General features: G+C 40.2%; 1 protein-coding gene across 1 annotated transcript; it reads left to right on the forward strand.

Moving 5' to 3' along the window:
* The first annotated feature begins 39,393 nt into the window (after nt 1-39,393).
* On the forward strand, nt 39,394-45,031 carry LOC104221651 (GTP-binding protein BRASSINAZOLE INSENSITIVE PALE GREEN 2, chloroplastic). The gene is made up of 4 exons (XM_009772756.2): nt 39,394-39,693; nt 40,010-41,388; nt 43,652-43,819; nt 44,418-45,031. Exons 1-4 carry the CDS (start codon nt 39,576-39,578, stop codon nt 44,772-44,774), a joined length of 2,022 nt encoding a protein of 673 aa, XP_009771058.1. The 5' UTR covers nt 39,394-39,575; the 3' UTR covers nt 44,775-45,031.
* Nucleotides 45,032-72,089: the final 27,058 nt, after the last annotated feature.

Here is a 72,089-nt window from a genome sequence, read left to right on the forward strand (position 1 = left end):
CGTCACAATGGTTCACGGAGGGCGAACCGGGTTGTGACAAGTTGGTATCAGAGCTCTAGGTTCATAGAAGTTATGGATCACAAGCCGGTTTATTAGAGTTTCGCTGATCTGTGCGGAGACGTCGGTACTCATCTGCGAGAGACTATGTAACTCTTAGGAAAATTTTCACTTCATTTGATTTCCTTGTCATGCGGTATTTTGACATCATAATTCTAAACTTATGTCTTCTATTCTCTCACAGATGGTGAGGACACGTGATACCCGAGATGATTAGGCACCCGCGCCCCCTACTGCAGCCGTCAGAGGTCGGGGCCGGGGTAGAGGCTGAGGACGTACACGTAGTGCAGCCAGACCACTTGCCCAAGCTGCCGCCGAGGTACCACCAGCAGTTCCAGCCGGAGTCCAGACACCTGACACGCCTACTGCTACTACTACTCTAGCTCCTCAGGAGACTCTGTCTATTACACTAGTTTGGCTAGGCATGCACCAGCCTTGGTTTCTACTGTTCGTGAGAGGGTTCGCCAGTTTATTGAGGGCCTTATACCCAGTATCAGGTCTAGCATGGCTCGTGAGTTGGAGATGGATATTTCTTATCAGTAGGTGGTGAACATTCCTAGGAGGATTGAGGGTATGCATGCTAGGGAGAGAGATGAGAGTGAGGCCAAGAGGTCTCGAGAGTCGAGCCATTTCTCTGGTGCCTGTGTCCCAGCAGTAGGTCGTCATGGTAGGGGTTATATGAGTCGCCCTGTTCATTCAGCTCTTCTAGTAGCCAGTGGTATTCCAGCTACTCATAGACCTAAATAGCCTTATTATGCACCTCTGGTATCTAGCGTGCCTCCTGTGCGGGGTGCTTTCAGAGGTCAGTCCAGCAGACCTGGCCCGAGCCAGTCACAACCACCACATCCTCCTAGAGCTTGTTTTGAGTGTGGTGACACATGTCATGTGGTGAGGGATTGCCCTAGACTTGGGAGGAGTGCACCTCCACAGACTTCTCAGCCACAGCGTGCCCCGCAGAGTTCTAAGGCTATGGTTACCGCTCCAGTTGTTACCCCACCTGCTCGGCCAGCCAGTGGTGGAGGTCGAGGAGGTAAAGGTCGCCCTAGAGGGGGAGGCCAGGCCCGATACTATGCCCTTCCTGCCCGTACCGAGGTTGTTGCCTCCGATTCTGTCATCACAGGTATTATACTAGTTTGTCACAGAGATGCATCGGTTCTATTCGATCCAGGCTCCACTTATTATTATGTGTCTTCTTATTTTGCTCCGCATTTGGGTGTATCTCGGGTTTCCTTGAGTTCCCATGTTTATGTTTCTACTATTGTGGGAGATTCTCTTATTGTGGACCGCGTTTATCGATCGTGTTTGGTTGCTCTTGGTGGTTTTGAGACCTGAGCCGATTTATTGTTGCTCAGCATGGTAGATTTTGACATTATCTTGGGCATGGACTAGTTTTCTCCCCATTATGCTATTCTTGATTGTCACGCCAAAACCGTGACGTTGGTTATGCCAAATATCCCGCGTGTTGAGTGGAGGGGTACTTTAGATCACACTCCCAGTAGAGTTATTTCTTTTCTTAAAGCTCAACATATGGTTGAGAAGGGGTGTGATGCATATTTAGCTTATGTCAGAAATGTCAATATTGATACCCCTTCAGTTGATTCAGTCCCAGTAGTACGGAATTTTCCTGATGTGTTTCTAGCTGATCTTCCAGGCATGCCGCCTGATAGAGATATTGATTTTGGCATTGATCTATTGCTGGGCAGTCAGCCCATTTCTATTCCTCCTTATCGTATGGCTCCTCTTGAGTTGAAGGATCAGTTACAGGAATTGCTTGATAAGGGTTTTATTCAGCCCAGTGTATCACTTTGGGTGCTCCTGTCTTATTTGTGAAGAAAAAGGATGGTTTTATGCGTATGTGTATTGATTATAGCCAGTTGAACAAAGTTACAGTTAAGAACCGTTATCCTTTGCCTCGTATTGAGGATATGTTTGACCAACTTCAGGGCGCACATGTATTTTCTAAGATTGATTTGCGCTCAGGTTACCATCAATTGAAGATTCGAGAGCCAGATATCTCGAAGACTTCTTTAAGGACTTGGTATGGTCATTACGAGTTCCTTGTCATGTCATTTGGGCTGACCAATGCCCCAGCAGCTTTTATGCACTTGATGCACATTGTGTTCCGGTCGTATCTTAACTCGTTCGTCATTGTCTTTATTGATGATGTTCTGGTGTATTCCAGAAGTCGGGAAGATCATGAGCATCACCTGAGGACTGTGCTTCAGACTCTGAGGAAGAGGAAATTATATGTTAAGTTCTCGAAATATGAGTTCTGGTTGGGTTCAGTGGCATTCTTGGGCTATGTGGTGTCGAGTGAGGGTATTCAGGTGGATCCGAAGAAAATAGAGGCCGTGAAGAGTTGGCCCAGACCATCCTCAGCTATAGAGATCCACAGTTTCCTTGGCTTGGCAGGTTACTACCGCCGTTTTGTTGAGGGGTTTTCATCGATTGCAGCCCCTATGACTAGACTGACCCAGAAAGGTGCTCCATTCCAGTGGACGGAGGAGTATGAGGCGAGCTTTCAGAAGATCAAGACAGCTTTGAATATAGCCTCAGTTTTGATATTGCCTACAGGTTCGGGGTCTTATACGGTCTATTATGATGCCTCGAGGATTGTCCTCAGAGCGGTGTTGATGCAGGACGATAGGGTGATTGCCTACGTGTCTAGATAGTTGAATATACATGAGAAGAATTACCATGTTCATGACCTTGAGTTAGCTGCCATTGTTCATGCCCTAAAGATTTGGCGCCATTATTTATACGGGGTTCCCTGTGAGATTTATACTAACCATCGGAGCTTGCATTACCTGTTCAAGCAAAAGGATCTAAATTTGTGCCAGAGGAGGTGGTTAGTATTGCTGAAGGACTATGATATCACTATTTTGTATCACTCGGGCAAGGCCAATGTGGTGGTCGATGCTTTGAGCCACCGGGCAGAGCATTTGGGGAGTTTGGCTTATTTACCAACATTGGAGAGGCCTATGGCGATGGATGTTCAGGCCTTAGCCAGCCAGTTTGTGGATTGGATCTTTCGGAGCCCAGTCGGGTTCTAGCTTGCGTGGTTTCTCGATCTTCCTTATTTGATCGTATCAGGGAACGACAGTATGATGACTCTCATTTGCTTGTCCTTAAGGACAAGTTTCAGCACGGTGATGCCAGATATGTGACTATTGGTGATGATGGGGTATTGAGGATGCAGGGTCGGATTTGTGTACCAAATGTTGATAGGCTTCAGGAGTTGATTCTGGAATAGGCCCATAGCTCGTGGTATTCCATTCATCCGGGTGCCACGAAGATGTATTAGGATTTGAGGCAGAATTACTAGTGGAGGTGGATGAAGAAGGACATAGTTGGATTTGTAGCTCGGTGACTCAACTATCAGCAGGTGAAGTATGAGCACCAGAAATCGGGTGGATTTCTTCAGCAGATAGAGATTCAGAAGTGGAAGTAGGAGCGGATCACCATGGACTTTGTAGTTGGGCTCCCACGAACTTTGAGGAAGTTCGACATTATTTGGGTGATTGTGGATTGACTGACCAAGTCCGCTCATTTCATTCATGTGTGTACTACTTATTCTTTAGAGCGGTTGGCAGAGATTTATATCCGGTAGATTGTTCGTCTGCATGGTACTCCAGTGTCCATCATTTCAAATAGAGGTACTCAATTCATATCACGGTTCTAGAGGGACGTTCAGCATGAATTGGGTACTCAGGTGGAGTTGAGAACAACATTTCACCCTCAAACGGACGGACAGTCCGAGCACATTCAGATTCTTGAGGATATGCTCCGTGCATGTGTGATCGAGTTTGGAGGGTTTTGGGATTAGTTCTTACCATAGGCGGAGTTTGCTTACAACAACAGCTATCAGTCCAGCATTCAGATGGCACCGTATGAGGCTTTATATGGGAGACAGTGTAGATCCCCGGTGGGTTGGTTTGAGCCGGGTGAGGATAAATTGTTGGGCACAGACTTGGTTTAGGATTCTTTGGAGAAGGTTAAGGTGATTCAGGATAGACTCCGTACAACCCAGTCTAGACAGAAGAGTTACGCGGACCGGAAGGTTCGTGATGTTTCCTATATGGTTGGAGAGTGGGTTCTGCTTCGTGTTTCGCCTATAAAGGGCGTTATGAGATTTGGGAAGAAAGGAAAGTTGAGTCCGAGGTTTATTGGCCTTTTTTAGATATTGACGCATGTTGGGGAGGTTGCTCATGAGCTTGCATTACCTCCCATCTTGGCAGGAGTTCATCTGGTATTTCATGTTTTGATGCTCTGGAGGTATCACGGTGATCCTCCGCACGTGTTGGATTTCAGTTCAGTCCAGTTGGACAAGGATCTATCTTATGTTGAGGAGCTAGTGGCAATATTGGACAGGCAAGTTAGAAAGCTGAGGTCAAAGAACATTGCATTAGTAAAGGTTCAGTGGCGGGGTCAGCCAATCGAGGAGGCGACCTGGGAGACCGAGCAGGATATGCGCAACCGTTACCTTCATCTTTTCACTACTTCAGGTATGTCTTTACCCTAATTTCCTCGAGTTTATTTATGCTATTTTGATTTGCCGGGATGTTTGGTTTTGAGTTTCGAGGAGTTTTGGGACACTTAGTCCCTAAATGAGAGCTTAAGTTTTGGAAAGTTGACCGTAGTCAGAACAGTGTGAATACAACCTCAAAATGGAAATCCGATGGTTCCATTATCTTCGTTGGATGATTTCGGGCTTAGGGGCGTGTTTGGATTGTGTTTTGGAGGTCCAAAGCTAATTTAGGCTTGAAATACCGAAAGGTCAAATTTTGAAGTTCTGGTTCGATAGTGAGATTTTGATCCAAGGGTCGGAATGGAATTCCGGAAGTTAGAGTAGCTCTGCAGTATTTAATGTGACGTGTGTGCAAAATTTCAGGTTATTCGGACGAGGTTTGATAGACTTTTTGATCAAAAGCGTATTTTTAGAGTTTTTGGAATTCTTAGACTTGAATCTAATGAAAAATAGGTGTTTTGATGTTGCTTTGAGCGTTCCGAAGGTTGGAAGAAGTTTGAATGATGTTTTAGGATTGATTGGTAGGTTTGGTTGAGGTCCCGGGGGCCTCGCGTGAGTTTCGGAGGCCCAACGGGTCAATTTTGGACTTAGAGGATTGCAGAAAATGCTGCAGGTCTCCAGTTCTGGTTTCCTTCATTGCGTTCGCGAGTGGGGCCTCGCATTCGCGAAGAGGAGCTGGGGCTGGTGGAAGCTTAATGCTTCACGTTCGCGAAGCTGAGAGGTCGTATGCCTACGCGTTCGAGAAGAGGGTCCCGCGTTCGCGTAGGAGGGAGAAGTTTGCTATCGCGTTCGCGACAGGGGCAATGCGTTCGCGATGAAGGAAATCTAGGCCAAACGAAGTTGTGCTTAGCGAACGCGAGGGTCCTTCCGCATTCGCGAAGAAGGATTTACCTGGGCAGATTATAAAATTTCAAAGTCGAGGGTTTATCCATTTTTATCAAAACTAGAGTTTGGGAGCTCGGATCTGAGTGAGATTTTGAGGGATTTTCAGAGATATCAATTGGGTAACGATTCCTTACTCTTTTTTGCTTTTAACCCATTAATCTAAGCATGAATTCATCAATCAATTTCGGATTGGAGATGAAAATTGGGGAAAAGTTGGAAGAAAGTTCTTAGACCTAAAATTCGACTTTTGATTGAGAACCTTAGATTTAGATAATTTTGGTATGCATGAACTCGTTGAGAGCGTGAGGATTCTGAAAATATAAATTTTACCCGATTCTGAGATGTGGGCCCGAGGGGTGTTTTGGTCATTTTACCTAATTTCGCATATTAGCTTAGAATTGCTTTGTAGAATCAGTTACTTGAAGTGTTATTTACATTATGCAATTGAATTGAATAGATTTGGGCCATTTGGAGTCGAGTACTTATTGCAACAGCGTGGTTTCGGGTTGATTTTGAGCCGGTTCGAGGTAAGTGGCTTGTCTAACCTTGTGTGGGGGACCTTCCCCTTATGATTTGGTATATTTGATATTTGAAATGCCTTTTACGTGAGGTGGTGAGTGCCTACTTGAGCTAATTATTGAAAAATCTGATTTTCTTTAAATAATTTTCAATTGTGTTCCTTTTTCGTGTTTCATTTTACTTGCAATTTAAACCTGCTGTTAGCTTAGAAAAAGCATGTCTAATTGACTTAACTGCTTATTTGATTAAACTGCCTTAATTGAATTATGTGAAGTATGTTAGATTAGAATTACCTGTTTACTGGATACAAAATTTAGCTTAATCGAGTATTCTTGTGTTGTTGCTGTGTGTTTTACGTTGGGACTACGAGACGACATCCTGGGAGATCCCCTATACGTATTTATGATTTGAACTGAGGTGCGGGATACCGAGAGATCCCTGGCACGTATATTGAGGATACCAAGAGATCCTCGGGATACCGAAAGATCCCTAGCATATATTGAGGATACCGAGAGATCCTCAGGATATCGAGAGATCCCTAGCATATATTGAGGATACCTAGAGATCCTCGGGATACCGAGAGATCCCTAGCATATACTCAAGATACCTAGAGATCCTCAGGATATCAAGAGATCCCTAGCATATATTGAGGGTACTAAGAGATCCTCGGGATACTGAGAGATCCCCGGTTATTTCTTTTTGATTGTTTTTGCCTCTGTTTCGGTTATTGAATTCCTTGTTTTCCTATATCAAATTTTTCACGACCCTAAATCCGTACCCGGTCGTGATGACGCCTCTCGTGAAGAGAAGGCCAGCCGAGACTTCCCATTTTCCAATTACTAACAATTAAGCATTTGGAAACAGTCTAAACATGAATAAATTAACCAAAGTTTAAGCGAATGATAGTATAATATGCGGAATATAGCCTAAACATAGCCCGATACCGGGGTTTCACTAGTCATAAGCATCTAGCAAAACGGAATACTCCAAATATAACTATAGAGTTTAATATAGAAAAATAAGAACATGAAGGACTAAGATAGGGAAGAGCTTCGGGCTGTGAACGCCAATAGCTACCTAGAGACTCCTCGGATCCGCCTGAGCCGGAAATGATCAGCACTCGGGAGCGGGACCAAATTCGCCTGAATCTGCACACAGGGTGCAGGGAGTAAAGTGAGTACTCCAACTCAGTGAAAATAATCATAAATAAAGACTGAAAGCAGGAAATCACGTAAGGTACAAGGCATGTTATAATTAAGCAGTAAAAACCCTTAAAAACAGTAAACAAGTAAAAGATAGGTAAAATTCCTTTAACTCAAATTTGACTTCATGAAAAGCCTTCTACAATAATTAAGCAGGTAATTTTACATGCAATTAAGAAAAGACAAACACATATAGGTTTGCCCCTCGGGCACAATATCAACAAATCCGCCCCTCGGGCACAGTATCAACAAATCCGCCCCTCGGGCTCAATCTCACATCACAATGGGTTCCCGCGCTCACTGGGGGTGTACAGACTCCTAGAGGGGCCCCACGGCCCAAGCGCAACATCAAGCCATCTCGTGGCATCATCACTAGGCCCTCGGCTTCATATCAATCAAGCCACCTCGTGGTGTACATGTCTCAGGCCCTCGGCCTCATAATCAGTATCAGATGTTTCCTCACAACATAAGTCATCAGTCTTACTCAGTCAAAATCATCACAAGCTACTAGGGAAATAGTAAAACATGATTCTCAGCCTAAAAATATCATTTAAAAGATCATGTAAGTGTTTAAAACAGAGTAAACATGGCTGAGTACGAAAACAGTGAAATATAACATGACTGAGTTCAAGTATAAAGTCAAAACAATGAGAAAAATACCAGTAAAAATCCCCGAAGGGTTCAAATAGTTGGCACAAGGCCCAAATATGGCATTCAGCCCAAATCATGATGATAGCAAATAGATTTCAGTCAAATACACGGTAAAATATTCATTCAAGACGGACTAAGTCACAATCCCCAACAATGCAAAACCGGTCAAATCTCTAGCTCGCGACACCTTTGCCCCTCGAATCGACCTTCACTCGCGTCGAATCTATCCAAAATCAGAACGAGGACATCAAAATATGCTAAGGGAACGAAGCCCAAACGCAAATAATCAAAATATGACACAAATCCCGAAATTACCAAAACTCGACCCCGGGCGCACGTCTCGGAATTCGATAATTTTTACATAAATAGATTCCTTATCTCCCCACGAGTTCATACATATCAAAAGTTCTGAAATCCGACCTCAAATGGTTCTTCAAATCCTCAATCAAAGGTCTAAATTTCCAAGCCCTAGTTCTTCCATTTTTGGCTTAATTTCCATGATTATTTAGGTAGAATTCACATTAGAATCGAGTTTTAAGTCCAAAATCATACCTCCAAGTGATTCCCCTTGAATACCTCTTCAATCCCCTTCAAAAAGCTCCAAAAACGACTAACAATGGAGGAAATAAACCCCAAAATCGCGGACAAGACGAGTATTTAAACATTCTGCCCAGGCCTGAAATCCTTCTTTGCGAACGCGGTCAAAGCCTCGCGTTCGCGAAGTACAAAAATACCTTGACCAAAATTCCTCCTTCGCGATCGCGACCACCCCATCCCGAACACAATGCTTTAGTCAGACAGACCTTCACGAACGCGCTCCTTCGCCCGCGAACGCGATGAATAAAACACCTCAAAACCCAGCTGGCCAATTTCCTCTATGCGAACGCGAAGCAGACCTTGCGAACACGGAGCAGACCTTGCGAACGCGATGCAACATTTCCCAGCCCTTCGCGAACACGGAGAATCCCTCGCGAATGAGAAGGCTAAAGTCCCAGCCTTCTCCAACAAACCCTTCGCGATCGCGGCTTCCCTCTCGCGAACGCGAAGGGCATTTGTCTGCAACACTGAGCAGCAGATTTCTGCAATTCTAAACTTCATGAAATGGTTCGATTGACCACCCGAAACTCACCCAAGGCCCTCGGGACCTCAACCAAACATGCCAATATATCCCATAACCTCATTCAAACTTGTTCCAACCTTCAAAACGCTCAAAACAACATCGAAACACCAAATTTGCATCATATTCAAGCCTAAGAATTCCAAAATCTTCTAAATTATGCTTTTGATAAAAAACCCAACCAAACCACGTCCGAATGACCTGAAATTTTGCACACACATCCCAAAAGACACAACGGAACTACTGAAAATTCAAAATTCCATTCCGACCCCTATATCAAAATCTCGCCTACTAACCGGAAATCGCCAAAATATCAACTTTGCTAATTCAAGCCTAAATCTACTCCGAACCTCCAAAACTCATTCTGATCGCGCTTCTAAGCCCCAAATCACCTCCCGAAGCTATCAGAACTCACATCTGAGCCCTCTAACACATAAGTCAACATCCAGTTGACCTTTCTAACTTAAGCTTCTGCAAAAGAGACTAAGTGTCTCAAACTTCACCAAAATCATTCCGGATTCGATCCGAACAACCCGATACCACATAAAATGGATAAACAAAGCCTAAAGAAGTAAAAAAGAGGAAAACAGAGCATAACTCATGAGACGACTAGCCAAGTCGTCACAAAATTCTTAGTGTTAGTTTTACAACTGTACTGCTTATCTTATACTGTCATATCTTATATTTTATGTTATCTCAGTAGGGCCCTGACCTTCCTCGTCACTACCCGACCGAGGTTAGGCTTGACACTTACTAAGTACCGCTGTGGTGTACTCATGCCCCTTCTGCACATGTTTTTCATGTGCAGATTCAGGTACTGCGACTCAGTCTTATCACCCTTGAGGCGAGGCGACTGATCCAACGACTTTGAGGTATATCTTCTGCGTCCGCAGACCGAGGAGTCCTTTGCTATTCTAGATTTTAAACATTTGCCCTTCTGTATTTCTTGTCCTTGTTAGATATTCTGGAGTTAAAGTACTGTGTAGTGATCCTTAGCTTGTGATTCATGGGTTTCCGTGTCTTGGAAGTATGTATTGGTTAGAGAGTTAAATATTGTGTATTCCGAGCGGCACTTTTAAACACTGTTTTATCACTCTTGATTCTGTTTTAATTTGTTTTTATTTCGCACTTTGGTTATCTTCCGCAATTTAGGCTTACCTACTCGTAGAGGACTAGGTGCTGTCATGATGGTTCACGGAGGGCAAACCGGGGTCGTGACAAACATGTGAGGAGATACTCACCAATTGATCAGTTAGTATAGTCTATATATATGTTGTTCTGATTCTCCGAAAATATCAGTGGATATGTGTCGGATCCTCCAAAAATAGTGCATTTTCTAAGGATTCGACATGAATACACTAGCATTTTGAAGAGTCTGCACAATATAGGTTTACCTTCAGTTCACACTTCTCAATTAGCTCATAATTCATATATATCTTTACTAAGGCTCTCTTATTGGTGTTTCTCAACATGCTTTCATTTTCAAACTTGGAATGACCTCTCCTTCTGGTTGGAGTTTTGGCCGGGGGGGGGGGGGGGTTGCTAGTTGTTGGAGCCCAGTACAGGCACAGGCCCAATATTCCGCCCGTAAGCCACCTTAATTGCATCAGCTCGCAAGAGATGGTAATGTGTTTAACGTTTTCTTATTCCTTTCTTCCTCATTTTTTTTAAATTTTTAATTTTACTTTTGATCTTTAGGTCTGTTAATTTTTGTATGATATACACATGATCTAGTTTAAGACTATAAGATTCAAAAGTCCTTTTTACGTTCTTAAACTTCGTATCTAGTTAAACTAAGGCCAAGTTTTTTTGGCCAAAAGTGAGGTGTTTGACCAAGCTTTTGGAAGGAAAACAAGTACTTTTGAGGAGAAGCAGAAGTAGTTTTGGAGAAGCAGAAAAAGTAGCTTCTCTCCAAAAGCACTTTTTTGAAAAGCACATTTGAGAAAAATACACTTAGAAGCAGTTTTTAAAGCTTTGGCCAAATACTATCCAAACACAAACTACTTCTCACCAAAAGTACTTTTGAAAAAAAACACTTCTCAAAATAAGCTGATTTTTGCAACTTGGCCAAACGGGCTGTAAGACATTTTAATTGAAACAAATGGAGTACAAAATATAGCTGGAGTTCTTCAAACATAAACTGGAATAATTAATATTGCAAATTAGAAAACATAAGAAATCACGTTAATTTTGAGGATAAGTCAACCTCACCATAAAATTCGAAATCAACAACACCATTATAACAGTAAAACGACGCCAACAAAAAGAAGATGATGAATGGTAATTACTAGAAAGATAATAATTGTTAAACAAAAGTTTCAATGATGAAAAATAGTATATCACTATTGGCGCAGGATCACAAGGGATAAAATAAAGGAATCAAGAAGCCCTATCATTCAAGCATGGAAGAAGTAAAAGACTTAAGAAAACAATCTATCAACGGGAGCAAGTAAGGAAGGGGAATGATGCAAACTCTAGAAGCAAAAGAAAGGAAAAGTATCAGTGATTAGAGACGAAAACGGAAGAAGCAGCGGAGATCCGGAAGAAGAATTAATTAATGATTTGATAGATGATTGACGGAAGTTATTATATGAAGGTTCCAAATCAAAGGAAAACGAGATTGCAAAGCTCTGCACTGGAGATTGTTAAAGCCCAGAATCAAGGGATTCATCGTTGATTAGTCAAGTAACGGAAAGATCTGCCTAGCAGAAGAAAAGCCTATCAAGGCCACAAGTCAAAGAATATCAACGGAAACTTCACCTTATTCTTGGAAAGAATCAATTTATGATTCTTTTCAGGGATCAGCTCTCTTGGGCTTGTAATTTCTCAAGATTCAAGTCAACCAAGAGTCAAGAAGGTTCACGAAGTACATATACATCGGTTCAAGGCTTGGAGCAGACATTCTTTGAACGAACCACTAGCACTCTTTTTGTTCTACTCCAAACAAGCATTGCAGTTCTCTTTAGATCTGTTGTGTAATTAGTGAGAGAAAAAAAAAGAAGATAAACACTGGTGAGGCATTGTATCGAGAAGAGAGAAGTGACATAGTGACCAAGCTGTTGGTGTAAAGCTGCATCAACCATCTTGTAATCGAAAAGTTTTAAATACTAAAAGAGAGCACCTTTGCAACCCATGAGGACTGGACGTAGGATTCACATTGAATCCAAACCAGTATAAAAATTCTGGTATCTTTAATTCCTGCACTTTATTTCTGCTTTAATTTTATTCTATTCTTATCTCTAGTCGACTAATTGGTAAACTAGTCAACTACTTAGAATACAAAGAAGAAAAATCGACAATTCACCCTTCCTCTTGTACTTTCAATTAGTATCAGAGGAGGTCTCACACTTTTTATCTTTTGCTTAACAGCTAGTGAGAAAAGATCATATCAAACCAAGTAATAATTGGAGCACTCTTTCAAGAAGGGACATCGCAAGTAAGGCCACCATACTTCAATGGACAACATTTCTCTCACTAGAAAGCACGCATGGAAATCTATGTGAAATCCTATGACGTCAAAGTATGATTTGTCATAAAAAAAGGAAAACTATCCACTCCCAGCAGCAGCTCAACCTCCCGCTAATCCTAAAGATATAGACGAATATACATATGAGCAAATGACTGTTGTTCAAGTTAATGCTAACGCTCGAAACTTGCTCTATAATACTATAAGTGAAGAAGAGTACGGGAAAATTTCAAGTTGTGATACTGCTAAAGAAATGTGAGACAAACTGGAAATTACTTATGAAGGAACCAACAAGGTGAAAGAAACTCGGATAAACATGTTAGTTCATGATTATATGAACTCTTCCAGATGAAAGAAGGAGAATACATTGAGAAAATATTTGCAAGATTTAGAAAAATCATTAGCGATCTGAAAGCCTTTAGTAAGCCCTACTCAAGTGGTGATCAAGTTCGAAAAATTCTGAGGAGTTTGCCTACCACATGGAAAAAAAAAGTAGTTGCACTCGAGTCCCAAGATCTAAATAAGCTTTCATATGATAAACTACGAGGAGGTCTTCTAACATTTGAGAAAACTCATCTCAAGAAAACAAATCAGGAAGAAAAGAAAAAAACAGTTGCCTTCAAAACTACAACTAAAAGACCTAAAGATGATATTCATGACGATCCAGAAGCTCTTGAAGAATAAATTGTCATGGTATCAAGAAACATGAATGGATTGATGAGAAGATATAGAAATATAAAAAAGGGAAGGATGTCATCCAGATGAATTATGCAATCTAGTGAACAAGACAAAAATGATAGGAAATGCTTTAAATGCGGAAGGTATGGCCATGTTCAAGCTGAATGCCCTGAATTAAAAGAAAAGTCTCCGGAGGATTCAATAAAAACAAATATTTTGGAAGTTGGAGTGATGAAGACAACTCAGAACATGAGGAAATAGCAAACCTGTGCTTCAGGAGTAATTTAGAAAATGATATGAACAAATACTCTAGATGCTGGACTAATGAAGACACATCAGATGATGAAAGCAAAGAAGGTACTGAAAATTGTTTCATGGCACAAGGTGAAACAAGCGAGGAACACCACAGAAAGAGTCGCAAAGAAAATGGTACTTAAACAGTATGTGTTCCCATCATATGATAGGTGACAAAAATTTGTTCAAAGAAGTTACAAAGATAAATAGAGGAAGTATCAAATTTAGTGATGATTCAAAAGGAAAAATAGTTGGCACCGACACAGTTCCATTCAACGACAATTGTGATATTACTGAAGTATACCTTTGTCACGACCCCGGTTCGCCCTCCGTGAACCCTCGTGACGGCACCTAGTCCTCTGCGACTAGGTAAGCCTAAATTGTGGAAGATAAACCAAGTGAGGAATATAAACAATTTAAAATAGAATGAAGAATGACAAAACAGTGTTTAAAAGTGCTACTCAGCATACACAATAGTTAACTCTCAAACCAATACATACTTTCAAGACCCGAAAACCCATGAATCATAAGCTAAGGATCACTACACAGTCCAACTCCAAAATATCTAACAAGAGAAAGAAATACAGAAGGGCAAAGGTTTAAAAGCTAGAATAGAAAGGGACTCCTTGGTCTGCGAACGCGGTAGATATACCTCGAAGTCATTGGAGCAGTCGCCTCGCCTCAACGGTGATAGGACTGAATTGCAGTACCTGGATTTGCACATGAAAACATGCGCAGAAGGGGCATGAGAACACCACAGTGGTACTCAGTAAGTGCCAAGTTTAACCTCGGTCGGGTAGTGACGACGAAGGTTAGGGCCCTACTGAGGTTAAATAAAGTATAAAGTTTGACAGTGTAGAACAGAATAGTATAAATGAATACAGCAGCAAAAGTAACATAGGATAATATAAGGGCAACAATAACTATTATAGAGACAAGGAAAAACATGGAAAGAAATGCGACTTAGCACCAAAATAGTAACCGGGGAATCTCCCAGGATACCGTCCTGTAGTCCCATTTGTATATATCCAATGGATCTCCCAGATCTCATCCCGCAGTCCAGCTCAAAATGCGTGGGGATCTACCAGAATCCCGTTCCGTAGCCCTAAATGTAAATACCCAGTACTGGGGGAATCTACCGGGTGCATTCCCGTAGTTCCTTATAACTGTGCAGGGTGATCTACCGGAATCCCACATCCGTAGTCCCAAAATAAACAGACAAGGGAGAGCTACCGGAATCCCACATCTGTAGTCACAAAATAAATACACACCAGCAACAGGAAAATATACAAAAATGGAAAATTTTTATATTAAGATAAGTGATTCTAGCGTAGTATGCTGCACAGAATTCAGGTAAGGCAGTTTGAGCAAGTAAGCAATTAAGTCAATTAAACATGCTTTCCTAAGCTAAAAACATGCTTAATAGTACAAGTAATAAGAACAGGAAAGGAAACATACTAGTAGTTACTTAAAGAAAACCGGATTTCCAACAATTATCACAAGTACGCACTCATCACCTCACGTACAAGGCATTCCAATTACGAAATATACCAAATCCTAAGGGGAAGGTCTCCCCCACAAGGTTAGACAAGCCACTTACCTCGAACCGACACAAAATCAATCCAAAACCACGCTCTTTCCATGAGTACTCGACTCTAAATGGTCCAAATCTATTCAATTCAATTTCATAACGTAAATAATGCTTCAAGTAACTGATTCTACAAAGGAATTCTAAACTAATACGAGAACTTAGGTAAAATAACCAAAACGCCCCTCGGGCCCACGTCTCGGCATTGGGTAAAATTTATATTTTTAGAATCCTCACACTCTCCCGAGTTCATGCATGCCAAAATTATCCAAACTAAGGTCAAATTCCCAATCAAAAGTCGAAATCTAGGTCTAAGAACTTTCTTCCAACTTTTCCCCAATTTTCATCTCCAATCCGAAATTAAATGATGAATTCATGTTTGGATTAATGGGTTACAAGAAAAAAGGAGTTAAGAATCGTTACCCAATCGATATCTCTGAAAATCCCTCAAAATCTCGCTCAAATCCGAGCTCCCAAGCTTAAGTTTTGATAAAAATGGCTAAACCTTTGATTTTGAAATTTTATATTCTGCCCAGGTATTTCCTTCTTCGCGAATGCGAGGCTACAATCGCGAACGCTTTGCACTAAAGTTTCACTGTCCGGTCTCCCTCTTCGCGAACGCGATGATCATTTATCTCCTCCTACGTGAACGTGAGACTGCCTTCGTGAACGCGTAGGCACAAAGTTCCACAGCCTTGCGAACACATAAACTCCTTCGCGAATGTGAAGCGTTAATTCCTCACCAACCCTAGCTCCTCTTCGCGAACGAGAAACCCCACTCACGAACGCGAAGAAGGAAACCAGGACTGACTGCTGCAACATTTTTCTGCAATTTTCTAAGTCCAAAAATGACATGTTGAGCATCCGAAACACACCCGAGGCCCCCGGGACCTCAACCAAACCTGCCAACCAATCTTAAAACATCATTCAAACTTGTTCCAACCTTCGGAACGCTCAAAACAACAACAAAACACCTATTTTTTCATCGTATTCAAGCCTAAGAATTCCAAAAACTCTAAAAATACGCTTTCAATCAAAAAGTCTATCAAACCTCGTCCGAATGACCTCAAATCTTGCACACACGTTACATTAAACACCACATAGCTACTCCAACTTCCGAAATTCCATTCTGACCCTCGGATCAAAATCTCACTATCGAACCGGAAACTTCTAAAATTCAACTTTCAGCATTTCAAGCCTAAACTAGCTTCAAACCTCGAAAACACAATCCAAACACGCTCCTAAACCCGAAATCACCCAACGGAGCTAACGGAACCATCGGATTTCCATTCCGAGGTCGTCTTCACACTATTCCGACTACGGTCAACTTTGCCACACTTAAGCTCTCATTTAGGGACTAAATGTCCCAAAACTCTCCGAAACTCAAAACCAAACATTCCGGCAAATCAAAATAGCATAAATAAACTTGGGAAAAGCAGTTAATAGGGGATGTGGGTGTTAATTCTTAAGTTGACCAGCCGAGTCGTCACATCCTCCTACACTTAAACATTCGTTCATCCTCGAACGAGCATAAAGATATACCTGAAGTGGTGAAAAGATGAGGGTAACGGCTACGCATATCCTGATCGGTCTCCCAGGTCACCTCCTCGACCGGCTGGCCCCACTACTAAACCTTTACTGATGCAATGTTCTTTGACCCCAGCTTTCTAACCTGCCTGTCCAATATTGCCACTGGCTCCTTAACATAGGATAGATCCTTGTCCAACTGGAATGAACTGAAATCCAACACGTGTGACGGGTCACCGTGATACCTCCGCAGCATCGAAACATGGAATACCGGATGAACTTCGGACAAGCCTGGAGGTAAGGCAAGCTCATAAGCAACCTCCCCAACACGCCTCAATATCTTAAAAGGGCCAATAAATCTCGGACTCAACTTTCCTTTCTTCCCTAATCTCATAATGCCCTTCATATGCAAAACCCGAAGTAGAACCCGCTCTCCAACCATATAGGAAACATCACGAACCTTCCGGTCCGCGTAACTTTTCTATCTGGACTGGGCTGTACGGAGTATATCCTGAATCACCTTAACTTTCTCCAAAGCATCCTGAACCATGTCTGTGCCCAACAATCTAGCCTCAGCTGGCTCAAACTAACCCATTGGGGATCTACCCTGTTTCCTATATAAACCCTCATACGGTGCCATCTGAATGCTAGACTGATAGCTGTTGTTGTAAGAAAACTCTGTCAATGGCAAAAACTAATCCCAAGACCCTCCAAACTCAATCACACACGCACGGAGCATATCCTTAAGAATATGAATAGTGCGTTTGGACTGTCCGTCCATCTAAGGGTGAAATGTTGTACTCAACTCCACCCGAGTACCCAACTCATGCTGAACGGCTCTCCAGAACCGTGATGTGAACTAAGTACCTCTATCTGAAATGATGGAAACCGAAATACCATGCAGTAGAACAATCTCCGAGATATAGATCTCCGCTAACCACTTAGAGGAATAAGTAGTACACACAAGAATAAAGTGAGCGGACTTGGTCAGCCGATCCACAATTACCCAAATAGCATCGAACTTCCTAAAAGTCCGTGGGAGCCCAACTACAAAGTCCATGGTGATCTGCTCCCACTTCCACTCCGAAATCTCTATCTGCTAAAGCAACCCACCCAGTCTTTAGTGCTCATACTTCACTTGCTAACAGTTGAGGCACGGAGCTACAAATCCAACTATATCCTTCTTCATCTGCTTCCACCAATAGTGTTGTCTCAAATCCTGGTACATCTTCGCGGCACCCGTATGGATGGAATACCACAAACTAGGGGCCTCTTCTAGAATCAACTCTCGAAGCCCATCAACATTGGGTACACAAACCCGACTCTGCATCCTTAATACCCCATCATCACCAATAGTTATATCTCTGGCATTACCGTGCTGAACCTTGTCCTTGAGGACAAGCAAATGAAGGTCATCCTACTGCTGCTCCCTAATACGATCAAATAAGGAAGACCGAGAAACCACACAAGCTAGACCCGACTGGGCTCCGAAAGATCCAATCTCAAAATTGGCTGGCTAAGGCCTGAATATCCATCGCCATAGGCCTCTCCAATGCTGGTAAATAAGCCAAGCTCCCCAAACTCTCTGCCCGACGACTCAAAGCATCGGCCACCATATTGGCCTTGCCCGGGTGATACAAAATAGTGATGTCATAGTCTTTCAGCAACTCTAACCACCTCCTCTAGCGCAAATTTAGATCCTTTTGCTTGAATAGGTGCTACAAGCTCCGTTGGTCAGTATAAATCTCACAGGGAACCCTGTATAAATAATGGCACCAAATCTTCAGGGCATGAACAATGGCATCTAACTCAAGGTCGTGAACATGGTAGTTCTTCTCATGTATCTTCAACTATCTGGATGCGTAGGCAATCACCCTATCGTCCTGCATCAACACCGCTCTGAGACCAACCTGCGAGGCATCACAATAGACCGTATAAGACCCCGAGCCTGTAGGCAATATCAAAACTGGGTTGTAGTCAAAACTTTCTTGAGCTTTTGAAAGCTCGCCACACACTCCTTCGTCTACTGGAACGGAGCACCCTTCTAGGTCAACCTAGTCATAGGGGCTGCAATCAATGAAAACCCCTCCACAAAACAATAGTAGTAACCCGCCAAGCCAAGGAAACTGCAGATCTGGGTAGCTGAGAATGGTTTGGGCCAACTCTGCACAACCTCTATCTTCTTCGGATCCACCTAAATACCCTCACTCGATACCACGTAGCCTCTGAATGCCCTTGAATCCAACCAAAACTCACATTTCTAGAACTTAGCATATAACTTCTTCTCTCTCAGAGTCTGAAGCACAGTCCTCAGGTGCTGCTCATGATCTTCCCGATTTCGGGAGTACACCAGAATATAATCAATAAAGAGAATAACGAATGAGTCAAAATACGGCCAGAACACACCGTGCATCAAATGCATAAAGTTTGTTGGGGCATTTGTCAGCCCAAATGACATAACAAGGAACTCGTAATGACCATACCGAGTCCTGAAAGTAGTCTTCGGGATATCTGGCTCCCGAATCTTTAACTGATGGTAACCTGAGCGCAAATCAATCTTAGAAAACACCCGTGCGCCCTGAAGTTGGTCAAACAGATCATCAATACGAGGCAAAGGATAACAGTTATTCACTGTAGCCTTGTTCAACTAGTGATAATCAATACACATACGCATAGAACCATCCTTTTTCTTCATAAACAAGACAGGAGCACCCCAAGGTGATATACTGGGCTGAATAAATCCCTTAGCAAGCAATTCTTATAACTGATCCTTCAACTCCTTCAACTCAGGAGGAGCCATACGATACAGAGGAATAGAAATGGGCTGAGTGCTCGGCAACATATCAATGCCAAAATCAATATCTCTATCAGGCGGCATGCCTGGAAGATTAGCTGGAAAGACATCGTGAAAATCCCGTACTACTGGGATTGAATCAACTAAAGGGGTATCAATACTGACATCTCTCACATAAGCTAAATACGCGTCACACCCCTTCTCAACCATACACTGAGCTTTAAGAAAAGAAATAACTCTACTAGGAGTGTGATCTAAAGTAACCCTCTACTCAACACGTGGCACACCTAGCATAGCCAGTGTCACGGTTTTGGCGTGACAATTAAGAATAGCATAATGGGGGCAACAACCAGTCCATGCCTAAGATAATATCAAAATCAATCATGATGAGCAATAATAAATTGGCTCTGGTCTCAAAACCACTGAGAGCAACCAAACACGACCGATAAAAGCTGTTCACAATAAGAGAATCTCCCACAGGAGTAGAAACATAAATAGGGGAACTCAAAGAATCCCGAGATACACCCAAATGCGGAGCAAAATAAGAAGATACATAAGAATAAGTGGATCCTGGATCGAATAGAACCAATGCATCTCTGTGGCAAACTAGTATAATACATGTGATGACATAATCGGAGGCAACAACCTCGGTACGTGTAGGAACGGCACAGTATCGGGCCTGGCCTCCCCCTCTAAGGCGACCTCTACCTCCCCGACCTCCACCTCTAGCTGGCTGAGCAGGTGGGGTATAAACTGGAGCTATAACTACAACCTGAGAACTTTGCAGGGCATGCTGTGGCTGAGAAGCCTGTGGAGGTGCAACCCTCCCAAGTCTAGGGGAATCCCTCACCATATGACGGGTGTCACCACACTTAAAACAAGCTCTGGGAGGACGTGGTGGTTGTGACTGGCTCGGTCCAGGTCTGCTGGACTGACCTCTAAAAGCACCCCAATAGGAGGTGCGCTAGATACCGGTGGTGCATAATAAGGCTCCTAAGGTGTAGGAGAAGCTAGAATACCACTGGCTACTGGAAGAGCTGAATGAATAGGGCGACTCATATAACCCCTACCATGACGACCTGCTATTGGGGCATGGGCACCAGAGAAATGGCCCGACTCTCGAGACCTCTTGGCCTCCCTCTCCTCTCTCTCCCTAGTATGCATACCCTCAATCCTCCTAGAAATGCTTGCCACCTGCTGATAAGAAATATCCATCTCCAACTCATGATCCATGATAGACCTGATGTTGGGAATAAGGCCCTCAATAAATAGGCGAACCCTCTCGCAAACAGTAGAAACAAGGGCTGGTGCATGCCTAGCCAAACTGGTGTAATAGACAGCATACTCTGAGACAGTCATAGCATCCTAGTACAAATACTCAAACTCAATGCACCATGCATCCCTGAGGCTCTGAGGAACATACTCTCTCAGGAACAGATCTGAAAACTGAGTCCAAGTCAGTGAAGCAGCCTCATCCGGACTGTCTAACACATAGGTGCGCCACCACTCATAAGTGGCTCCTCGAAACCCCGCTCGATCCTGATATACCCATGGTACGGAGAATGCGGTAACTCTCATATAGAAATCCCAGAGCATCTTCTGATGCTAGACCACTGAATATAGGAGGCTTGTACCTCTTGAACCTTTCATGCCTCAGTTGCTCCTCTGCGGAAGTCGCTGCCCTGTCCTCGGGCTGAACTGGCATTGCAGGCGGTACAAGAATAATCTCAAGGACCTGCTCAACATGCACTCGCTGCTCAGGAGTGCGGGCGACGGGAGTCTGTGCTCCTCCCCCGGCCTGAGATGTAGCTGCAGCAAAGGAAAACAACCTTGCCTGAGCTAGAATGGTATACATGCTCATGACTATGCTAGAGTCTCCTGAAGAGCTAGAGTAGTAGTAGCAGTAGGCGTGTCAGGTGCTTGGACTCTAGCTGGAACTACTGGTGGTACCTCGGCGGTAGCTCGCACAAGTGCCCTGGCTGCACCACGTGCGCGTCCTCGGCATCTACCCCAGCCCCAGCCTCAGACAGGTGCAGTAGGGGGCACGGGTGCCTGACCATCTAGGGTAGCACGTGTCCTCACCATCTGTGAGAGAATAGGAAACAGAAGTTTAGAATTGTGATGTCAAAATATTGCAATTCAAGGAAATCAAATAAAGTGGAATTTTCCTAACAATTACATAGCCTCTCGTAGATAAGTACATACGTCTCCGTACTGATCAACGAGACTCTAATAAATCGGCTTGTGATCCATGACTCCTATGAACCTAGAGCTCTGATACCATCTTGTCACGACCTCAGTTCGCCCTCCGTGAACCCTCGTGACCGCACCTAGTCCTCTACGACTAGGTAAGCCTAAATTACGGAAGATAAACCAAGTACGGAATAAAAAACAATTTAAAACAGAATGAATAACGATAAAACAGTGTTTAAAAGTGTCACTCGGCATACACAATAGTTAACTCTCAAACTAATACATACTTCCAAGACCCGGAAACCCATGAATCACAAGCTAAGGATCACTACACAGTCTAACTCCAGAATATCTAACAAGGGAAAGAAATACAGAAGGTCAAATGTTTAAAAGCTAGAATAGAAAGGGACTCTTCGGTCTGCGGACGCGGCAGATATACCTCGAAGTCGCTGGATCAGTCGCCTCGCCTCAAGGGTGATAGGACTCAGTCTCAGTACATGGATCTGCACATGAAAAACATGCACAGAAGGGGCATGAGTACACCACAGCGGTACTCAGTAAGTGCCAAACCTAACCTCGGTCGGGTAGTGACGAGGAAGGTCAGGGCCCTACTGAGGTTAAATAAAGTATAAAGTTTGACAGTGTAGAACAGAACAATATAAATGAATACAACAGTAAAAGTAACATAGGATAATATAAGGGCAACGACAACTATTATAGAGACAAGGCAAAATACGGAAAGAAATGCGACTTAGCACCAAAATACCAACCGGGGAATCTCCCAGGATACCATCCTGTAGTCCCATATGTATATATCCAATGGATCTCCCAGGATCCTATCCCGTAGTCCAACTCATAGTACGCGGGGATCTACCGGAATCCCGTTCCGTAGTTCCAAAGGTAAATACCCAGTACTGGGGGAATCTATCGGGTGCATTCTTGTAGTTCCTTATAACTGTGCAGGGGGATATAAAGGAATCCCACATCCGTAGTCCCAAAATAAACAGACAAGGGGGAGCTACCGGAATCCCACATCCGTAGTCCCAAAATAAATACACAGCAGCAACAGAAAAATATACAGAAATGGCAAAATTTCATATTAAGACAACAAGTGATTCTAGCCTAGCATGTTGCACAGAATTCAGGTAAGGCAGTTTGAGCAAGTAAAGTAATTAAGTCAATTAAACATGCTTTCCTAAGCTAACAACAGGCTTAATAGTGTAAGTAATAAGAATAGTAAAGGAAACATACTAGTAATTACTTAAAGAAAATTGGATTTCCAATAATTAGCACAAGTACGCACTCGTCACCTCACGTACAAGGCATTTCAATTACCAAATATACCAAATCCTAAGGGGAAGGACTCCCACACAAGGTTAGACAAGCCACTTACCTTGAACCGACTCAAAATCAATCCGAAACCACGCTCTTTCCACGAGTACTCGACTCTAAATGGTCCAAATCTATTCAATTCAATTTCATAATGTAAATAACAATTCAAGTAACTGATTCTACAAAGAAATTCTAAGCTAATACGTGAACTTAGGTAAAATGACCAAAATGCCCCTCGAGCCCACATCTCAGAATCGTGTAAAATTTATATTTTCAGAATCCTCACACTCTCCCAAATTCATGCATGCCAAAATTATCCAAATCTAAGGTCAAATTCCCAATCAAAAGTCGAATTCTAGGTCTAAGAACTTTCTTCCAACTTTTCCCCAATTTTCATCTTCAATCCGAAATTAAATGATGAATTCATGTTTGGATTAATGGGTTACAAGCAAAAGGGAGTTAATAATTGTTACCCAATTGATATCTCTGAAAATCCCTCAATATCGCGCTCAAATCCGAGCTCCCAAGCTTAAGTTTTGATAAAAATTGATAAACCCTCGATTTTGAAATTTTATATTTTGCCCAGGTATTTCCTTCTTCGCGAATGTGAGGCTACGATCGTGAACGCGATGCACTAAAGTTTCACTGGCCAGTCTCCCTCTTCACGAACGCAATGCCTGAGCCGCGAACGCGATGATCATTTCTCTTATTCTACGCGAACGCATAGGCACAAAGTTCCACAGCCTCGCGAATGCGTAAGCTCCTTCGCGAACGCGAAGTGTTAATTCCTCACCAGCCCCAGCTCCTCTTTACGAACACGAGACCCCACTCGCGAACTCGAAGAAGGAAACCAGAACTGACTGCTGCAACATTTTTCTGCAATTCTCTAAGTCCAAAAATGACCCGTTGAGCATCCGAAAAAAACCCGAGGCCCCCGGGACCTCAACCAGACCTGCCAACCAATCCTAGAACATCATTCAAACTTGTTCCAACCTTCGGAATGCTCAAAACAATATCAAAACACCTATTTTTTCATCGGATTCAAGCCTAAAAATTCTAAAAACTCTAAAAATATGCTTTTGATCAAAAAGTCTATCAAACCTCGTCCGAATGAACTGAAATTTTCCACACACGTCACATTAAACACTACAGAGCTACTCCAACTTCTGGAATTCCATTCCGACCCTCGGATCAAAATCTCACTATCGAACCGGAAACTTAAAAAATTCAACTTTCGGCATTTCAAGCCTAAATTAGCTTCGGACCTCCAAAACACAATCCGAACACGCTCCTAAATCTAAAATCACCCAACGGAGGTAACGGAACCATCGAATTTCCATTCTAAGACTGTCTTCACACTGTTTCGACTACGGTCAACTTTCCCACACTTAAGCTCTCATTTAGGGACTAAGTGTCCCAAAACTCTCCGAACTCAAAATCTAACATTCCGACAAATAAAAATAGCAGAAATAAACTTGGGGAAAATAATTAATAGGGGATAGGGGCGTTAATTCTTAAGACGACCGGCCGGATCGTCACAACCTTGTAGATGAACTCAACTATAATCTCTTGAGTATAAGTCTGCTATGTGATTTAGGGTACGGAGTCAAATTTAAAAAAAACAGGATGTGCCATTGAAGATGAGTCAAGTAAAATAATACTTGCAGGAAAGGTATGAAAATGTTTACATTCTTGATGGCATTAAAAATTTAGATAGTCACATCTACTTAGCATCTATATATGATGATCCATGGTTGTGGCATAAGAAACTTGGTCATGCAAGCATACATCTAATTGAGAAACTCTCCAAGCATAATTTAGTTATTGGACTTCTCAAACTCAATTTTTCTAGAAATCATGTATGTGATGCATGTCACATTGGTAAACAAACCAGAAACTCTTTAAAAGGTAAAGACATTGTGTCTACGACCAAGCCCTTACAATTGCTTTATATAGACTTATTTGGACCCACTAGAATTGCTAGCATTGGAGGTAAACGATATGCTTTTGTTATTGTTGATGACAACTTAAGTTTTACATGAGTTATTTCCTATATCATAAAGATGAAGCTTTGAAATTTTTTGAGATTTTCTGTAAAAGAGTTGAAAGAGAAAAAGGATATCTCATCACAACCATCCAAAGTGACCATGGAGGAGAATTTGAAAGCAGAGCCTTTGAAGATTTCTGCAATGATCAAGGATATACCCACAACCTTTAAGCTCCAAGATCACCTCAATAGAATGGAGTGGTTAAGCAGCAAAATCAAACTACAATATATGGCCAGAACAATGATACTAGAACATTCCCTGCCAAATCACTTTTGGGCAGAGGCAGTAAGCACAGCCTACCACATCCTCAACAAATGTCTTATAAGACCCATTTTGAAGAAAACTCCATATGAATTATGGAAAGGCAAACAACCAAATATAGGCTACTTTTATCCATTTGGCAGTAAGCGTTTCATCCATAATAACAGTAAGGACAACCTTGAAAATTTTGATCCAAGGAGTGACAAAGGTATCTTTCTAGGCTACTCTATCAATAGTAGACCTTTTAAAGTTTACAATAAATGTACTTTATCTGTAGAAGAGTCAGTTCATGCCATATTTGATGAACATAACACTACGACCGAGAAAGGAATTATTGCAGGTGATGAAGATATCAGCCATGAAACATCACAGACAAACAAGTCACAAAAGTCGGCTGATAGCACAAATGCGGTTATAGAGTTGACTAATGAACCTATCAACAATCAACCTGAATCATAGAAGGAGTCAACTACTTCTACGACTGGAATGCATCCAAATGAGTGGAGAAGTGAACCAGAATATCCGCAAACGTTTATCATAGGAGATCCAAGTGAAGGAATGAAAACCAAAGGAGCTCTGAAGAAGAAGGAAAATGTAGCACCCATCTCTCAAATCGAACCAAAGAAAGTTGAGGAAGCCTTAACGAACTCCAGCTGGGTACAAGCAATGCAGGAGAAACTCGATCAATTTGATAAAAATCAAGTCTGGGAATTACTGCCTAAGCCTACAAATGCTTCCATAGTTGGAACCAAATGAGTTTTTAGAAATAAGTTGAATGAGGATGGAAAAGTTGTGTGAAACAAAACCAGATTAGTAGCTTAAGGCTATTCACAGTAGAAAGGAGTCTTCTATGATGAAACTTTTGCTTTGGTAGCTCGACTAGAGTCTATGCAGATTCTTCTTGCATATGCATCTTACAAAGGGTTTAGACTCTTCCAGATGGATGCCAAAAGTGCCTTCTTAAATGGCTTTATTGATTAGGAGGTGTATGTAAAACAACCTCCTGGTTTGAAGACTCACAATTTTCTTACCATGTGTATAAGTTAACTAAAGCTCTGTATGGATTCAAATAAACTTCTCGAGCCTGGTACGAAAGGCTTAGTTCATTTCTACTTGATCATGGTTTTACAAGAGGTAAAGTAGATACTACATTATTTATCAAAAGATCATCATGAGGTAATCTTATTATCCAAGTCTATGTTGATGATATTATTTTTGGAAGTGCTAACCCTCTTTTGTGCAAGGAATTTGCTAATTTCATGCAAAGTAAGTTTGAAATGAGCATGATGGGAGAACATACGTTTTTCCTTGGACTTCAAATTCAACAATCTAAGGAAGGAACATTTGTATGTCAGACCAAATATACAAAAGAATTGATTCAAAAGTTCGGCATGAGCAGTGCTAAAGCTATTGGTACACCAATGAGCCCATCAACAAGTCTTGACAAAGATGAAAAGGGAAATTTAGTAGATAAAACTAAATATCGTGGAATGATTGGCTCTTTACTTTACTTAACTGTCAGTCGAAGAGATATTATGTTCAGTATGTGTAAATATTCCAGGTTTCAGTCAGCTCCTAAGAAATCGCATCTGACTGTAGTAAAGAGAATAATTCGTTATCTCATCAGAATTGTTTCATATGGACTGTGGTACCTACGTTCTAATAATTTTAAACTTGAAGGTTTTTCAGATGCTGATCTTGCAGGTGATAAGGAAGACTGAAAAAGCACCAGTGGAACATGTCAATTACAAGGTCCAATGTTTCAAAGAAAAGGGTTAAAATTCTCAATCTAGTAGAAAACGCAGCCAAAGCCTTCAAGGAAGTACATGACAGGATTAATGGGTGACAGTTTTAGCAAATGCCAGCTTAGAGCATCTGAAGGAGGCGATTTGCAACACTCTCACTTATTTCTTACATCATTAGTTATGGATGTTTCAGTTAATATTTTTGTTGTTATGGACTGGATAACCAGTCATTGGATGTTTTTTTTTATTTTTGCTAAACTCTGCATGCTTATAATTACCTATATTTGCCTACATCTGTTTAGCTTACTCTGTACATATGCGTATCCCTCCTTGCTGATGCCAAAAAGGGAGAGAAATGTTAGTTATATAGTGCCAGTCACTTGTTGAGTGGGAGTCGACTGCAGCATTTAGGTTTACAAGCACAACACAAACATCGACACCTTTTGAGAGGGAGTCGACTATTACTTCATGGAAGTCAACTTAAAGATTGACTACATCAAAGCAAGCACCAATAGTAACAGGGAAGTAAACTGCTTTTATATATTATTTTGTCATCATAAAAAAGGGGAGATTGTTAAATACTCGCTCCGTTCCAATTTATGTGAACCTATTTCCTTTTTGGTCCGTTCCAAAAAGAAGGACCCCTTTCTAAATTTGGAAATAATTTAGCTTTAACTTACAATTCTACCCTTAATAAGAAGCTTTTATAACCACACAAATACTATAGACCCTTTTTGACTTGTTTGGGACCACAAGTTCCAAAGGTCTTCATTTATTCTTAAACTCCGTGCCAAGTCAAAAATATTTACATAAATTGGAACGCGGATAGTATAAGTTTCAATGATAAAAAATAATATATCACTACTAGTGCAGGATCACAAGGGATAAAATAAAGGAATCAAGAAGCCCTATCATACAAGTATGGAAGAAGTAAAAGACATAAGGAAACAATCTATCAACGGGAGAAAGTAAGGAAGGAGAATGATGCAAACTCTAGAAGCAAAGAAAAGGAAAAGTATCAATGATCAGAGACAAAAAAGGAAAAAGTAGCGAAGATTTGGAAGGAGAATCAATCAATGATTTGATAGAGTATTGACAGAAGTTATTATAGAAAGGTCCCAAATCAAAGGAAAACGAGATTGTGAAGCTCTACACTGGAGATTGTTAAAGCCCGAAATCAAGGGATTCATCGTTGATTAGTCAAGTAATGGAAAGATCTGCGGAAGAAAAGCCTATCAAGGCCACAAGTCAAGGAAGATCAACGGAAACTTCACCTTATTCTTGGAAAGAATCAATTTATGATTCCTTTCAAGGATAAACTCCCTTGGGTTTGTAATCTCTCAAGATTCAAGTCAATCAAGAGCCAAGAAGGCCTCATGAAGTATATATACATCTGTTCAAGGCTTGAAGCAGACATACTTTGAACTGACCACTATCACTCTTTTTGTTCTACTTCAAACAAGTATTGTAGTTCTCTTTAGATCTGCTGTGTAATTTATGAGAGAAGAAAAATAGATAAATACTGGTGAGACATTGTATCCAGAAGAGAGAAGTGACATAGTGACCAAGTTGTTGGTGTAAAGCTACACCAACCATCTTGTAATCGAGAAATTTCAAATACTAAAAGAGAGCACCCTTGCAACCCAAGGGGACTGGACGTAAGATTCACATTGAATCTGAGCCAATATAAAAATTATGTTGTCTTTAATTCTTGCACTTTATTTCTACTTTAATTTATTTTGTTCTTATCTCTAGTCGACTAATTAATAAACTAGTCAACTACTTAGAATACAAAGAAGAAAAATCGACAATTCATCCCCTCTTGTACTTTTAATAATAAGATATCAACGATAATTAATTTCGCAGTCACATCCTTGCAGGAAGATGTACACGTGGTAAAACACGAGCTAACAAACAAAGCCCCTGGTTTATTTGTTGAATGGGTACTGTTCATACTTCATTGAGCAATCAACAAACTTGACTTGACCTCCAATGTGACCATCACAAGTACTTAACAAGAAACATTTTGCACGAGTCCGAAACTGAAATGACGTATTTTTGTAATTAAAATATGTTTATACAGTTAAAAAAAGTTATATTTCTACATAAAGCGCAGTATAATACTGCGTTTTATTTCAACGGAAAGTTAGCCGTTAAAGTAAAATGCAGTATTATACTGCGTTTTATTAAAAATTTAATTTTTTTATAGGAAAACGCAGTATAGTATTGCGTTTAAGGAAAACACAGTATTATACTGCATTTCCCTATAATAAAATATAACCCCTCCTTCTTCTTCCCCACGATCTGTCTCCTTAATTCTTGGGCCCCACCCGTCACACAAAAAGTGAAGAGCATAGGTCCCGCATACAACCCATGTTTGGATTCATTCTTTCGGGGTCAAAATTTTGAATTTTCGATATTTCAAAAAACTTAAATCGAGGTATTTCGATTTAGTTTATGTCGAAACTCGTAGAGCATATGCATATTTTTTTTGTTGAATGTGTTTCCATGTTGATTTGTGTTATGTTTGCGATTAAATTTGTATGTTATTTTTTCCGGATTGAATTATTAGCCTTGGGACAAAAAAAGTTAGAACTTGATAAATAATTTTTATTGTTAATGAAATTGTTCACAAATATCTTTTACTATTTTATATGTAATTTTGTGAATGTTATGTCCATGTTTGTTATTTTTATTTAGTTTAGATTATTTATTTGCTTAAAGAATAGTGGCCTTTTAGCGTAGTGAAATATAGAGCTTTTTAGCGTAATAAAATATAAAGCCTTATAGCGTAGTAAAATATAGAGCCTTTTAGCATAGTAAAATATAGAGTCTTTTAGCTTAGAGTCTATGTAGTTTATGTATGTATTAACTACAAACTCTATCCAATTACACTTTACAAAATTAATTATTTAATTTATAAAATAAACTTACAAAACTAACAAATTAATATATGTTGTCAAATTAACTCAAATATCGAGCCTGGACCCATAGATAATTACACTGTCCAATTAAATAATTAATTATTTAATTTATTAAACTAACAAAATTTTAAACTTATTGAAATTGACACACATAATAATTAAGGATAGCTTGGTGCTACTGGGCCTCAAATATCGAGCCTGGAACCCATAGATAATTACTCTGTCCAATTATAAAATTAATTATTTAATTTATTAAACTAACAAAATTTTAAACTTATTGAAATTGACACACATAATAATTAAGAATAGTTTGGTACTACTGGGCCTCAAATATCGAGCCTGGAACCCATAGATAATTACTCTGTCCAATTATAAAATTATATATTTAATTTATTATAACACACAAAATTCTAAAAATGTTGAAATTGACACACATAATAATTAAGGATAGCTTGGTGCTAATGGGCCTCAAATATCGAGCTTGGAACCCATATATAATTACTTTGTCCAATTATAAAATTAATTATTTTATTTATAAAACTAACAAATTTCTAAAAATGTTGAAACTGACACACATAATAATTAAGGATAGCTTGGTGCTAATGGGCCTCAAATATCGAGCCTGAAACTCATAGATAATTACTCTATCCAATTATAAAATTAATTATTTTATTTATAAAACTAACAAAATTCTAAAAATGTTGAAATTGACACACATAATAATTAAGGATAGCTTGGTACTAATGAGCCTCAAATATCGAGCCTGGAACCCATAGATAATTACTCTGTCCAATTATAAAATTAATTATTTTATTTATAAAACTAACAAAATTCTAAAAATGTTGAAAAATTGACACATATAATAATTAAGGATAACTTGGTGCTAATGGGCCTCAAATATCGAGCATGAAACCTATAGATAATTACTCTGTCCAATTACAAAATTAATTATTTAATTTATTATAAGACGAACACACAATTAGTATTGTTTGAATTATAGTAGACGACATGGACTTGCCGCCTGTGCACCCTGGACCAGTCACGGATCAAGTATTAGTGTTACAAGGCGAGCATAGGTCCTCCTATGTATGGGAGGGACATCTATTGGATCAGACTCTCCGTGCTAGGAGATCGGACGACTTGTGGGGCTTTTTTAGGGGGAGAGTTTTCTATGCCCGCGTAGTCCATCGCATGCGTGCTACGAGTTTCCTTAGGACTTTTGAGATTGGGCGGATGCATCTCGACTGGTCACTTATCACGGCGTTGATAGAGTGGTGGCGACCGGAGACGCACACTTTTCACCTGCCCACTGGAGAGGCCATCATCACGCTTCAGGATGTTCAGGTTTTGTATGGGCTGCGTGTAGATGGACTGGCCGTTGCACTACCCCAGTATATGAGAGCTATGACGCGTCCCTAGTATTTGGATTTTTTGGGGTAGTATACTGGTTTCAGATCACAGGGTGAGGTTGCACTTAGAGGAGGCAGTTACATTTCTGTGACAGCTATCAGAGAGCATATGGAGGTATTGCACCTCGATATTACCGGCGAGACATTGGATATCCATATTGACCGGTACACGAGATTGGCGTTGTTCCTTCTTTTTTGGGGTGTCTTATTCCCGAACACCTCGGGAAATCTAGTGAGTATGTGCTTTCTGTATCATCTGCAACAGCTAGATGAGTTACCCCAGTACAGCTGGGGTGTTGCTGTTCTAGCATACCTGTACAGGAGTATGTGTCGGGCGAGCATGGGCACCCATGTGGACATATGTGGTTTTCTGCCGCTTCAACAGGTGACAACATTTTCGAATACTTTGTTCATTACTCCGAATTATATATAGTCAAAATGACTCTTAAATTTTACGTCAACCTTTTATCTTAGGTTTGGGTCTGGCAGCGGATCCTGCCGTTGCAGCCACCTCTACCACCACTAGAGCCGGGTGTAGCACTTTTGTTTCTCCCTCTAGCTAAGAGGTGAGTTCTTCGGCGTGGGAACTACCGAGGGACTGATGTTTATCATAATCTCCCCTTGTCAGAGATGTGTTAGATATGCTGGTGGTCGGACAGGTAAATATGTACCTAAACTTACTTGTTATAAATTCACTTGTGTTGTGAATACCCACTTTTATGTTATTATTTCATAGTTCATCTGGACGTCATACAACGACGAGTTGCTAGGTCATCTGCTCGATTATTGCTCAGTCGACCGACTGCTTTGGAGCACTTTCGTCCCGATGATGTACTTCGATGTGGTGGAGCATCATGCCACAGAGCGTGTACTTCACCAGTTTCACCGTCCCTAGGGGATACCGGGGGAGCCTGCATGGGTGCCTACAGATTATCAGTGGGATGACCGTACCAGGGTGGATGATGAATTTGTAGGATGGCTAGAGGCACATGTCAATATTTGGGACCATTGAGAGGACTTGATTCTGCCACCACCTTCACAGATCCACGAGGCTACTATTGAGTTGTATATGTCATGGTACTGCCGTTACACCCTACTGATGATCGAGAACCCTATTCATGTACTTGGCGATCGGTATAGACCATACACCGGGAGGCATGAGGCACTGGTATGTTTTTGTGGCTTATTAATATCTTATAATTGTGATATAGCATTATTTAATAAATATTATAAATGTTGCGCAGGCTATCGGGCATCACATGTTCTACCGGTTGGGATAGGAGATGCAACAACATGGCGACAATGCTGCAGTCGTTGAGTATGGCCAGCGGGTGGAAAAGCTGGCTCTCCGGACCCTGCAGCGAGCCAGAGATGGCGCGAGGTTGGATCACGAGGCTGAGTATGCGGCGCCAGCAGAGTACCATCGGGGTAGGCCTGTCCCATGAGGTATGGGTAGGGCACGACCCAGGGCTGCCCCACGAGGCAGGGCTGTCCCACGAGGTAGGAGTGACCTACGGGGTCGCGGGGGAAGGCGAGGAGGTGGTCCCCAGCAAGGGGGCGTTGAGGCACCTGTCGACCCACCTGTTGAGGCACATGATGAGGATCTTGGAGATGATCAGTCGGGTTATTTCCCTCAGCTAGATGAGCCTTCCAGCAGCATGTCGTCGTACAGCCTTCAGCTGTCTCAGCCAGCATCGCAGGTCACCCTGTCAGATACATTGTTGATCATGAGTACATTCAACGGAGATGTAGACCAGTTCTTTTCAGGCCCATCGACCACAACTGAGGATCGGCTGACCCGAGACGTAGATGGCGGGCGCAGGTTGAGTAATGCCTCATCCTCGCCGGTTGATGCAGATCTACCATAGGCGCAGGTATGTTTGTATTACTGTAAAATTTTAATTGGTTTTCTTTTCCTTATTGATTTGCCAAAAATTAATTTTTAATTTTATTATTAAGGCTTCGTTGCAGCCCATCACGGAGGCCACTGTATGCGATGATGAGGACACCACGGATGCGTATACTCAGGAGGCCGACGAGACCATGGTGAGAAAATATTTTTGACTTAACACGTACAATACTAATATACATTTTCACATGCTAAGCTTAGTAATTGTTTTGTAGGTTGCTGACGGCCCGACGGCCCCTTCTACCGGTTCTACTAGCTGTACTGTCGATGCTGTTGTGCATCCTCACATAAAGAGGCGACTTGATGATGTTGATCCTGATAGTATACCCGGGCGACAGGGGATGCGACTCAGGCCAGCGGCAGCACTGAAGCACACAGGTTGCAAGACTCATTGATTTTCTTTTGTTTGTATTTTGTGTAAATACTATATTATGTAAATAATGACAACAATTTTATTTTAACAAAATTTTTATTTTAACTGCATTTGAACAACAATTTTATTTTAACAGTACAACACAAACATAGCAAACCTAACACAACACAAACAGTACGACTAATGAAAATGCTTGACAAGGGAAACATAAAGATACACTACGACGCTCAACACGTACATGCCATTATTTAGTCACGACCGCCTAGTATTCTCTGCTCCAACCACTTGAGTTGGTCTTCTAGCTTTTTTTTTTTCTTCTTCCACCTCCTTGAGTTTCGCCTTCAACTCCTCAACTTCTTGCTTGGATTGTCGCTCTCTTTCCCGGTACCTCGTACACAAATTATGAAGAAAATACAACTGGCCTTTGTAGTATTCCTACTGACAGGGTTCATCAATACATACCTCAAAATTGCATGTAGGCTTGTCGGTTTGCCTATAAAACTTGTTCATACACGTCCAATAGCGGCGTCCAGTTTCTTCCCAACAATCGACATCATGCATTTTTTCCGCACTCGCACCTTGGGACATAAAGGGGTTGTTGAGACATTTCTTAAAGAGAAACTTTATTTTTATGGAAATATTTGCTATTGGTTAATGTTAAGCTTAGAAAATAACTAGAATGTGCCCGTTATTTATAGGCAAGATTTCGCATAAAACGTAGTATTATACCACGCTTTACATACACACAAAACGTAGTATTATACCACACTTTACATATTTAATTTTTTCTGAAACGAAACAGCTTTTTCGCAATCATTTTAGCTTTTTTCAGAACGACAAGACAACTCACAAAACGTAATATTATACCACACTTTACATTTTTAATTTTTCTGGAACAAAACAGCTTTTTTACATGGTTTTCAGCTTTTTCAGAACGACAAGACAACTCACAAAACGTAGTATTATACCACACTTTACATATTTAATTTTTCTCGAACAAAACAGCTTTTTCACATGGTTTTCAGCTTTTTCAGAACGACAAGACATCTCACAAGACGTAGTATTATACCATGCTTTACATATTTAATTTTAAGAAGGATAATAAAGGATGTCTTGATTTTATATTTTTTTTTTTAATTTTTAGATTGGTCTTCTTTACTAACACCAATAAGTTTATTATTTGAACAACCATATCAGCATCCCAATTCAAAAGGTCATGTTAAAAAATAAGATGTAACGAGATTGTGGAACATAATTTTATTTGATAGATATTGTAACATACACAAGTACAGACACGTATTACAAAAAATAATACGAAAACAAAAGACTAGGTGTTTCCTTGATAGTTGGGTACATTCGACGAACTTGCACCAGGAACTGGATTACCACAACCACGCACACCACCTGAAGGACATTTACGATGGTCGTGTCCTGTTTGCGATCATATGCCATATTTACGTGCATAAACGGTGTCACCAACATCCATTTGGTTCCGTATACGCATTCTCTTTTGCACTTGCAGCTTGCACAAATAGTCCTTATTACACACCATCTTAAAAGGTTCCAGCGGTCAATAATGCTCAGCACCTAATGGCTGCAACTGCCCACTATACGTGTCTACGTATGCAGCAACACTATATTGCCTAAAATATAGTTGGTTTCCCCTAAACCAACTTGTTGAAAGCACTTCAAGGCATGTGCGCACGACATATGGTAGATGATCCATTTCCCACATGAACACAACATGCTGGTTTCATTCACCGTCTATAGATTATTCCCCCGGTGTCTGCGGATAGCAGTCTTAACTTCAAAAATACCCCTGTCGTGATCGTACTGTAAAAATGAATGCCAATGTGTTCGCCTCCTGTACCTTTCAAATCTTCTCATCGGTATTGGCATAAATTGAACGCCCTTGTCCATCAATGCCGATGCAGCTCCATGCCTTCAACAAACCTCTCTGCACTTTGTTTGAATGTCATGCGGACCATGGCAGTGACAAACAATCCACATGCAGACTTCAACAAGCCGTTGAATGACTCCAACACATTTGTAGTTAAGGCTCCCCATCGTCTGCCGCCATCAGCATGCAATGTCCACATTTGAAACTCATGTCCCATCAGCCAAGTATAGGCTCGTGGATCTAACTACCGGATCGCTTCCATGCGCCTCATGAATTTGCATTGTTGGTGCTCAGTTGCAGCCATCCACATTAAACCATGCAAGGCCTTGTCAGGATTATTCTTTTGGAAATTGGCCTTCAGGTGCCTCATACAGTAACGATGGTATGCATAGGGTTCCTGCCATTCAGGCAAGTGCCGTACAGAATGTAAAATGCCACCATGTTGATCAGATATTAGACAAATACCTGAACGTTGTTTGACAACGTGCTTCTTCAAGTGGTTCAAAAAAAACATCCACATCTCTTAGCTTTCGTTGGCACAAATGGCAAAAGCTAGTGGAAATATTTGTTCGTTAGCATCTACTGCAACTGCAATCAAAAGCTTAATATCATACTTTCCATAGACATGAGTACCGTATATGGAAATTACAGGACAACAATGCACAAAACCATCAATTGCTGGTTTAAATGACCAGAACACATAGTTGAAAATATATTCGGGTCTGTCCAGACTTTGCTCACGCCTCTATTCAACAATAATCCCGGGGTTAAAGTGTTGTAGTGCAGCCATGTACCTGGGCAGAGATGAAAAAAACTTATCCCAGTCGCCATAAATAAGTTCAAAGGCACGTTTGTGACCGAGATATGCCTTTCTTTTGGTTATAGTACAACCATACTCCTGGTGGACAGCTGTAATACACTCTTTAATCTTGAACCTAATGGACACTTCCAAATATGGAATCAAGACAAGAGAAATCAAGTCTACATCCAGATTGTAGTGATTCTCATTAATTGTGTCCATTTCACATCTATGGGTGCTAATAAATTTACCCACTTTCCACAAACCTGATTTCTTCTTGATGGCATGCTACATCCAGTGACAACCCATAAAGTCTCTACGGCATACAACCTTGTATACCTCCGTAGTTGACTCCCTTATCGTCATCTCACGACACTCTCTTACGCTGTAGATTTTTACAGCCCTGATTAGGTGAGCTTTATCAGGGAAATACATGCCCTTTGAAGCACTGCTGGTCTAGACTCATCCCACATCGCTGACCGAAATTCATCATCATCCCTTGTGAGGAAATCCACGTCAGGCATACTTGGAAAATTATCAAGGTAGGGAATATTCCGCTCATGAAAGGGCACGTGAGACTCGTGCACTCTTGGTCTAACAGGAGGTAGAGGAGCATGTTCACTCGTCAACTCAGGTTCGGCATCCACTTCCTCCTCCTCATCATCCTCATCATGGAAGGGTGTGTCATCTCTAGACTTGGCATTGTTGTCATAATCACTATTATCTTCCCGACTCTGCACATCTGCCAAATCACGAGTCAGTATGTCGCCTATGGGCAACTGTGTGAGGTCAGGAAAATCAAGTTGCTCGTTTTCACTGCACAAAAACAACAAAATAATAAGCTATCCAACTAGATAAATACTTTACATATAGCTATATCACTTTACTTACAAGTCGTACTGTGTTGACGTTCCATGATGGATATTTTCTTGTTGGTGATGACTCCCGGATGGACCACTGTGGTCCAATACGCCAGAACTACGCATATTCCAACTAGGGGCGGGGTCATAACTTGTAAAATTCATATCCGGACGGTACTCCCTATGAAAAATAAGAGTGTTAATACAAATCCAATTAAAACATAAAATAAACATCGCTAAAGCGTAGAAAAATTGAAGTTTACCAGTCGTCTTGTAGATTATATAAAGTCGAAAAATTATTTTGTGGCTACTCATTTGCTGGTGGTGACAAGTTTAAATCAAGGCAAGCTCTTTCATCAGCAATCTGTCCGGCAAAAATTGCTCCAGAATAACCATCTGATGACTGTGGGTTATCCCTACTATCCACACCCTCATTATTGGGAATGTCTTCAACCTTGACGTACATTTCCAACAATTTTATTACAATAAATTCCCTGTATTCATCCGGAATCCGCAAAAAATCTCTAAGAGTTTCATCATCTTCGACGTTAAACTTAGAATAATAAGCAAACCCCTACGAAGTCACTGAATACGGAAATCTACCGAATATTTTAAGGTTCACCGAACGTTTCCTCACACTCATTTTTTTACGTAACAACGATATCAATTTATCGTACTCTATTGTAAACGACAATTTAACATGACACTGTGGAGGTGAGCTATACCTCACAGAGTTATTCTCCATTACAACCTCACCCCCTCCCCCAATATAATGAAACCTTTTTTTTTGGCTTTTCGGACATTATAAAAAAATGCTTGATAAGAAGAGGAGAGAAGTATGAACAGAAGTTTGAAAGAAAGTTTTGAATGGATTTTCATAAAAATCAAACGCCTTTAAATAAGGCAAGTCCGAGCTTGGGGTACAGATTTTTTTTATGTAAAACGCATTATAATACCACGTTTTATGTATTTGAATTATTGTTATGTCAGTTATCCGCAGAACACTTATTGGTGGGTCCAAAAATCAGTGTAAAACGCGGTATAGTATTACGTTTCAGTGTAAAACGTGGTATTATAATACGTTTTACACTAAAAAAAAAATATTCTCTGCAGCCCTGCAGAACTCTTATTATTGGTGAGCCCAATTTTATAGGGAAACGCAGTATAATACTACGTTTTTTCTTAAACTCAGTATTATACTGCGTTTCTCTTAAAAAAATATTTTTTAATAAAATACAACATTATACTGCATTTAACTTTAACGGCTAACTTTCCGTTAATGTAAAACGCATTATAATATTGCATTTATAAACGTATTTTATGTCCAAAAAAACATCATTTCAGTTTCGGACTCGATTTTGCACTACTTAAACAAAGGGCAGTCTGAAAATTCTAAAATTGGGTTGCAAGTAATAGGACCATAAGCTAAGGCGTTCTTTGGGAAGGGAGAGGTTGAATAGTATATATAACGACTTTGATTTGGAGTCATATTCTTTAAAGATTCAAGAACATAACCCAAGCTTACTAAAAGGACCATTCTCATATATTTCCACTGCATATATGGCTCACCTCGTTCATATTTGGTTCATAACCATTACATTCCAATAAGAAATATGGATATAATCCATAGCTAGCCTCTATTAATATTTATGTCATTTCTTCTCTTTCTTTCGTGTTTATAATTTTTTTTGATTTTTCACTTCGTATTCGGTATCCGTATTGAAACCCAATTATATTTGAATTCGCGCTACGTAAGGCTCCATTCGAGGAGAAGCGCTCCCAACCAAGAATTTTTTCATATCCAAAACTTGAACCCGAGACTTCTGATTAAAGAATTTTTCGTGTTTACAAGTTAATTTGAGTTCCACATGGCCTTGTTTAATCATATTTCGCCATCCATTGATTTCTCCACCCAATGCAAATTAAAGATTCAATATTTTGGTCTAACTTGTTTGTTTTAATTACTCCTATTAACCACATATTTCTAGAAAAATGTATATTCCATCTTTTCATAGCTAATGATTTAACAAGGTAAAAATATATATTAATTAACCATAATTAAATGAGAAGTATGTGTATGTAAACACATGATATTGTATAAATACCCAATGCAAATAATATTTCACAGGAAAAAAATGATCAGCTGAATATTCTTTCCCCGCAATCATACAATAACTATTTTTAATAAATGTATATTAAATATTAAACACCCTTGAACATCCCTAGCAAATTTCTTGATTGTGTGTATTCATAATTTTGTCTCGAATTATCATAATGACGTAAATGTCCCGACTTTCATTCCAATAAAGCTCAAAATTGTGCAAGGTTTGGTCATTTGGCGTTAATTTCCAGATTCCAACCCCGCAACCCGACCCGACCCTACCCGTAACCTTCCACGATCCGCAACTAACCCGACCCGTTTCCATCTCTAAAGCACCTTGTGTAGTTCTTCTTCTCGGATATGGTGGTCATGATACGTTAGTTGCAGGAGAAAGGCATATAATATTGGCACAGCCATGGCACTACTGCTTTCAACTTCAACAGCAGCAACTACCTCCTCTTCTTATTTATCTTTAAGCTGTTCCACCTTTGAAACCAAGAGTAATTTCTTGGTACCCCAACTCTATTTTACAGGTATTATCCACTTTCCCCTTTCAATTCTTTTCTAGTATGCAACCATTGAAGGGAAGCCTTGACGTAACTAGTAAATTTGCGCTAATGTGACCAGCATGTTACGGGTTCGAGTAATGGAAACAGTATCCTCCAGAAATGTACAATAGACCTTTGTGGTCCGGCCCTTTCTCAAACCCGCTATGACCCTTTCTCGGACCTCGTGCATACTGGGAGCTTAGTGCACCGGGCTCCTCTTTTTTATGCAACCATTTTACATATATTGAATGAAGTAACAAAGAAAATGAACATTTTTTTCTCTATGCATTTATTTAAACAGGTTTAACCAACAAAAAAGAAGGATGCCAGCAAAAAATTGTTCCTTACCCTGTGGTTTTATCTGTAATAAAGGCCTCTCAAACTCAATCAAAAAGGAGAAGTGACAGAAGTAGTAGTTTTTCAAGAAAAGACAGTAAGTTTAAGCTCTTATTGAGCCAAGGGAGGAATAATGAGGACAATATATGCCCTGGTTGTGGAATCTTTATGCAAGATGATGACCCAAATCGTCCTGGTTATTTCAAGAAAAGGAAGGTGGAAGATAGCAAAATAGAGATTTTTGGTGGGGAAGATGTAGAGGATTTTTTGGATGATGAGGATGTTATTGGTGATGGTGGGGATAATGAAGAGGAGGAGGAATTTGGGGATTATATTGAGGGGGAATTGGAAGAAAGTGAAGGTGACGAAACGCGCTCGGGGAGTGAAGATGGATTTGATGATTGGGATTCAGAGGAATGGGATTCAGAGTTGGAAGAAGAAGGCGATGACTTGAAAGAGCTAGATGGTTTTATGCCAGCAGGGTTAGGTTATGGCAACATTACAGAGGAGGTTCTTGAGAAAGGAAAGAAGAAAAGGGTCTCGAAAGCGGAGAGGAAAAGGATGGCGAGAGAAGCTGCTAGGGGAGAGAAAGAGGAGGAGGTCACGGTTTGTGCTCGATGCCATTCCTTGAGGAACTATGGACAAGTGAAAAATGAGATGGCCGAGAACCTAATACCTGACTTCGATTTTGACCAGTTGATTACGACTAGGTTGATGAGACCCACGGGCAATGCTGATGCCACGGTTGTGGTTATGGTGGTTGATTGCGTTGATTTTGATGGATCTTTTCCGAAGCGAGCTGCTAAATCTTTGTTTAAGGCATTAGAACTAAGCAAGGATGGATTGAAACAAAGTAAAAAGTTGCCAAAGCTTGTTCTTGTGGCTACCAAGGTTGACCTTCTCCCTTCTCAAGTTTCCCCTGCGCGTTTGGATAAATGGGTTCGACACCGTGCTAAAGCTAATGGAGCACCTAAGCTGAGTGGTGTTTACATGGTAAGTTCACGTAAAGATTTAGGCATTAGAAATTTGCTGGCATTTGTTAAGGAGTTGGCTGGTCCTAGAGGAAATGTGTGGGTTATTGGGGCTCAAAATGCAGGAAAGTCGACATTAATCAATGCATTTGCTAAGAAAGAAGGAGTTAAAGCTACAAAGCTTACAGAAGCTGCTGTACCTGGAACTACTCTGGGAATCCTGAGGATTGGAGGAATATTATCAGCCAAGGCAAAGATGTATGACACTCCTGGCCTCCTACATCCATATCTTATGTCCATGCGATTGAATAGGGAGGAGCAGAAAATGGTCGAGATACGAAAGGAGCTACAACCTCGAACTTATAGAATTAAGGTAAGCTAGTCTCTCTTATTTACTTTATCGTTTTACAGCCCATCATACAATCCTTTCCATGATAGGCAGCTCAAGAATGTACTTGTTTGAACTTTACGATTACTGGCCACAAATTAATTACTTGAACTTTATGAATAGGTATGAATATGTCTACATACGCTGCAGTTAAGCACTACTGTACATTCTGATCTTCCCATGATCCATTAAGCTCTCCTTCAATACTATTGAAACTCGGCATATAAAATTTACTATTGGTACCTTATCTGGACTTTCTTGTAATTGTGAATAATGCGTACTCACAAAATTTAAGTAATTGCTATATTCAAAGATTATAACAGGTCTGTCAAAGAACGAAAGCATTTGGGAAATGTTCTATTTACCTGTACTTTGGTGCAATTAGCTAGAAACAAGATATATGTTTCTCTGAATCTGGCCACTCCCTGAATTTGTTTGGAACAGACTGTTAAAATTCAGGCATTTACTATCCGTTCTCTGGTCTGTAAAGGACTGCTGTATTCATTTTTTCTTTTCCACTGGAGAACATCTTTTCCTCCTCCCTCTGAATTTCTTACTTTTCTGCAGAATCTTCTTTTTTCTAGAATAAAGAGTCAAGTGTAAAACGTGTGTCAGTTTATTAGTTTGGTACCTGTTACCAATTGCATTATTGTGTATGATAATGGTCGACAGGTTTAATGTATTCTGCGTTTCTTACATCCGAGTTTACTGCCTTTTGGGTCTTGAAACAAACGGGTGAAATAGCTTAGCTAACAACATTGAGGTTCTCCCTATCTGGTTCTACCACCGAAGTAACCTGGAGAACATAAATGAGAGAGTAGTTGGTAGTTGCCTCTTAAAAGAAGGTTTACTTCACTTTGCTTTGAAGAATCCTGTGTGTGGTGCATCTACCTTGAACTTCGTGCCCTTTATATGCTTGTTTTGGCGATAGTTGTTATATATCGTCTTTCTGAATGAATTTTGATGTGATACATGAAGATAGAATCTTTAGGTTCTGGGCTTTTATTTGGTAGGAGATATTGATGAAGCTACTGCGAGGGCTATGAACTTAGAAACGGAGAGCAATTTGACGAATTGACCTTAAATCTTTATAAACTGACCCCTAATCGAATTGTTTGGAATTCAGATAGCTCCTTCTATTAATCCCTGTCTTTAGCTGCTGTTTGAGCTTACCGGTAGAGATATATGTGATTGCAACACAGTTGGACGGAATTCAGACAAAATCCGGAGCAATTTTTTGATGGGAAGGATGTCATGATTAGAAAAAATTGCATCTGATTAAATGGAGTATTATGTTGAAGAATATGGAGGATGGTGGCTTGGGGGGTTAAGAATTTTTGAGACTTCATAATATAAGTCTCTTGTTCAAATGGCATTGGAGATACAATGTTGGAAAAGAGAATCTTTTGAAAAAGTTATCTTTCCCAAGTATGGGTTGGAGAATTCTTGGTTGCACCAAACCTGTAACTCATATGGGGTGGCCCTCTGGAGACAAAATCAGAAGCTTATAGGAGCAATTTCTGTATAGAATAAAATTGAAGATATGAGATGCTGCAAGTATCAGACTTTGGGAAGATAAGTGGCTGGATAATGGGACTCTAAAGGACATTTATAAACTCTTATATTCAGTTTAGTAACTGAGAAAGAAAGCACTTGCCAAAAGCTGGTCCACTGATGGTTGGAAGCTAGAAGTTAGAAGAAATTTTAATGACTGGGAAATAGAAAGGGTTACACAGCTGTTACAAGTTTTAAACCAAATTAAAGTGATGGAAAATCTGAAGGATTCTGTATGGTGGAAAGAGAAGAATAATGGTCACTGTTAAAGTCCTGTTACCATTTTTTTTGTTGTTGCAAAAGATAGGGAACCAATGATTTAGAGAAGGAGCTTTGGTAGAAGCTGTGGAAAACAAAAGCTCCCACAAAAAGTGGCTAGCTTTTGGTGGATTACAACACATGTTGCATGTCTCACACAAGATAAGCTACGAAAACGAGGTTTTTCTTTATGTAGCATGTGCTTTTTATGTGAAGAAGAAACGATAACGGCAAGACATCTGCTTATACGTTGCAAGTTCACTGTGTGAAGGAATTCCCAGCATTTTGTATAGATTTTGTACTTATCAGTACCTCCTTGGTACTGATATTGTTAATAAAATTTTATCTTACCTTACCTATCACTGCGACACAATTTCTTTTGTTCCTGAGATCAAAAGACCTTTGACTCAAGCGTATCTTGTGCATCTTTTTGCAGCAAGGGCAGACTGTACATATTGGAGGACTAGTTAGACTGGATCTAGTTCATGCCTCAGTACAAACAATCTATGTCACTGTCTGGGCATCGCCAAGCGTCTCTCTACATCTCGGAAAGACAGAAAATGCTGATGAGCTCAAGAACAATCATGCCGGAGTGAGATTGCAGGTAATACTCCAATTCTTGCAGGTTTTTTGTTCTGTCTTTGTATGTTTCCAAGTTAATATCCAAAGGAAAATTTGCTCCTGGATGCTTAGGAACTTGCATCTTTAAGTATATCTAACGAGTTGTGTTTGTTCAACGCTCTCCGGTGCTCTTTTCACCATCTTCTGCTCCTGTCTTTCACCTTTCATATGTAGACGCTATATGATGTTTACCCACCATCGATTATTGTGGGTCACAGATGAAACTGGTTTATTATTGGGGAATATGTAATATAAGATATTCTCCTTTTTTAAAATTTGAAGGGGAGCCTTGGAGCAACGGTAAAATTGTCTCCGTGTGACATATAGGTCACGGGTTCTAGCAATGGAATCAGCCACTGATGCTTGCATCATGATAGGTTGCCTCATCACACTCCTTGAGGTGCGACCCTTCCCGAGACCCTACGTGAATGTGTGATGCTTCGTGTACCGGGATGCCCTTTTTATTCTCTTTTTGAGAATTTCCTCTAAGATGGTTTGAATTTGCTCAAGTTTAAAAGAAAAAGGATGATTGTAAGGAACACATAATTTCTCTAATTGTTCTGCTTTTTTTTATCTTACAGCCTCCCATTTCCATGGAGCGAGTTTCTGAATTGGGACAATGGCAAAAACGGGAAGTAAAAGCATCCGGAATAAGCTGGGATGTCAACAGCATGGATGTTGCAATCGCTGGCTTAGGATGGTTCTCCCTGGGTTTGAAAGGTGAAGCAGATTTAGCGTTGTGGACATATGATGGCATTCAAATCGCATTGCGGGAACCATTGGTACTTGATCGTGCAGCCTCTATTGAAAGACCTGGATTTTGGCTACCAAAGGCTATATCAGATGCAATTGCTAATCCATCAAAGCTTGAAGATCAAGCAAGGAAAAAGAATACATCAGAGAAGACAATGCAACTTTCGGAAGTATCATCTGACTAAGGAAGTAGCTGAGTCAATTTGCTTGGTTTCAGGGTGGAATTTCTTGAGGTTAAAAATGTGAACGGTATAAGTATGGGCTACACTTTCGTCAGCTGGCAGATTTCTGCAATGCTAACTTTTTGAGGAGCAGGCGTCGCTAGAAAATACAAAGAACTTCTAGTACTTTTTATTTTTAGCTTTTGTTATTAATTTTATTTTGTATAATATTGGCCGAAGATGAGTATATATGGAGTAACATGATGAGGATTCATATAGCAGATCCCAATTTGTTTCTATGTCGCGCGAACTCTTCAAAATGTTACCGCGCCCGTGTCGGATCCTCCAAAAATGCACTACTTTTGGAGGATCCGACACGCATCCGGCCATATTTCGAAGAGTCGGAGCAACATAGATTTATTTAGCATTGAGCCATTGTTATAGTTGCTGTAACTTTTTTAGGAGCAGAAGTCACATTATGACATCTCTACTTGTTGGATTGTGCAACTATAGTTAGAAATGATCTAGAGAGCCTTCAGTAAGCTATTTGGGAGCAGAAATCAGAATAGCAGATTGCCAGACTGGAAAAATGGGGTAATCTCAAGTAATATCTATGTTCTTTTTATTTAATTTAATTAATGTTTTGCAGCTAGCCAGGCCGGATGCACATGGGTAGAAGTGTTGTCATCCGACACTGCTTCACCCGAAAAAAATATTAAATGTTTATACTACTATTCTGCAAAAATGGAGCAATATATAGTAATAACACTGCTTCCTAGCAGAGAATACTTCTTGCTCCGCTGGTCAATCTCGTACTTGGGCTTATAAAGGTCGTAGGTTCGAATATAGACCTAGCCATTTTAATTTTTTGAAGGTTTTTGAGCTGGCATTTTTGTTTAAAATTTAGGGCTAAGGAGAATTGAACCTACACCTCCCTTTGCAATAATATTTAACTAAATCATTGGGCCAAGGCTTTCAACTTGGTAAAAATTGCACGGGGCGCCCTATTTAGTCGCCCCCATTTAACCTATACCCATTTTTTAAAGTGTTTTAACTTGTACCCACTTTTTAAACAATTTCAGCCCCCTTTTTCCTCCTCCTCCTCCTCCTCCTCTTCCTCCTCCTCTTCCTCCTCCTCCTCCCCCTTTCTCCTCCTCCTTCTCCTCCTCCTTCTTCTTCTTCTTCTTCTTCTTCTTCTTCTTCTTCTTCTTCTTTCTTCTGCTGCTGTTGGTGCTGCTATGAAACTTCAGTTCATGGGATGATTTTCATAAGTATGTTTATCAGATTATTTAAAAATAAATTATAAATAATTACGTAAGTTAGTAGACAATACTTTGTGAATATTTCCATATACGAGAAGTTTAAGGTCACACTTAGTGATTCTTTTCAAGATAATTCTGTTCTTTTTACGTTTATTGTTTCCAAAATTTTATGATTTAGATACTGTTGGCAATCTGATTATTTTATAGTAGTCTGATTATGACCAAACTAATGAATCCAGGACAAAAAAAACTTCAGTTTATTTAGTGCTGAAGTTTTTACAAATGAACTAAATAACTTCAGCATCTTCTGCTGAAGTTTTTGAAAAATCTTTGTGACAAAACTAATGAATCCAGGACAAAAATGTGACGACCCGGCCAGTTGTCTCATGAGTTACCGCTCTGTTTCCCCCATTTTTGCTTCTTATTGCTTTGTCTATCGGTTCTATATGTGATCGGGTTGGTTGGCTCGGGTTCGGAAAAGATATGGTAAGGTTTGAGACACTTAGTCTCTTTTGAGGAAGTTTAAGTTAGAAAAGGCAATCAGATGTTGACTTATGTGTTAGAGGGCTCAGATGTGTGTTCTGATGGTTCAGATAGCTTCGGGAGGTTATTTGGGACTTATGAGCATGATCAGAATGAGTTTTGGAGGTTCAGAGTAGATTTAGGTTTGAATTGGCGAAGTTGATATTTTGGCGATTTCCGGTTGATAGGTGAGATTTTCATATAGGGGTCGGAATGGAATTCTGAGAGTTGCAATAGCTCTGTTGTGTCATTTGGGATGTGTGCGCAAAATTCTAGGTCATTCATGTGTGGTTTGGTTGGGTTTTTGATCAAAAGCGAAATTCGGAAGATTTTGGGAACTTAGGCTTGAATCTAGTGTGTTTTGGTTGATTTGATGTTGTTTGAGGTGTTTTGAAGATTGGTACAAGTTTGAATAAGGTTTTGGGATATGTTGGTGCTTTTGGTTGAGGTTCGGGGGGTCTCGGGGTGATTTCGGATGGTTGACGGGGAGTTTGAGGAATTGTTGTAGCTGCAGATTTTGCTGCATCTGGTATTTCCGCACCTGCGGATTGGGGACCGCAGGTGCGACGACGCATGTGCGGGCGATTGGTCATAGAAGCGAAAAGGGGCTTGAAGAGCAGGGATCGCAGGAGCGGTTAGGAGGACCGCATCTGCGAAGTCGCAGATGCGGGTATAGGACCACAGATGCGGGCAATGAGGAGTTAAGTGATTTCCGCATAAGCGGATGAAGAACCGCAAACGCGGTACCGCAGAAGCGGTAAATAGGGCCACAAATGCGAAAATGCATGGGCAGAAGGTATAAATTGTGTGTCCTTCGCGATTTTGACTTATTTTCACCATTTCTAATTCGACCTGGGAGCTTTTTGGACGATTTTGAAGAGGGATTTTAAGGGAACTTCATTGAGGTAAGGAATTTGGACCTAAAACTCGTTCCTATGCTATTATTTCGCGGATTAGAGCTATGATTAATGGAATTTAAGGGCTAAAATTAGGGAAACTAGGGCTTGGAAACTTAGACTTTTGCTTGAGGATTTGAAGGACCATTTGAGGTCAGATTTTAGAAGTTTTGATATGTATGAACTCGTGTGAAGATAAGAAATCTATTGATGTAAAAATTATCGAATTTCGAGACGTGGGCCCCGGGGTCGGGTATTGGTAATTTCGGGATTTATGTTGTAAATTGATTATTTTCGCTTGGGCTTTGTTCCCTTAGCATATTTTGACGTCCTCGTTCTGATTTTGGATAGATTCGATGCGAGTGGAGGCCGATTCGAGGGGCAAAGGCGTCGCGAGCTAGAGATTTGACTGGTTCGAGGTGAGTAATGAATGTAAATGATGTTCTGAGATACCCCGGACTTGCACATCGTTGTGCTATATTGAGGTGACACACACGCTTTATGACGAGCGTGGGGTCGTACACTGTTGGAGATTGTGACTTAGTCTATCCCGAATGACTATTTTATCGCGTATTTGACTGAAATCTATTTGCTATCATCATGATTTGGGCTGAATGCCATATTTGGGCCTTGTGCCAACTATTTGAACCCTTCAGGAATTTTTACTAGTATTTCCTCACTGTTTTGACTTTATACTTGAACTCAGTCATGTTATATTTCACTATTTTCGTACTCAGCCATGTTTACTCTGTTTTAACGCTTACATGATCTTTTAAATGATATTTTTGGGCTGAGAATCATGTTTTACTATTGCCCGAGTGGCTTGTGAAGATTTTGACTGAGTAAGGCCGAGGGCCTATGTTATGAGGAAATATTTGATACTGATTATGAGGTCGAGGGCCTGAGATATGTAAGTCACGAGGTGGCTTGATTGATATGAGGCCGAGGGCCTAGTGATGATGCCACGAGATGGCTTGATATTGTGTTTGGGCCGTAAGGGGCCCCTCCAGGAGTCTGCACATCCCCAGTGAGCACGGATACCTATTGTGATCTGAGATTGAGCCTGAGGGGCTGGTATTGTTCTGAGAATGAGCCCGAGGGGCTGGTATTGTTCTGAGATATTGCCCGAGGGGCTGGTATTGTTCTGAGATATTGCCCGAGGGGCGAATTTATTGATACTGTGCCTGGGGGGCGAACCTTTATGTGTTTATATTTTTCTTAATTTCCTGTCAATTACCATGCTTAATTGTTGAAAAAGGCTTTTCATGAAGTTAAATTTGAGTTAAAAGAATTTTACCTATCTTTCACTGGTTTACTGTTTTAATGATTTTACTGCTTCATTATAGCATGCTTTTGTGCCTCACGTGATTTTCTGCTTTCAGTCTTTATTTATGATTATTACTCACTGAGTTGGAGTACTCACTTTACTCCCTGCACCATGTGTGCAGATTCAGGCGTATCTGATCCCGCTCCCAAGTGCTGATCATCTCCGGCTCATGCGGATCCGAGGAGTCTCTAGGTAGCTGTTGGCATTCGCAGCCCGAAGCTCTTCCCTATCTTACTTCTTCATGTTCTTGGTTTTCTGTATTAAACTTTATAGTTGATTTGGAGTATTCCGTTTTGTTAGATGCTCATGACTAGTGACACCCCGGTACCGGGGTGTGTTGGGTTATTTTCCGCGATTTATGCTATTAACTGCTTAAACCTTAGTTTATTAGATCATACTTAGACTGTTTCTTAATGTTTAACTGCTAAATACTGAAATGGGTAGTGTCGGCTGGCCTTGTCTTCATAAGAGGCGCCATCACGATCGGATCCGAGTTTAGAGTCGTGACAAAAAAACTTCAGCTTATTTAGTGCTGAAGTTTTTACAAATGAACTAAATAACTTCAGCATCTTCTGCTGAAGTTTTTGAAAAAGCTTAATGACAAAACTAATGAATCCAGGACAAAAAACTTCAGCTTATTTAGTGCTGAAGTTTTTACAAATGAACTAAATAACTTCAGCATCTTCTGCTGAAGTTTTTGAAAAAGCTTAATGACAAAACTAATGAATCCAGGACAAAAAAACTTCAGTTTATTTAGTGCTGAAGTTTTTACAAATGAACTAAATAACTTCAGCATCACAAAACCTTAGCTACAAGAATGCTTAAGTTCAACAATTACAAATAAAACTTCAGCAAGTAGAGAACAAAATGTCAGCACTAGAATGCTTAAGTTCAGCAATTACAAACAAAAACTTCAGCACATTTGGTTCAGCAATTTTTGCTACTTCAGGCCCGTCTACTAGAATGCTGAAGTTTGCGTGATTGTCTTTGCTACTTGAGGCCCGTATACTGAAGTTACGCGAAAAAGTGGGTACACTTGCAATATTTTTGCAAAGCGGGTACAAGTTAAAACGTGACCCAAAAAATAAGTATAGATGTAAATGCCTCTTCAACTTGTGAAAATAATATTTAATAATACTTATTTTTTAATATATGTAAATACAACATCACTTACAAAAATTTCTTCATCTTACCCGGGAGTTTGCGTATGCCCCTGCTACTAGCTTTTAAGCAATATGTATGAAGTTTAGCAACTCTTGTGAAAGAGCCAGAAAATAGGTTAGCGCTTGGCCATACATTTCCAAATTTATTTTTAAAAATTTAATTTGGGTGAAGTTTGGGACCAAAAATAGGTCTAGAGCTAGCTTTGGGATTTGGAAATTTTATTTTCAAAATCTGCCAAAATATGGATAAAATAAACAAACATGTTTTGCCAATTTTTTTTTTGAAAAATACTTAGGCAAAATCTATGGCCAAACGGTGGCTAGACCTTTACAATCTGTCACGACGTATTATTGCTGTACTATTACATAATCATTCACAAGGATTAAGTACACAAATAGCCCTCCATTGACCATTCGGATCCTAGAAAATAGACCACTCAAACTATTACTCGAGAACTTCAAAAATTTACTTGTACTAGTTCTATACGTGGTTTCATTAAGGAAATTTTGTTATAATTTCATTTTTAGAGATAATTAACTTTTTCATTATTTGAAGATAAAGTAACAAAAGTATAAATTTCTTATGGCTGGACATGACTTCAAGTAAAATACCAGTTAAATGTACCTTGTTGCACCATGATACTGTGTCGTTTTATATCACTACTATGACTCCTCCTTTCATAAGCTATTTACTTTAATTTAATACATCTCCAAGATAGTATAAATAATAAACTAATTAGTACTTCCAACGAGAAAGGAGTGTGTTTTGGAGGAGTAGAATCCCTGTTAAGGATATGTTTTCTAATGAGCAATTATAATTTAAATAGAAGAAAATGATTCTACAAATATTTTCTGTATTTTATTTACCGATATCCCATATTACATTCTTTGATTTCGCGACATTTTAGATCAGATTCAACCTTATAGTTGATTTTTCTTTGGTTCCCCATTTCTCCCGATTTGACCATCCATAAGGAAAACTGGCTGGGTTTTGCTAGCTCGTCGGTGCTGGCATAGGCAACCTCATTTGAGCATCATGAATGGTGTAGTACTTGCTTCTCCTCGCTCGATATTGCTAACATCTCTTCCGGTTGGCGACCTTGTTATTGCAAAAGTGAGAAGATCTCAAAGAGTAAGTCCGAGGTAGATATAACTTGGATGAAACGGTCACTTGAACTCAATAAATATGAGGATGTGCCACCGGAATAGTGGTAATGGTAAGCATTTAGATATATTGCTAGATCCAGACAACTTGTTCAGGGCAACAAATCGAAGTCGAGAATCGTTGGCTCTTATACCATGATATGAGCTAAACATATTGGGGAGGACAAAAATATAAAGGGAAGATTAGAAAGAAGAAGAAAGAAAAGTAGGGCAGAAGTAAAAAGGATATAATTTTATTCATTTAACATGATGTTCCATACAAAATTATAACGACCCGACTGGTCGTTTCATGAGTTATAGCTTTGCTTTTCCCGTTGCTGCTTTCTTCTGTGTCCTTTAGCTGTATTTTATCGTATTGTGTTGGTTGATTCGGGTCCGGAGTGGTCTTGGAGTGGTAGGCACTTAGCCTCCTATTTAGAAGCTTAAGTTGGAAAAGTCAACCGAATATTGACTTATGTGTAATCGATCTCGGATGGGATTTCTGATGGTTCCGTTAGCTCCGCTAGGTGATTTTGGACTTAGGAGCACGTTCGGAATGTGATTTGGCAGTCTGTGATAGAATTAGGCATGAATTGGCGAAAGTTGGAAATTTGGCGATTTCGGCCGGCAGTGGAAAAATTTGATATCGGGGTCGAAATGGATTTCCGGAAGTTGGAGTAGGTTCGTAGTGTCATTTTTGACTTGTGGGCAAAATTTGAGGTTATTAAGACGTGATTTGATAAGTTTCGGCATCGTTTGTGGAATTTGGGATCTTAGAAGTTCTTAGGCTTGAATCCGAGTGTAATTTGGTGTTTTGACGTTCTTTTGAGTGATTCGAAGGTTCGGCTAAGTTTGAATGATGTTATGGGATATGTTGGTATGTTCGGTTAAGGTTCAGAGGACCTCGTGTGAGTTTTGGGTGGTTATCGGATCACTATTTGGCTTTGGAAGTTGGAAATATCTGATATCCGGTGTTGGAAAGTTGTAGGCCTCAGATCTTGGAAGTGCGGCCACAGAGGGAATTTCACAGACCACAATGGTACTATGCGGCCGCGACAGGATTGTGCGGACCGCGGTAGTTGAGGTCTCAAGGCCGCGGCCGCGATGGAAATTACGCGGACCGCGGTGGGGAGTGTTCGACCGCGGTGAAAAATACACGGACCGCGGAATGGGAGTTCAGAGAGCAAAATATAAGCGAGGTTTAGGGTTTTATTTCACATCTTGGACTTTAGGAGCTCGATTTGAGGCGAATTTTCAAAAGGTTTTCAAGGAAATCATTGGGGTAAGTAATTCTAACTTGGTTTTAATAAATAATAATGAATATATCATTAATTTCACCATTTGATTAGTGATATGGGATAAAATTTGAGAAAAATTTGTGAAATTTCATAAAATGAACTTTTGGGATTTGAAAGCCGATTCGAAGTCGGAATTAAGTGAAACTAATATGGTTAGTCTCGTAATCGAATGTGTTGTCGGATTTTGTGACTTTGGTCGGATTTCGAGACTTGGGCCTAGGGCCCGTCTTTTGAGTTGTCTTTTTTGACTTTTGGCCTAAAACTTAGTATTTTCTTATGTGATTGAGTCCTTTAGCTCATGTTGATTATATCGAATTGTTTATGGCTAGATTTGGAGCATCCAGATGTCGATTTGAGGGGCAAAGACATCGCAGAGTAGGATTTAGGCTTGGTTGAGGTAAGTAAAACTTCCAAACTTGGTTCTGAGGGTTCGAAACCCCTAACTATGTGTTATATGATTGTATTGAGGTGACGCACATGCCAAGTGACGGGCATTCACCGTGAGAATTATGGCCTGGTTCATTCCATGGCACCGCTTAGTGACTATTTCTTGCTGTTATCCGTGTTTCTATCATGTGATTAAGTAAATGTGTTGTAAATCATGCTAGATATCTTGTTAAGGATTCACGCCGATACTTTTGAGACACGAGTGGTTGTTTCTTGTTGTCATCTCATTAGATTCATTGATATTCTGTACTCAGTCTTATTCATGCATATCATATCATGTTCCAGTCTCAGTTATTACTATTTGGCACATCATATCATTGTTTCGGGCTAGTTTCATGGCATTGTGAGGTCCCGTGTGTGAGATTCGAGAGTGATGACTGGGTGAGTCCGAGAGCCTATTTATGAGTGACAGTTATGAGAACAGTCTGCACGCCGCAATGGTTATGTTGATGATTATGATAGCACTTGGGTTGTAGAAGCCCCTCCGGAGTTTGTAACACACCCGGTGATATTTTTAGGGATAGATTTCCCTGGACATGGATTTGTCTGAAGTATTGATATCTAGAGATGGATTTCTCCATAGGGTTGGATTGCCCTTTTCCTCGGTACCAAGTGACTTATAGTCAGCGATTAGTATGTTCCGAGATGGATTTCCCTGGGCTGGATGACCATATGCGGTACCGAGTGGATGACCATATGAATGACCATATATATATATATATATATATATATATGCATGGAGATGGATTTCTCCTCAGGGTTGGATTACCTTTATTCCTCGGTACTGGATGACTTATAGTCAGCATTGTATATGTTCCTGGATGGATTTTCCCTGGGCCGGATGGCCATATGATGTACCGAGTAGTTGAGCACTTGAGAGTAAGAGCACATGATGCATCTCACACATTCTGTGCATGGGCATGTAGAGTTAGCTAAGCTTTATATCTCACATTGTCCAGATCTGTAATTATTTTACTGCTTGAGCTGTATTCTTGAACTGATAACATGTCTACTTTTCTGCACAGTTTATTTCTATTTCCTGTTGAGGTTACGTTCGTCACAACCTATCAGTCCATAGGTTGGACTTGTTACTTACTGAGTTGGTGTGCTCACGTTACCCCTGCATCTTGTGTGCAGATCCAGGTACTTTTGGTCCCAGTGGCAGTCATTGACCGAGGTTGCAGGCCTTGGAGATTGTTGAGGTATCTGCATGGATAGGGGCGGCTCAACCGATCTTGTGGCCTAAGGAGAAACTATATTGAGAGGCTCTTAAATTTATTTTATAAAATTATTACACTAACAATATAATTTTCTTTCGAAACAACAAATTAATCATTTAAGATAAAAAAATAGCGAATTTCTAAAAATAAATTGAAAGAAGAACGCAAAGAATAAAGTGGATTATCGGTTGTTGAGGTCTAGAACTCAAAGTGAAAATTTTGATTTAGCTATCATCACAGTCACGAAAAAGAAATAAACGTACGTAACATAATAGTTTAAGTTTTGAGCATTGACGCTATCAAAAATATTTACTCCTTCTGATCAGTTTAAACGATAATTGTAGTTCATTCTATTAATTGGTAGTACTTATAGGTGAATATCTAAAATAAATTATAAATAACCTAATATAATATGTTGAATTACACTAAAAGAAAACTGGTGCATGAATGCTTTTGTATTCATGCAGTTTTGGAAAAAATTGTAAAAGAAATTCATTATGTTGTCGATATATATAACTTAATTCCTATAAAAAAAAGATAAAATTAAAATTAGTGAAACAAATATACTAATTAATGAATGAGAAAATTATCAATTTTATGAATTTATTGGTATAAAATAACTTCAATCAAATAATAAAAAAATATACTATAACACTTTTCTTTATAATAATTATTTATATAAATGATATAATTTATAATAATAAAAGTTTAAGGTAAATTGGGGCCTTCAAATTTTGGGGCCTAAGGCAATGGCCTTAGTGACCTGACCTTTAGAGCCGGCCCTGTGCATGGTGTTAGCAGACCTTGACCCTCATTTTCTATTCTAGTTGTGTTTCAGTTGTATTCAGTAAACATTGTAGCAGACAATGCTATTTCTCTAGACGCTCATGTACTCCGTGACACCCTAGTTTTGGGCTGGTTGTATCGTATTATGAATTGCGCCTTATGTTTTAAATAGTTTATTTTAACGATAAGGTTTTTCCGCATATGTTTAAATTTTAGTATTGTGGTTTTGGATTACGTTGAGTTGGGGCTGACCTAGTTCCACGATAGGTGCCATCACGATTGGTTGAGTTTTGGGTCGTGACAAGTTGGTATCAGAGCCTAGGTTACATAGGTCTCACGGGTCATGAGCGAGTTTAGTAGAGTCTTGCGGATCGGTACGGAGACATCTCTACCTATCTTCGAGAAGCTGCAGAACCTTTAGGAAAACTTCACATTCTTGAATTCTTGTCGTGCGAATCTGTTGATACTGGTAACTAAACTTTCGTTATTCTATTCTCTCACAGATGGTGAGGACACATAATATCAGTCAGGACAAACAACCACCAGTACCACCAATAGGGGCTGCGAGAGGCCGAGGTTGCGGTAGGGGCTGTGGCAGAGGTAGAGGTGCAACTCGTACCGCAGCTAGGGCAGCACTAGTAGATCCACCAGCTGCCCTAGTTTACGATCAGGTTCCGGGTGTAGATACCCCAGCGGGACCAGCTCAGGCACCAGCTGTGCTTATGGTTATTCCAGGTCTTCAAGAGACGTTAGCTCAGATTCTGACCGTGTGCACCAGTCTTGCTCAGGCGGTCGCTGTTTCTACTACAACAGCTACTTCCTAGGCCGGGAGAGGCACTTAGACTCCCACCGCCCGCACACCCGAGCAGGTTGTTTAGAGACTTCAGACACTAGGGGCACCACCAGCCTAGCCGTTTGTGTCTGCTCCGGACTATGTGGTACCAGTTATGCCTGATGATGAGCAACGTAGATTAGAGAGATTTGGTAGACTTCAACCTCCGACGTTCAGTGGTAGAGAGGGCGAGGATGCCCAAGATTTCTTGGACAAGTGTCAAAGGATTCTTTGTACAACGGGTATTCTGGAGACCAGTGGGGTCTCGTTCACTACCTTTCAGTTATCTGGAGCTGCCTTTACTTGGTGGGAGGCTTATGAGAGATGTAGGCCTGTTGGTGCAGCGCCCCTTACCTGGCAGCAGTTCTCCGTTCTCTTTCTGGAGAAGTATGTGTCACAGACTCACAAAGAAGAGTTGCGCAGACAGTTCGAGCAGTTGCGTTAGGATGATATGACTGTGATGCAGTATGAGATGAGGTTATCTAAGTTAGCCCGTCATGCTGTTTGGTTGGTTCCTATAGACAGGGAGAGGATCAGGTGGTTCGTGGATGGCCTCGCATATCAGCTACGTATTCTTATGACCAGAGAGAGAGAGAGAGTGTTTGGTGCTTATTTTGAGGAGGTGGTTGACATTGCTCGAGAGATAGAGTCAGTTCGCCACCAGGAGCGAGTTGAGAGGGAGGCCAAGAGGCCTAGAGGATATGGTAGTTTTGGTGGTGTTTCTTCCGGTAGTTAGCTCCAGCACGGCAAAGGCCGTCCATTCAGACGTGCTCAGTCAGCTCGTCCGGGTCACCATGGGGAATCATCTGGCCATGGTTATCACAGTTCACATCAGGGCCGCTCATCTCTCAGTGCCCTTCCAGCTTAGAGTTCAACTCATGCACCATCAGTCCAGGGTTCACCTATGCCTGGTTCTTCTAGTGGGTATCCCGGTGCTCGGGACTCCCTTCAATCCCCATTGCCAGTGGCCAATAGAGGTTGCTTTGAGTGTGGAGATTTGGGTCATATCAAGAGGTTATGTCCCCGCCTTACGGGAGGTTCATCCCAACAGAGGAGTCAGCCTTCATCTTCAGCACCAATTACTTTCCCACCCCCCAACCAGCTCGGGGTGGAGGTTAGTCAGTTAGGGGTCACCCTAGAGGGGGAGGCCGATCAGGTGACGATCAGGCCCGTTTCTATGCACTCCTATCTATACCCGATGCTATTACTTCAGATGATGTGATCACAAGTATTATCTCAGTCTGCCTCATAGATGCCTCTGTATTATTTGATCCTGGTTCCACTTGTTCATATGTATCATCATATTTTGCTCATTATCTGGATACGCCCCGCAAGTCTCTTATTTCATCAGCTCATATATCTACTCCCGTGGATGATACTATTATTGTGGATCATATATATCGGTCTTGTGTAGTGACTATTTGGGGTTTGGAGACCCAAGCAGACCTTCTGTAGCTTAGTATGGTTGATTTTGATGTGATATTGGGCATGGATTGGTTGTCTCTGTGCCATGCTATTCTGGACTGTCACTCTAAGACGGTGGTGTTGGCTATGCCGGGGGTGCCACGGATTGAGTGGAGAGGTTCGTTAGATTATGTTCCCAGTAGAGAGATTTCGTACTTGAAGGCCCAGCGGATGGTTGAGAAGGGTTGTCTTTCTTATTTGGCCTTTGTAAGGGATGTTAATACAGAGACTCCTAGTATTGATTCGGTTCCGGTAGTGAGAGATTTCCCAGATGCATTTCCTGCAGACTTGCCGGGAATGTCGCTGGACAAGAATATTGAATTCGGTATTGATTTGGTGCCAGGCACTCAACCCATTTCTATTCCACCATATCATATGACACCAACAGAGTTAAAGGAATTGAAGGAGAACCTTCAGGAACTCCTTGATAAGGGGTTTATTCGGTCTAGTGTGTCACCTTGGGGTGCGCCTGTTCTATTTGTGAAGAAGAAGGATGGCACGATGAGGATGTGTATTGATTACAGACAGCTGAACAAAGAAATCAAGAACAAATATCCTTTGCCTCGCATTGATGATTTATTCGACCAGTTTTAGGGAGCGAGAGTGTTCTCCAAGATTGATCTCAAGTCAGGGTACCACCAGTTGAAGATCAGGGACTCAGACATTCTTAAGACAGCTTTCAGGACCCGATATGGTCATTATGAGTTCCTTGTGATGTCGTTTGGGCTGACCAATGCCCCAGTAGCATTCATGCATCTGATGAACAACGTGTTTCGGCCTTATCTCAACTCGTTTGTTATTATTTTCATTGATGACATCCTGGTGTACTCTCGTAGCCAGGAGGAGCACGCCGAGCATTTAAGAGTTGTATTGCAGTGGTTGAGGGCGGAAAAGCTTTACGCAAAGTTCTCTAAGTGTGAGTTTTGGCTAAGTTCAGTGGCATTCTTGGGGCATGTGGTTTCCAGTGAGTGTATTTAGGTTGATCCGAAGAAGATAAAGGTGGTCCATAGTTGGCCCAGACCGTCCTCAGCCACAGAGTTTCTTAGCTTTCTTGGTTTAGCGGGTTATTACCATCTGTTTGTTCAGGGATTTTCATCTATTGCATCCCCCTTGAAAATATTTACCCAAAAAGGGTGCCCCTTTCAGGTGCTCTGATGAGTGTGAGGTGAGCTTTCAGAAGCTCAAGACCGCCTTGACCACAACTCCAGTCTTAGTTCTGTCATCAACTTCAGGTTCTTATGCAGTATATTTGTGATGCTTCTTGGGTCGGCATTGGGTGTGTGTTGATGCAGGAGGGTAGAGTGATATGCTTATGCTTCTCGTCAGTTGAATCCCCATGAGAAGAACTACCTGTTCATGATTTAGAGTTGGCTGCCATTGTTCATGCGATAAAGATTTGGAGGCATTATCTCTATGGTGTGTATTGTGAGGTGTTTACTAATCATCGTAGCCTCCAGCACTTGTTCGAGAAAAAGGATCTCAATTTGAGGCAGCGGAGATGGTTGGAGCTGCTAAAGGACTATGGTATTACTATTCTTTATCATCCAGGGAAGGCTAATGTGGTGGCCGATGCCTTGAGTAGGAAGGCAGTGAGTATGAGCAGTCTTGCATTCATTCCTGTTGGTGAGAGACCTCTTGCATTTGATGTTCAGGCTTTGGCCAATCGGTCCGTGAGGTTGGATATTTCAGAGCCTAGTCGGATCCTAGCTTGTGTGGTTTCTCGGTCTTCCTTGTTTAATCATTTCAAAGAGTGACAGTATGATGATCCTCATAATGGCGCTTTCTGATGAGGATCATCATACTTCAGGTAGTTCTAGTATAGCAGTTACTTCCCAGGTCGGGGGAGGCACTCAAACTCCCGCCGCCCGCACACCCGACCAGGTTGTTCAGGGACTTCAGATACCGGGGGCGCTACCAGCCTAGCTGGTTGCGCCTGCTCAGGACTATGTGGTACCAGTCATGCCTGATGATGAGCAGCGTAGATTGGACAGGTTTGGTAGACTTCAGCTCTAACTTTCAGTTGTAGAGAGGCGAGGATACCAGGATTTCTTGGACAAGTGTTAGAGGATTCTTTGTACAACGGGTATTCTGGAGACCGGTGGGGTCTCGTTCACTACCTTTCAGTTCTATGGAGCTGCCTTTACTTGGTGGGAGGCATATGAGAGACATAGGCCTATTGGTGCAGCGCCCTTTACCTGGTAGCAATTCTCCGTTCTCTTTCTGGAGAAGTATGTGCCGTAGTTCTGCACATAGGAGTTGCGTAGACAGTTCGAGCAGTTGCGTCAAAATGATATGACTGTGATGTAGTATGAGATAAGGTTCTCTGAGTTAGCCCGTCGTGCTGTTTGGTTGGTTCCTATAGATAAGGAGAGGATTAAGAGGTTCGTGGATGGCCTCGCATATCAGCTACGTATTCTTATGACTAGAGAGAGAGTGTCAGGTGATTCTTTTGAGGAGGTGGTTGACATTGCTCGAGTGGGAGCACATGGTGCATTTCACACATTCTTTGCATGGGCATGTAGAGTTAGCTGAGCTTTATATCTCACATTGTCCAGATCTATAATTATTTTACTGTTTGAGCTATATTTTTGAACTGATAGCATGCCTACTTTTCTGCACAGTTTATTTCTATTTCCTGTTGAGGTTACATTCGTCACTACCTATCAGTCCATAGGTTGGACTTGTTACTTACTGAGTTGGTGTACTCATGTCCCCCCTGCACCTTGTGTGCAAATCCAGGTATTTTCGGTCCCAGTGGCAGTTATTGACTGAGGTTGCAGGCTTTGGAGATTGTTGAGGTATCTGCATGGCGTTCACAGACCTTGACCCTCCTTTTCTATTCTAGTTGTGTTTTAGTTGTATTCAGTAAAATTGTAATAGACTATGCTATTTCTCTAGACGCTCATGTACTCCGTGACACTCTGGTTTTGGGCTGATTGGTATCGTATTATGAATTGCGCCTTTTGTTTTAAACAGTTTATTTTAACGATAAAGTTTTTCCGCAAATGTTTAAATTTTAGTATTGTGGTTTTGGATTACATTGAGTTGAGGCTAGCCTAGTTCCACGATAGGCGTCATCACGACTTTTGGATCGTGACAAAAATCTTGTAGCTGTTATAGGCTAGAGAGTCTAGAACTACCTACTAATGAAATTACTAATACATAAAAGACTAGATCTTGTAATTACAAAAACTTAATTGATTTAATCACACACATATACACGTAGTAATATTGTAGTAGACTATGCTATTTCTCTAGTATCAGTTGTATTCAGTAAACATTGTAGTAGACTATGCTATTTTTCTAGACGCTCATGTACACTGTGACACCCTGGTTTTGGGCTGGTTGTATCGTATTATGAATTGCACCTTATGTTTTAAACAGTTTATTTTAACGATAAAGTTTTCTGCAAATGTTTAAATTTTAGTATTGTGATTTTGGATTACGTTGAGTTGAGGCTGGCCTAGTTCCACAATAGGCGTCATCACGACTGTTTGAGTTTTGGGTCGTGACGAAAATCTTGTAGCTCTTATAGGCTAGAGAGTCTAGAAATACCAACTAATGAAATTACTAATACATAAAAAACTAGATCATGTAATTACAAAAACTTAATTGATTTAATCACACACATATACACGTAGTAACCTGTTAACCAGCTTTCAATATTGCAATTCATACCCTAAATGTATATCTTGATATATTTCACTGACTGTACAAATTCATATAAGTTGGATTGTCTTACATTCATCAATAAAAATCTTTGTAGAAGATTTTTGGGTAAAAATATACAGTTACAATATTTGTTGTGAATTTGAAATGTACGTACCAATCCTAATTCACTTAACTTTTCTCCACAAAAATCTTTCAATTCAAAAATTACTACTGCCAACTATGGCGGTGAATTAGCAACATCTTTCTCATTCAGTTAGATGACATGTTAAAATTATTCCAATAACAATTGCCTCGTTTCTAAGGTATGAATAATTTTTCACATTTCAAGGACAAATGTTCTAAAGTGAGAGAATGCAACACAACGACCTCTCAATCTTCTTTTTGTGAGTTTCACCGCGTATGTGATTTGTTATATAGTTGTTCTAGCTGTAGTTGAGTTGCGCCCCGTTTTCATTCGAACACTCTAGAAGCCGCTCTATCTCGTGAACACAATATTGCAACTCTAACTCTAAATAACCAATTAAGTTTCAAGAAAATATAATATAGTCAAGTCAATACAACTACAGAGTCACTTTCTTATGGCAATATTTTAAAGCCTTTGGACAAGTGCTTTAGCCATTCTAGAAGGCTATGCTAAGTGGTAAATTTGATCAGCCACTTTCTTGCCATGCACAACAAATTTACATGCAATTACAATTATAAATAGCCATTATTTGGCTGCACAATTCATCCACCATCAGAAGTGCTTCTTTACTTCGTCTTCTTCTCTTTCTCTCTTAGTTTCCCTTATTTTCAATTTTTCTTATAAATTTTCTTTGACCTATTCTCTTTTCAATCTTGTTGGATTATGGTAATACAAATATTTTGCTGATTTCTGTATCCTCTAAATAAAATAGAGGTAAGCTTGTTTAATCCTGGAGAAACATTTCACACTGTTGAAATAGTTTCTTAGGACAGTGCCTGTCACACCTCCTTTTTCCTACACCCGAAGGTATATAAGAGATTTTTTTCAATTAAAGTGACATTATTCGAAATGAGATTATTTAATTATTTCAGAGTCGCCACCTGGGATAATTTATGGTGTCCCAAGTCACCGGTTAAAATCCCGAATCGAGGAAGTTGACTCTTATTTAATGGTCTACGAACATAGAAATCCGGGTAAGGAATTCTGTTAACCCGAGAGAAGGTGTTAGGCATTCCCGAGTTCCGTGGTTCTAGCACGGTCGCTTAGTGATTTATACTTGGCTAAAATTGCCTAATTACTTATTTTAAAACCTATGTGCATTTACCTTTTACCGCTTTTAATCACTTGATTTGTTTGTAATTAAAGAATTGAGTTACGCGTACGTGTACTCTTTTCTTTTGGCGCATCAAAAAATCATGTCACGCAAACGTGTCCACAATTAATAACGCTTGGTTTATTTATATTAAGAAAGGTTTAGTTGAAGTTGCGCGAACACATCCCCCGAGTTACTTTTTGGAATTAAAAACGCAATTATATTACGGGAACGTATACATAATCACAACACTAGTCTAAATCGAGCCTAAAGCAAACTACGAGTGTTCATTTTTTAGAAATTGTAATTGTATCGCGCGAACGTGTACACAATTGAATTAATAACATTTTTATTATAAAAATGAATTTGGTCAAAGTTGCGCGTGCTTAAAACAAACTACGAACATTTGTCATTTTTGTATCATTAAATGGTAGGCGGTGCGCCTCGGATGATATGAGCTAATTTAGTTTAATAACCTCCGAAAACCCATTTTTATTGAGAAGATTTGTTCGAAGTTGCGCGAACAAATACTCCTAATTGTTTTTAGAATTGTAATCATGTCACGCGAACGTGTCCACATCCACGATAGTATATTAAACGTGCCTAAAGCAACTAACACGTTATCAACTTGGCGAGGGCCCTGAAAATTAGCTAAATGGCACGCCTCAAATTTTAAGTATTTTTTAAAAGAAATAATTATATGAAGGCCACGCATTTGTCATTTTTATTTGGCACGGCGCATCCCGACTTTAATTAAAAGGACGTGACTAGTTCATCAAAGAACGTAAGGGGATTCCTACTTATGTTATGCCAAAGCTTAAACTAATAATTTAATAAAAAAATAAACTGGTAGCAGACCACCCACATTTGATTGTGGAAAGGCCGAGTTAGTCAAAAACCCACGTCTGGTTGCCCATTACTGCAGGCTCAGCGTGTGAAATAACTGGGCTCAACTTGAAGCCCAATTTGGTAGCCTGATTGTGGAAGGGGAAGACCATCGAAATTAGGGCAATGATGGCAACCCAATACACGACCCAACAGATATGTTTGAAGCAAATTGCATCATTCAAGAAATTCTGGGATTGAACAAATACTGATAATCTTTGAATCAAATGCAAAGCACATTTTTATGCTAACATAGGTTCCAAATGAAGATACAATCCTAGTTGTAACAACACACCTTTACACAAATTATTCACCAATTAACAAAACTCAAAGGTCCCTTCCCCCTAGTTTATATTAAATTCTGATTCAAGCATAACATATTTAAAACATACCACATGTCATGGAAACTTACCAAAGAAAAACTAAATATGAAAGGTTAATCTGAATCTGAAAATTTCAAGTCAAAAACCAAGCTCAAACCCCATTCAAAAACCATTTTAAGATAAAAAAAGTGCTCATACATGAGCAACAACAGAACTGAAGGACAACTCTAAAACCATTGTGTTGTATTTCAAGCTATATAGGAACAAATATAAAATGGACAGTAGGAAATAAATCCAAACCAAGCTTACTAGACCAACCATATGAAGGGTCTAAACTTGTAATTTGAACCATAGCCATGAAACGTACATCCAAATCGTCCAATCTTAACTAATTAATTAAGGATCATAATCTTCAATTAACACATGATTATACGAGGTTTACAGCATTCCTGAATCACCTATATTCAAACAAAGTTCACCCAACATTTAAATCAAATATACATCTAGGAATGAAATATCCAAAATAAACTAGACTGAAAGCATGAACAATAAAATGACAGCATCGAGAAGAAATTACAACAAGAACTTAATTTTTTTCTTTTAAACTCCAGCTCGGTTCACAGATCTTTACACAAACTTAATCAGGCTTCATTTCCAACATAGTTTCAAGAGAATACCTGGTATGCAGAACAGAAAAGTGGGGTAAACAATCAACAACAACAAACAGCAAAATACAACAGTAGAAAGCTCAACACAGTAGCTTCAACACCTCAATCCAGAAATCCCAGCAACACGGAGAAAACCAGTAAAAATGGAGAAGAAAAATAGTCCGGAAATCTCTCTTTGTTTTCTCTTTCTAGCTTTGAACTCTCTCTGGTGTTCTTCCGCTCTCAATATTTCAGAAAATTTGGTTCTATCTTTTTTACTCTCTCCAAAATGAATTCTGCCCCCGTATATCAAGTGTATCCAGAGGTATATAGAGTGTATACTGCTCTCTCCGCCCACTTGAATCTGATTTTCAGCTCCCTTAAATGGGCATTCAATTAGTGCATTTTCCGCTACCAATTCAACTTTTTATTTCTTTAATCATCCACTTAATTGTCCACTCAATTAGTGCTTTTAGTTAATTTGATAATGCAAATACTACCCTACCACTATTAGGAGCTTCTCAATTAGTAACCACTTGCATAAAATTATACTAATCAGTGGATTATTATACACATTCAACCAAATTATTGAACTAATCCCAGTTATTCTGCCTAAGTGATTAAACGAGATACCATTTCAAAGTTTTCTGATATCCTAATTATTAATTAATTTCAAAAAATGTAAAATCAAATCTTAAATGCCAATGCTATATTTTTGTATTTTTAATGCATTAATCAAATTAAACATGCCCACAAATATATGCAACAATCAGAAAAATCACGCAATAATTCCTAAAAATAACAAATAATCAAGGCCAAAACCTAATTTTGGGAATTATTTTGGAGTAATTCGTATGAGGCAAAAATCACGTGCTCACAGCTACCCCTCTTTGTCCGGAAACACGAAGAGTTTTCATGCAAAGATAAAGTGAGCGGATACGAGCGATTTTTGCCTGTTTGAACACTCCGTAGGAAGCATTTTTTGAAAGATTTGACCGAACCTCTGCTTCAAAGGTTTCCTACATATCCTTGGCTATAAAGGAATCAGGTCAATGTAGTTCGAGAAGTTTGGTAGCTGGGACTACCATGAAGCTGCGGTTTTATTGTTACTGCTGTTGCTGCTGCTGATACTGCCTACTGACCTCCTTGTCACACCATGACAAAAATGAAGAAGCTAGACTAAGCTATAATCTATGCTTTACAAAGGTTTATTTCCAAACTTGATCTTGTAACTGATGTTGCCTTGTTGACTTGTATCTTCCTCATAAGTTCCTTTGTGGCTGACTTGAATGGTATTCTTGAGATGCTTTTCCTTTTCTTTAGGTGGACGCCTGACTGTTGAACTCGAACCGTCTTCTCTTGTTACTTGACACTATTTTCCCTTGCACCTTGAACCATTTCCCCTAAAACTTGAATTGCCTTCCTTCGAAACTGCTTTCCCTAGAAACTTGAGTTGTCTCCCCTTGTTCTCCAGGTGGGTGCCTGATTACAACAAAATAGACAAAACAAAGAAAATTTTCTTCCCCCAGTTTGCACTAGGAAGATTTTCTTCCCCCAGTTTGCACTAGGGGTGAGAACTTCAGTGACTAAAACTCATACGATCCAAACTAGGAAGTGCGTCTCCTAAAAGTGTATCCTAAATAAACCCAGACTAGGAAGTGCGTCTCCTAAGGGTATAACTTTAGTACGTTGAACCAGGAATTGCGTCTCCTAGGGGAAAGCTCAATGTAGGAAGTCCGTCTCCTAGGGGTGAAACTTCAATGACTCAAACTAGGAAGTGTGTCTCCCACGAATAAACTTAAATGAACCAGACTAGGAAGTGCGTCTCCTAGGAGAAAATCTCAATTTAGGAAGTGTGTCTCCTAAAACAACAATACAACCTGAACTACCCAGACTAGGAAGTGCGTCTCCTAGGTGGTGAAATCTCAATTTAGGAAGTGCATCTCTTAAAACAAAAATATAACCTGAACTACCCAGACTAGGAAGCGCGTCTCCTAGGGGTGAAATCTCAATTTAGGAAGTGCGTCTCATAAAACAAAAATATAACCTGAACTACCCAGACTAGGAAGTGCATCTCCTATGGGTGAAACATCGATGACTCAAACTAGAAAGAGCGTCTCCTACGGATGAACTATCAATTTAGGAAGTGCATCACCTAAAACAAAATGTAATTTGGAAGACTTAGACTAGGAAGTGCGTCTCCTAGGGGTAAAACCATCAGTGACTCAAACTCATATGATCCAAACTAGGAAGTGCGTCTCCTAAAGGGTAAAATCTCAGTTCAGGAAGTGCGTCTCCTACAACAAAATATAACTTGAAAACCCAGACTAGGAAGTGCATCTTCTACGGGTTATGTGTGATCTTCTCAATAGCCTTTGCGTAAGCAAAATTGGGGCATTACACCTGAAAATTTCAAGCTTCCCAACTTTAATATGAACACAGCTTATGTCCCTGTTTCAGACAAAGAAAACTTGTGAGTTTAAATATGGTGGTTGGTCTGTGGCCTTGACTTTGCGACGGTTGCTCCTTCACTTGCTATTATAACTTTGATTTCACCTTGAAAGACGTTGCTTGCTTATTGACTAACCAATTTCTCTATCACCCATATCACAGAAAATACCTCTTCTCCGTTCAGACCCAATACCCTCTATCTGTTGCATTGCTCATAAACCGACATTTACCAAACCCTTGTGTTTTCACATGAATCTCAAAGTACGACAATTGCCACCCACTCAGTGCGTATGTTGTTCTTTCTTTAATTAAACCACTGGCCTTGAGGTCTATTGCTCCTTCACTTGCCATGATAGTTTTGATTTTTACTTGGAAAACCTCGCTTGTCACTGGTTAACCATTTTTGTCAATCTTACCACAGAAGATACCTTTGATCTTTTCACCTAATACCCTCCACCCGTTGCATTGTCCATGACTTGAAGCCTCTCTCGTTTTGTTCTTTTCTCTCATCTTACAGTCGCCTCAAGGTGCCCGTGAAGGTTTTCACCAATAAGACTCTCTCACTTTTTATTTCTCTCAGCTTTCATCGCCTTGCGGTACCCGTGGGGGTTTTCATCAATAAGATTCTCTCCTTTTTCTTGCTTGAACCAGAGTGTTGCCCTTCATATGAATCACCTCTTCTTGCTCGACTTGGCATGTCTCGAAGAGTGGTCGAAAGGTCTTTCTTTGGACCGTAATATGGGCTTTTGGATGGAGTTAGGAAGAAAGGGTATCAAAAGGCTCAAAACAACTCAATTAGGTTCAAAATTATAACTTTCGGAATCAGATTTCTTACAACTACCACAACTTCTACCCCAGTTTCTTGCTTGGGGACTTTTGGATTTTCTTTTGATAAGACCGAACCGTGAGGCTGCCTGCGTATCCATAAAAGGAATCAGGTCGAACGTAGTTCATGACATATGAATTGCCTTGTTGTTGCAATTTTCTTTTCTTTTCTTCTTCTTTCTCTTCTTTTCTTTTCTTTCTTCCTTTTCTCTTTTTGTTGTGTTGTTGTTTTTTCTTTTCTTTTTCTTCTTTTTTTCTTCTTTTTTTTCTTTTCTCATTCTTTTTTCCTCTCTCTTTTTATTCTTTTTCTTTTCTCTTTTTTCCTTACTAATCTTTCGCGCTTATTTCTGAACTTTGCTACTGATTCCAAAAGAGGGGTATGAAATAAAAATAAGTAAGGCTCAAAAGGGTAACGAAGGATAAAGTGTTTAAATAGCAGAACAAAATGCCTTCTTCATTCCAATCTCCAAAACATGTCAAGTGCAAACTACTCAATTAAACAAACCAAGGAAAATATTTGTAACATCTTTTGATTGTACCAGACTTGACAATCATATCTACACATTCGCTTTCTATATCTGTTAACTAAAAGCACCATTGGACAAAACCCTCACTCTCATTATCACGAACGACCCCTGTCAATTTGGGGCAAACTTGCCTTAGCTTCAACCTGATGCGGCAGGATGCGTTTCAACAGTATTTCTTTATGTTCTATCTGCCCCAGTATCGCAATTCAGGCTTGAAATGATCTCAAAATGCCTTTACTTATTTCCCTCAAATGTCCCTATCATCTTCAAAATTGTTTTATTGCTTCATGACTAACTTAACTTTTTAAGACCAGGCTGAGAATTACGCATGCATGTCATGTCACTAGAGTTAACAGGAAAAGAACTATAAAAGGAAAAGAGAACTAAACAAAAATGACTAGAAATAACAGAAAATAGAAAATTGCATTAGACAGATGGTGAAAGGGTTTGAACAACAGAACAAACAGACTAAACTGGGGTTACAACCTTGGAACAAACCTAGACAACACTAAACGAGCTACTACGACTAAACAAACTAGGCAAAATAAAAGGATAGAAGGGTTTGAGTCACAAGATAATATCCGGATTACAACCTTGAAAATAACCCGGACAACAGAAATGACAACAAAATAAACCACCAAAACTCCTCTCCGGCTGACCAAGAAATGGAGCGTCTTTCCAATTACCAAGAACGACATCTTAGCCACTAAGTTCCTCATCAATATTGCCAAGACCATTACCAACTTCAATATAATCAACTTTAGTCAACAAGTTCCAAAGAGGGTTCGCGTGCTCCCTATCACTGTCATTGATCACAATTACCCCTTCTTGAATCATTCTTTCTATTTTCCTTTTCAAGGAACGACAATCTTCAATGCTATGCCCTTGGACATTAGAGTGGTACATGCATCGTACAGTAGGATCAAAGCCTTTTGCATATGGGTCTGGAGTATAGCCGAGGAGCGGCTCAATCAGGCCAGAATGCTTTAACTTTTCAAATAAGCTTGTGTAGGACTCCCCAATTGGCGTGAAACTATTTCTTTGCCTTTGTTCCCTTCCCTGCTCCTATTTTCTTAGGTTGTTGGGTGCTCGAAATGTTGTGAAGGCAAGAATGCATTATGCAGTGCTGGCACTCACCATAGGGAGTGACCTGGTGGTTGGGCAAATGACCAGACATTGTTCGGAGGATAATACTGAGGTGGATTATGTGGAGCTCGGGGATAGGTTTGGGGTTGGAGTTGAGGCTGGGTATATTGGTGAGGCGTACCCTTTGGTCTATGTCGTGACTCTGAAACAACCATGGCAACATCATCGTGTTCCTTCTGACCCAGCAAGCTTCCTGTGTCGTTCTGAATTGCTTGTGCTGTGGCTTTTAAAGCAGAATAACTCATGATCTTGCTAGACTTCAGCCCATCTTCTACCATTTCTCCCATTTTTACCACATCATTAAAAGACCTACCCACAGCCGTGATCAAAGGCCCAAAGTAAGTTGGTTCTTGAGCTTGAAGAAAGTACTCGACCATCTCTTTTTCTTCCATGTGAGGATGGACTCTAGCAGCTTGCTCTCTCTATTTGAGCCCGTATTCCCTAAAGCTTTCATTAGGCTTCTTTTGTATCTTGGCGAGGGACATGCGATCTGGGACAATTTCTATATTGTACTGAAAGTGCCTGGCAAAGGCCTGAGCCATATCATCCCACGTGTACCACCTGCCAGCATCTTGGCGAGTGTACCACTCCAGAGCTGCCCCACCCAGACTTTGACTGAAGTACGCCATTAATAATTTGTCTTTCCCACCGATGCCTCTCATCTTACTGCAGTAGCCTCTCAAATGGGCCATGGGATGTCCATACCCGTCATATAAATCGAACTTTGGCATCTTAAACCCATCAGGCAGTTGGACGTCAGGAAACAAGCAGAAGTCTTTGTAAGCCATGCTCATCTGGCTCCCTATCCTTGCATGTTTCTTAAAGACTGCTCTAAGACTTTCACCTTCCTGGATATCTCATCTTGCTCCACTATCTTAGCAAGCTTTTCAGTTTCACCGGGAGGCTCAAAATGAGGAGCGAGAGAGTATGAATCTGAGACTTTGAAAGTTGGTTCTGGTGCATAGCGTTGGGCATCAGGGACTTTGACACAACCTCGTTAGAGGATCGAGGAAAAGTAGCTGGGGTAGGAACTACAAGAGCATGAGTGGTCAAAGGGGCGGTATATGATGTGCTTTTGAGGGGTGGAGTGTGAAAAGGTTGTGGGGAGATATCAACAGCAATGGGAACCTGGACTTGTGATAATGATGGGATAGTTGCAGGGTTTTCAGTGTAGTTAGTGGGGAATGAAGGTGGAGGATGCCCCTGATCCAAGACTGATACATTTCTGCCATATGTTGTTTCACCCTTTGGAACTCCTCTTTCAATTTAGACTCCGACTCCACAAACTCCCTTGACGAGTCAACAACTCTTGTGTCCAAGTTTTTGCTAGTCATGGCTACCTTGCCCTTTGGCCTTGTGTTGAATGGATGAGTTACCTTAAGAAACACAAACCAACCACCCTTCTTTTATGAATATAACAAAATGAAGCTATCACGTTAGCGTTAGGGCATTTAATAGCAAAAATATCACATTGCGTGCAACGCACCTAGCAACAATTAATGATTCTAGAATGACTTAGAGGGTCATAAAGTCACTTGGCATCATCCCAATTTGTCCATTTGAACCTTCTCTTTTCTTTTCTTTTCTCGCACTTCTTAGCTCGCTCATTTTCCTCTTTTTCTCTTTCTGATTATCGCTTTTTTCCTCCCTCTCATCCCATGATTTCATCTTTTTTTCTTCTTCTCTTTTGTTTGTTTTTTTTCTTTTTATTTTATTTCTTAATAATAATAAAAGAATGAGTCGATCGAACCCTATGTAGGTTGCCTACGTATCATGATGCCGTATGAATCAGATCTTTGCGTAGTTCTGGAAGATCGGGAATGAAGTAACAAACCAACATTTCCGTTTTCATTCTTTTCTTATTTTTTCCCTTTTTACCTTAGTAACTAATACGATGAGAAAAGAGAAACAAAAGAAGCAAATCTTTTTTTTTTTTTGAATTTTCTAGACTGAATGCTCTATAACCTATTCTAAACTCATGCTTAATGAGCACATATTTTTTCTCCTTTTTTTTGAAACAAATACTCTATGGGAAATTATTAAGGAAAATCCCTACAAGAGAAAAAATATTTTTTTCTTTTTTAAGGACATCTAAAGGCTAGACCAAAGAAAAATATTTTGAATTTTTACTTGATATCTTGAAGAAAAGACTTCGAAACAAGAAATGAAAAAGATAAAAAAACTGTTTTTGAATTTTGAATTTTTGATTACCTAAGGAAGAAACTCTGAAGATAAACCAAAGAAAAAGTATTGTTGTTTTCTTTTTCTTATATGTACAATGTCCTAAAATAAAAGAATTTTTTTTAAGTCATTTTTCATTAATTTCCCAAAGAAAAACCTCAACAGAAAATCTTTTTGGATTTTTGGATTTAATATCTTAAAAGAAAACTTTTAAAGGGGTACTAAAGAAAATTCTCTTTTTTTTTTGAATTTTTGGTCTTAATATACTAAAGGGAACATAAAAAATATCCATTTTAAGTCCTAGATATTAATTGCCTAAAGGAAAAACAACCTCGAAATTTTTTCATTTCTAGAATTAGTATTCTAAATAAAGGAAAATATAAAGCAGAAAATAACAATAACAAAGGACTTGACATTACTGTACAAAAGTAGAAAGTAAAAGATGACATAAAATGAAGAACAACCTCAGGACATAAAAATAAAACAAATTTCCTTAAGCAACTCCCGACTGAGCGATCCTGACTGGATGGTCACGGGGTGTCTGTCATGCTTAAACTCCGATAAATAAATCTACACCTGTATAAGAAAACTTAAACCAACACTATGTGAGATAAAAACATTCCTTACTAGACACATGGTTGACATGATTGAGGCTACTTTTGCAAAATGACTTATTTGGCCAAAAGGTGGCTAGAAATGCAAAATTTGGCTATGATCCCGCGAAGCCAAGAACCTAAGATTTACTAGGAAGACCGGACCCTATGTGGGTTGCCTACGTATCACGCCCCAAAAGACGAGAATCAGGTTTGCGTAGTTCGGGCAGATTGGATACAAGCGAGAATAAGATTTTTGTTTCTTTTTTTTTCGAAAAATGATGAAACTTGCAAAATCTTTTTTTTCTTTTTCTTTTTTTTTTTGATTTTTTGATTTTCGACAAATGATGAAAAAGTGCAAATTTTTTTTTTGAATTTTCAAGCTCGCTTTATCTTCACACTTCACCCTCTTTTTCTCTTTTTTTTCCATTTGCCCTCAACTATCATTGGTT

Source organism: Nicotiana sylvestris, chromosome 4 (assembly GCF_000393655.2).
Source record: "Nicotiana sylvestris chromosome 4, ASM39365v2, whole genome shotgun sequence".
Lineage (NCBI taxonomy): Eukaryota > Viridiplantae > Streptophyta > Magnoliopsida > Solanales > Solanaceae > Nicotiana > Nicotiana sylvestris.

Coding starts and splice junctions, on each gene's coding strand:
- LOC104221651 (XM_009772756.2), top strand. CDS start 39,576: ATGGCACTACTGCTTTCAACTTCAACAGCAGCAACTACCTCCTCTTCT. Junction 41,389..43,651: donor CTCGAACTTATAGAATTAAG/GTAAGCTAGTCT, acceptor ATCTTTTTGCAG/CAAGGGCAGACTGTACATAT. Junction 43,820..44,417: donor ATGCCGGAGTGAGATTGCAG/GTAATACTCCAA, acceptor TTTATCTTACAG/CCTCCCATTTCCATGGAGCG.